The 72,089-nt window shown below is 31.7% G+C and overlaps 2 protein-coding genes and 1 long non-coding RNA gene across 3 annotated transcripts; all 3 read right to left on the bottom strand.

Moving 5' to 3' along the window:
* Positions 1–12,378: 12,378 nt before the first annotated feature.
* On the bottom strand, positions 12,379–23,882 carry LOC134720565 (uncharacterized). Its single transcript, XM_063582889.1, has 15 exons — positions 23,768–23,882; positions 22,891–22,908; positions 21,437–21,514; positions 20,270–20,317; positions 19,871–19,894; positions 19,353–19,448; positions 18,984–19,001; positions 18,396–18,455; positions 17,451–17,735; positions 16,761–16,787; positions 16,116–16,142; positions 15,467–15,493; positions 13,233–13,274; positions 12,782–12,807; positions 12,379–12,479 (listed from the first exon to the last, which is right to left on the bottom strand). Exons 3-15 carry the CDS (start codon positions 21,483–21,485, stop codon positions 12,459–12,461), a joined length of 750 nt encoding a protein of 249 aa, XP_063438959.1. The 5' UTR covers positions 21,486–21,514; positions 22,891–22,908; positions 23,768–23,882; the 3' UTR covers positions 12,379–12,458.
* Positions 23,883–24,880: 998 nt separating this feature from the next.
* LOC134720564 (uncharacterized) lies at positions 24,881–29,494 on the bottom strand. Its single transcript, XR_010107757.1, has 3 exons — positions 29,205–29,494; positions 27,326–27,340; positions 24,881–24,954 (listed from the first exon to the last, which is right to left on the bottom strand). It is a non-coding gene; the product is annotated as an uncharacterized LOC134720564 (long non-coding RNA).
* A 15,140-nt stretch (positions 29,495–44,634) lies between these two features.
* On the bottom strand, positions 44,635–71,639 carry LOC134720563 (lipid scramblase CLPTM1L-like). The gene is made up of 18 exons (XM_063582887.1): positions 71,521–71,639; positions 68,600–68,788; positions 68,112–68,212; positions 67,382–67,565; positions 65,805–65,926; positions 64,773–64,845; positions 62,147–62,264; positions 61,456–61,550; positions 58,430–58,514; positions 55,932–56,035; positions 53,427–53,492; positions 52,984–53,034; positions 52,072–52,154; positions 51,150–51,184; positions 49,355–49,410; positions 48,188–48,232; positions 47,688–47,803; positions 44,635–46,447 (listed from the first exon to the last, which is right to left on the bottom strand). Exons 2-18 carry the CDS (start codon positions 68,756–68,758, stop codon positions 46,363–46,365), a joined length of 1,578 nt encoding a protein of 525 aa, XP_063438957.1. The 5' UTR covers positions 68,759–68,788; positions 71,521–71,639; the 3' UTR covers positions 44,635–46,362.
* Between the last annotated feature and the right edge of the window lie 450 nt (positions 71,640–72,089).

The raw sequence follows: 72,089 nt of genomic DNA, 5'->3' as shown, positions 1-72,089 counted from the left end.
CTTACAAAGGCCAGAGGCGCCTGCAAACATGCGGCGGGGTTTAACGTTTTTTTTTTAAATCTCAGGCAGACATTTACATCATAAAATATTTCCATACACCAAGTATAGATATCGATGAGCATACACGGCTAATTTTCCGGAAATCCTAAAAAATACGGCTTTTTAGCTCACCTGGCCTAAAAGGCCAAGTGAGCTTTTCCCATCACTTGGCGTCTGTCGTCCGTCGTCTGTCGTTCGTCGTCGTTAACTTTTACAAAAATCTTCTCCTCTAAAACTACATGGCCAAATTTTACCAAACTTGGCAACAATCATCATTGATGTATTTAGTTTAAAATTTGTGTTTTTTTACCCGGCCAGCCAAGCAAGATGGCCACCATGGCTAAAAATAGAACATAGGGGTAAAATGCAGTTTTTGGCTTATAACTCAAAAACCGAAGCATTCAGAGCAAATCTGACTGGGGTAAAATTGTTTATCAGGTCAAGATCTATCTGCCCTGAAATTTTCAGATGAATCAGACAACCCATTGTTGGGTTGCTGCCCCTAAATTGGTAATTTTAAGGAAATTTTACGGTTTTTGGTCATTATCTTGAATATTATTAAAGATGGAGATAAACTGTAAACAGCAATAATGTTCAGCAACGTAAGATTTACAAATAAGTCAAATGACCAAAATGGTCAGTAGACCTCTTTAGGAGTAATTGCCCTTTATAGTCAATTTTTAACCATTTTTCGTAAATCTGCATGATCTTTTACAAAAATCTTCTCTGAAACTACTGGGCCAAATTAATCCAAACTTGGCCACAATAATCATTGATGTATCTAATTTAACATTTGTGTTTTTTGACCCGGCCAACCAACCAAGATGGCCGCCATGGCTGAAAATAGAACTTAGGGGTAAAATGCAGTTTTTGGCTTATAACTCAAAAACCAAAGCATTTAGAGCAAATCTGACATGGGTAAAATTGTTTATCAAGTCAAGATCTATCTGCCCTGAAATTTTCAGATGAATCAGACAACCCATTGTTGGGTTGCTGTCCCTAAATTGGTAATTTAAAGGACATTTTACGGTTTTTGGTCATTATCTTGAATATTATTAAAGATGGAGATAAACTGTAAACAGCAATAATGTTCAGCAAAGTAAGATTTACAAATAAGTCAACATGACCAAAATGGTCAGTTGACCACTTTAGGAGTTATTGCCCTTTATATTCAATTTTTAACCATTTTTCGTAAATCACTATGATCTTTTACAAAAATCTTCTTCTCTGAAGCTATTGGGCCAAATTAATCCAAACTTTGCCACAATCATCATTGATGTATCTAGTTTAAAATTTGTGTTTTTTGACCCGGCCAACCAACCAAGATGGCCGCCATGGCTGAAAACAGAACATAGGGGTAAAATGCAGTTTTTGGCTTATAACTAAAAAACCAAAGCATTTAGAGCAAATCTGACACGGGGTAAAATTGTTTATCAGGTCAAGATCTATCTGCCCTGAAATTTTCAGATGAATCAGACAACCCATTGTTGGGTTGCTGCCCCTAAATTGGTAATTTTAAGGAAATTTTACTGTTTTTGGTCATTATCTTGAATATTATTATAGATGGAGATAAACTGTAAACAGCAATTATGTACAGCAAAGTAAGATTTACAAATAAGTCAACATGACCAAAATGGTCAGTTTTGGGTTATTATCTTGAATATTATTATAGATAGAGATAAACTGTAAACAGCAATAATATACAGCAATTTAAGACTAAAAAATAAGTCAAAATGACCAAAATGGTCAATTGACCCCATTAGAAGTTATTGTCCTTTATAATCAATTTTTAACAATTTTCATAAAATTTGTGAATTTTTACTAACATTATCCACTAAAACTACATGGACAAGTTCATTATAGATAGAGATAATTGTAAGCAGCAAGATTGTTCAGTAAAGTAAGATGTACAAACACATCACAATCACCTAAACACAATTTTGTCATGAACTGTCTGCTTCCTTTGATCACATATACCAAGGTGAGCGACACAGGCTCTTTAGAGCCTCTAGTAAATTTTTCGCATGAAAGTCATTTATTGAATGGTTTAAAAATGGCAGACATTTTTTCTCTCGTTGGTTTTTATCAATGAAAAACTCTTTCATCTGAGCGTCACTGATGAGTCTTATGTAGACGAAACGCGCGTCTGGCGTATAAAATTATAATCCTGGTATTTTTAACTATTTACACCACTGGGTCGATGCCACTGCTGGTGGACGTTTCGTCCCCGAGGGTATCACCAGCCCAGTAGTCAGCACTTCGGTGTTGACATGAATATCAATTTTGTGGTCATTTTTATAAATTTTCTGTATACAAAACTTTGAATTTTTCGAAAAACTAAGGATTTTCTTACCCCAGGAGTAGATTACCTTAGCCGTATTTGGCACAACTTTTTGGAATTTTTGGTCCTCAATGCTCTTCAACTTTGTATTTGTTTGGCTTTTTTAACTATTTTGATCTGAGCGTCACTGATGAGTCTTATGTAGACGAAACGCGCGTCTGGCGTATAAAATTATAATCCTGGTATTTTTGATAACTATCATCACAGCCTTTGCGGTAGCTTACAAAATATGATGATCAAGCTCCAAGTATTTTTTCCATTTCTGTCACTTCTACCAGGCAACATATAATTCACCAATATTGAACGCATTCCATATAAGATCCCTTGCCAAGATATGAGGCTTTTCAATAGTGGTAGGACTATATAAATCAGGATCAAACTGCTTCGTGACTGGATAAAAAAAAGTTGCCTTAGCCTTCTTCATAAATAGGAGACTTACCGACTAAGTGTACCCAAGCTTTTAATTTGATTTCCTTTGCATATATTGGAATAGTCCTGGTTTTATCTGCAGCAATCCTTTTAAGATTTTCCGACGGAATATTTTTGGCGGGAAAGTTATTTGTTATCTTAATGCCTCTGTAATCAGAACATATCAACCCTGCCAGTTCTGAAGGAATGTCTTCATTTTCTGCAGACATGCCTTGCTTTGAATTGTACATGGCAAAACTTAACTTTATTCACTGATCAATGAAATCGAGATCTATTAAAAACTCTGTCGGGCATGCGGGCCTTCTAAGTTACACACATACCAAATATAGTTTGCCTATTCAAATAATAAGAGAGAAATTAACATTACATAAAGTCATATTTTTTTTTCAAGTAGTAACGGAACCATAAAATGGAGTCCAAGGACACTGGTCATGTGACAGACGGAAACATCGTAACATAAGGTATCTTTATACAAAATAGAAAGCATCCAGGTCTTCCACCTTCTAAACTATGAAGTTTTTACTTAGTTCGCTTAGTTTCACTATCCCTTTGTCGAGCTTTATTTGACCAACGTTGCAGGCTCTACAAAAAAAACTACTTATTTTCATCACCTTAGAAGCATTAATTTACCAATTTCCCCCGCGTATAGAGTATATATTTTTAAATTCATACGATAATAATGATAAAAATCTTTATTTCAAGAGGGTATGCTCAATTAGTACAAACACTATTCTCCCTTGAGGACCTCACACTCCACACACAATGCATCACACAATTTCATCTCAACAAAGATAAACATAAGAAAACATAATCAAAATTGATACATAGTCATTTACTTATGAGTTTGACTGTCCCTTTGGTATTTTTCGTCCCTCTTTTAAATATTTCCTGGATTTTCAGGTAAAAACTTGACACAGTTTGTTTTAAAAGTATTTATGTTTGACATGTGTCTTAGTGCTTCTGGTAGTTTATTCCATAAATTTGGGCCAGAATATGAAAAGATCTTTTAAATGTGTTTGTTTTTGCCTTTGGTATTATTTAGTAATTAAAAGCAAATCTGATTTATTGTCTTTCGACATTTGTTTCCTCTTTTTAGCATTTGTGGAACTTGTGGATGAATTTGCTGTTACAGAATCGCTTCCGCTGTCATCTTTATTGTCATCTCTTTCGGCAGTTGAAGAATTCTGCAAAAGCCAAAAAATATCATGACATCTTTTTATAAAAAAAAACAAAAAGAACGGATATTTATTTTAGTTTTTTTCTCAAATGGGATCGGTTTCAAAATAATATACTTTTTGTAATTTGTCAAATAAAGGTGTACGACGAAATAAAAAATTATAATTGTAGATATGCAAAGGATGATTTTTTTTTCTGTAAATGACTTTTCCTTGTCACATGCTCACAATATACAATTATTCAGCTACGTGATGGGATAAATACTTATATTTGAAAAAATCTGTTTCATTTGTTCTCATGGGGAGAGTTGTCTCGTTTGCAATTATACCACATATTACACCAATAGCTTCACAGTACCCAAATTGCACCATGTATTCAACAAAAATAGCTGCGGAAATTTAACAAGTTTTCATTGAAACTAAACCACTTGTAGTTCTATAATTAAACACTGAACACGTCTTCAACAAAGGTAAACGCAAAACGTTCATAGTATAAGTTAATAAATTTAACATACATCGAAAAGAAAAATCTGCGGATACGTTTTCAATCGACGTTCACAAACTAGTTATCGTTTAAAAGTGAGCGAAAAAAAATATGCTATAAGCATCTTTTTCTAGGAAAAAATGGATATTATTCAAGTTTTCATGCAATTTGGGTAATCCTCATTACCAAGTAATGGGTCGTTTGGAGGTCGGTTGAAAGCCTTTTTTCTATAATTTAATACGGATTCAATTTATATTGGTGTAATGGTAATTGTATAGTAAATAAAGATATGTCTACCAAATAACGTTGCCTAGATTATAAAAAAATTGTAGGTGAAAAAACTGTCAAAATAAGTGCAATATTGGTACCTTCCCGTTAATTCGTTTAATTCAAAAGACCTTTTTATATATCTGAAAAATAATATTCGGTATACTAATAGTTTTACTATAAACGAGATGGATAATCTGTGCAATAGACAAATGTTTTTACTAGTAGAGTCGACACAATTTGTATATCTTCAATTATAACATCCGTAAAATGATCACATGACATTTATATAAAAAGGTTTCAACTTGGCCTAGTCCCGATTTCATATACAACATACTTATCTAATTCACTGTAATTGTGCACCACAGCTTTAATTATTTTCCGAATAGGGGTTTAGGGAAAAGTGTGTGTGTGGAAAGGGGGCGGAGGGGTCCTGATAACGAAATACTGGACTTACAAACATGTTATAGCGAGGTCCCGAATTTAAAAAAAAATAAATCCCCACATCCAGAAAATCCAAAAAAAAAGACATCCCAGATCCCTAAAGAGTCAATCCCGAATCCCGATCTTAATAACACCCAATCACGACGTCCCAAGAAATTTCTTTAGGGGGTCCGAAAAGGAATAAGATATAGGGTTGTGCGGTATCTCGATAACATAAGCATATATTTACATCATGCAATTCGCAACTTCTGAATTATTTTGCTTGTACAAGTCGTTTTATCAACTAGTAGAATTGGTCGATATACGATTTCATGAGAAGTTTGTGTAAGTTTAGCAGTCTGTTTATTTCTAACACAGAAACAGTTTCATTTCCGAGTTATAATATCAAACTGACTTTTTTTTTTTTTTTTTTTTCTGTTTTACTTTTTCTTTGAAGTGTGGGGGGGGGGGGGGTGTATCAGCATATGTACTTACAATATTAGATTTAGATACTCTTTTTCTGACTTGAGTCCTGAGAAATTTGTCCATACTCTGGTACATAGGCCATTTACTCTCATATATTTCACATGTCCCAGCACCACTTCTCTTGGAATCTTTCACCTTATTCATTTCCCTCTTATAATATGTTCTCCAATTGTTGATTCATTTATTGATCTTATCAACTGAAGAAAAAAACATCTAACTATAAGTATAACCATGGTATATGTATATTGTGAATGACGCACTTCAGATTCTTTACTGCATATTTTTAAAATCAATTTGGACAGAAAAGAAATCGCAGTTTCCGAATATTCATATCATTACTTTGTTTCCATTATTTTTATATCAAACCGGAGGGACTAAAATGTCTCTGAAAATTCTGCTTAATACAAAGGTCAAAAAGGGTAAATGAAATAGCACACATTGATAATGTTGTTCTTCTTCTAAAAATGAAGTGATGTAAATATCAAAAACGGAAATTTTTGAATATATTTTCATTACATATAAAGCATTTACCTCCTATGTTTATTTTACCATCAATTCTCTGTAAGGCCCTTTTCCTCTCAATTTTATCATGATACACTTGGGAAGTTACGTCCCATAGAGATGGCTCGTTTTCATAGAGGTCTATGAAATCCAAGTCTTCTGATACTTTCTGCTGTTCGTTAGTGTCCAATATTTCGACGGCTATCATGTCGGCCATGTTTGGAGAATGAATGTCAACAAACCCACTTACGTGTTGCATTGCACTCGCATTCGTAAGTTCAAATAAGTGCGTTTGTACTAGTAATTCATAAGTAAAGGTTTTGTAAAAAAAAGGGGCCTGGAATTAAATGCATTTTAAAACAAATACCGAACAATATTTTACGTATACGTAAGTGTTTTAAGTAATTGAGTAACCATGCAAACATTTATTAATTTATTAATGTATATTTACGTTTTATTTCATTTAAAACCGTTTAAATGTCTTGAAAATTCTCAAAATTCCTATTTCTAGCCTTTCAAATTGGTTCTTATCAAATTGAAATGCTAATGGTTTAAAAATAATTTTTAAATATTGAAAATCAGAACTATTTGCTTGATTTTTTTCAATCGACTTCAAATTTAGTCAATTTAGCGTTCACACGATCCGATTCCAGTTAAAAGTCGAATGGAAATAGCGTACGTTTCGATTTCAAAACGACTTTCGACTTCAGATTTTAGTGTTCACACGGTACGACTTTTGTCGAAAGCAGGTGCATAGGTAAAAATCGAATGGAAAATCGTATCGTGTGTCATGTTCTTCTATCACAGTGTTTTACCCCTGCTGTACCCCTATTTTTGACATTTTTACTCTTTGAGTATGTTTGTTTTGTTCGTACATCGTTGACAATGTAATGGAATTTGTTGCGACTGTCATACAAGTGCGAGGTTTAGCTAGCTATAAAACCAGGTTCAATCCACCATTTTCTACATTAGAAAATGCCTGTACCAAGTCAGGAATATGACAGTTGTTATCCATTCGTTTGATGTGTTTGGACTTTTGATTTTTGATTTTCCTTTTTGAATTTTCCTCGGAGTTCAGTATTTTTGTGTTTTTACTTTTTACATTTAAAATCTTTAATAAAATTCTCAAGATACGCAAGAGCTTGCAGCTGCTACTCAGCCTTAAAAAGTAATAAGCCAGGGATTTTTCGAAAAAAACATATCGTCCTTTACTTCCATCGGAAAGTATCGAGACCTTAGTGAATAAATAATTCATTGTCTACTGCACAAATAATACAAAACGGTCGTACATCTACATCTTTACTATTGACCTGCAGTGGAAATCCATGACGAGATATATAAAGTAACATATTCTTAGAACAGTTTTCCCAGTTACATGTATTTGTTTTCGTGCTGTTACGTTACTCTTTGATTATATGACCCTTGTTGTGACTCGATATTAATGTATCAAGCTATAGGAATTTGGGTTTGAAGGTTCTTGCAGCAGATGTGTATAGAAGTGCGATTCGTCCCCAAAAGATTTTACATTTTTTGTTTTTATTTTGTTTCCCGTGTATTTATATTTTACTTAATTCGTATGTTATCGGGAAAGTGTAACTATACAATTATATACCATCAACTACCGCAACCTTCTTGTTAGCGTCTTTGGCCAGTTTATTTGTATTTTGATTGAATTTTTTTAAGTCATTTATGTAGCATATCTGTGATGTATGTTTACAAAGTATTTCAGAGACAAATGATGTATAGTATCACAGTTTCAGAGACAAGGTCACATGGTAAATATATTGGAATATAGTGATACTATAAACGCTTTGATGAGATCGGAACTATAAAGTAAAATTCGTTCTAATTGTCATGTATAGAAAACAAGTAAAAAGTAGAATCTAAAAAATACTAAACTCCTAAGAAAATTTTAAACGAAAAGTTCCAAATCAAATTGCAAAATCAAAAGCTCAAACACATCAAACAAATGGATAACAACTGTCATATTCCTAATTTGAAACAAGCATTTTCTTATGTAGAAAATGGTTATTTGAGCCTGGTTTTGTAGATCGCTAGACCTCTCACTTGTTTGACAGTCGCATCAAATTACATTATATTGACAACTATGCGTGAACAAAACAAACATGTGTAATTAACTGATTTTGTGCCATGGATGGACAGTCACTATACTTTGTTTTTCTATTCGAATTACGTTATAGTAGTAAAAAATGTGAAAAAAATGGCACAGCAGTCAACACTGCGATGTGATCTTCAACACTTTAAAAACAAACAAATACGTCAACAAAGAAAAAAAAGGCAAATAAACAAAGCAATAAGCAAAAACGCAAGACAAGAGAAAAAAATTACCAAGATACCAAAACACACATGACGGGATATTTAAATTCAATTACCAATAAAAAGCAAAATCACAAAAATACTGAACTCCGGGGAAATTCGAAAAGGAAGGACCTTTATCAAATTGCAAAATGAGAAGCTGAAATATACCAAACTAATGGACACTATTCAACATGGACATTAAAGTTGACAAGAATCTAGAATCAGATTTTATATGCACACACAGGTGAAGAATTTCTCTGATACATGTGAGATATGTTACGTTTTCTATATTTTGATAATTTGGTTAAAAACACTGACTTTGTTGGCATTATATAAAATGACTAAAAATACCTGGTAAAATACCTTTTAACTTTTACATACATCCTTTAAAATGCATCAACAATTTGACGTTTTATCAAAAGCATGAATGTAAAGAACGAACTTTTCCTTCACTCTGTGTACTGGATACAAACATTTCATAAGTACATTTATCTGAGCTAATAGTTATCAAAGGTACCAGGATTATAATTTATTACGGCAGAAGCGCGTTTCGCTTACATAAGTTGAAGAGCATTGAGGACCCAAATATTATCCACCATTTTCTACATTTGAAAATACCTGTACCAAGTCAGGAGTATGACAATTGTTGTCCATTTGTTTGATGTGTTTTGTCATTTGATTATTGCTATTTGATTAGGGACTTTACGATAGAATTTTCATCGGAGTTCAGTGTTTTTGTGATTTCACTTTTTATAGTACATGTATATAATACTAAAACCTCTCTAATGACATCTGTTTAACGTATAACCTGATTTTACTTGCTCTCACTACCACCACTACTCTTACACAAGATTTAAAAAAAAATCATAACTGAACGACAGATTAATAATAAATTATATTCAATATTTTTTTTTTTTCAAAAACGGAAGATCAATAAGAAAATAAGGAGACATTAAAACGTTTTTATGTACTTAAGGTTTTTTTTTAACTGCAAACAAACGCACGAGGGTACATATGATCTACAACAAGGATTTATACCTGATGTATCGACAGAGGGACACATAAATATACTTATTAATTCTTTTTAAGAACTATGTTTCATAGAGAAAAATCACTCTTGTTATTGCAAAAATATAAGTAACCTTTGGTGGGCTTGTTATTTTTTAAACAGACCACCTAGAGGTTAAAAAGTTATCAACGATACCAAGCTTAATTTTGTACGTCAGATGCAAGTTTTGTCTAAATTAATCGCGTCAGTCAATTTTCAAGTATTAAAAAATACCTCAACAACGGAACCAGTCTATATTTCAGATTCGAGTTTACGAGACATAAATTTCATCGGTCAACTTTCTTCCAGGCTTTTACAGGTTTAATTTTGTACGTCAGATGCTTATTTTTTTCTGCAAAAAAACAGCCTTCCCCTTTCCCAAATTTAAAACTCCTCAACGATACTAGGCTTAATTTTCTATGTTGTCTTTTGTGTGAAGACGTTTTTCTATTAGTCTTTGTTTTTTAATTTCAACTTGACTTTGTATCATTTGCCTTTCACTTGTTTAAACTAAAAAGTTACATTGTTTGTTGCATAATGATCTTATACAGATTCCGATTTGATTCTCATAACACATATAAGCAGGCCCTGCTTACCCTTCCGAAGCACCTGAGATCGCCCCCAGTTTTTAGTGGGGTTCGTGTTGTTTAGTCTTCAGTTTTCTATGTTGTGTATTCTGTACTATTATTTGTCTGTTTGTCTTTTTAGTTTTAGCCATGCAGTTTATTTTCAATCAATGAGTTTGACTGTCCCTCTGGTATCTTTCGTCTCTCTTTTAAACAATGTATGTTAAAACAGACATTGTATAGGAAGACTACCAATCAAATGAGTTATTCTCTTTGTTTACATTCCACTTATAAGACGAGTTTTTGTAATTATATCCAAACCTACGAGGAATTAACTTCAAAGTCGGTTCAAAACTTTTCTGAATTTGGAACATAAGTTTCCTAAGCATAATTTGAGGCTTAGTCCTAGGATACTAGTCTAACATGTCTAAGCAGAGTTTTTCGGAAAACCGATTTTTAATTTTAATAAACACTATGTACATATTAACATGAAAATCAAGAAAACAATTATTGAACGTTGTCTAACTTGGAAACTTGATACTGTGATGGAGGGAAAACAACAATGAGAACTGCAAAATCAACCAAATGATACACGATATTTAAAATAAATGCAGTATTTTGTGGAAGCTGATTTATTTGAGTTAAACACAGTTTTTTTCATGCATGTATTTTGAAACATTGTCCACGAGTGTATCACCAGCCCAGTAGTCAACACTTCGGTGTTTACATGAATATCAGTAATGTGGTCATTTTTATAAAGGAGTAGGTCCGGTAAGGACTCAATTTGGCCTCAAATTTCAGTTTCATCTGACGAAAGATTTTGAACACTTTTTAAACACTTAAGTGTCTATTTCACGTTATTCAATTAGTTTTTGTGAAAGATTTTAACTGATTTAGTCATTAAAAACGGTCCGATTCAAGCTGATATATGAAAAATCTCTCAAATATGCCAAAAAACGTCACTTTTCAGATGTTTTTTGTCAAAAATGAAAGTGGCCGCATCCGTGTTCATCCACAATCTTTATATATGTTATGTATTATCATAAAATACAACTTACATTTCAATATTAAGGATGAACACGCATGCGGCCACTTTCGTTTTACACGGAAACCGTCTAAAATTTAACTAAAATGACAGAATTTTGAAGATTTCAGTAATTTAGCATGACTTAATTTGGTGCTACAACCCGATATATGTGCATTGTATTGTCAAAAACAGCCCATATTTATGTAGCAGAAGCATTCACCTGTACAATAAATAACTTAAAGTTTACATTTTAATAATTTTGTAAAACTGTTATATTTTGGGGCCAAAAAGGGGTCTTACCGGACCTACTCCTTTCTTGCTTACAAAACTTTAAATTTTTCGAAAAACTAAGGAGTTTTCTTAACCCAGGGATAGATTACCTTAGCCGAATTCGGCACAACTTTTTGGAATTTTGGATCCTCAATGCTCTTCAACTTTGTACTTGTTTGGCTTTATGATTATTTTGATATGAGCGTCACTGATGAGTCTTATGTAGACGAAACGCGCGTCAGACGTACGAAAGTATCATCGTGATATGTTTAATAACTGTTGTAACATTTGCATTAAAATATATCTGAAATAATCGTCCTCGAAAATTATTTTAAAGATTTATATTTACTGCTTGTACCTTTTACTTTCATAGTTAAAATTTCTGAACATAAGGATATATTATTCTCCTGGACGCATACATGCGGTTATTTGCTTATCAATTCGAATCACACCCGAGAATACCTGTTCCAGATTGATCGTCATCAGACTCAGTCACCTCCTAAACAAACAAGTCCCTTTATAGCTTGTTGTTCAGTGTGAGCCAAGGCTCCGTGTTTATGGCCGTACATTGACCTATATTGGTTGACTTTTTAAATTGTTATTTGGATGAAGAGTTGTCTCATTGGCACTCATACTACATCTTCCTATATCTAAGTCATGGATGTATAGCTATGTATAAATTGTTTGGTTTATTACCGCAAGGGATGTACTAAGAATTACCAAATACATTGATGTTAATCACCAGGGAATTGGAACCTTAAAGTTTCTTAATAATTTGAACTCCAAAAATATGGAAAAAGGACGATATCAATAATGCACAGTCTGACTGACAACTCAGCTGACAAACACTTCACTAGCAGCGGTATCGAAAAAGGATTGCTACTTTATATTTTTTTTAATCATGGCTTTTCGTGTGATTGTAAACCTTTGTGTCACTCTTGGTCCTTTCCTTTGTAACTTGTTTCTCTCGCATATATGCAATAAAACAACAACTGCAACGTAATTATTTTTAACCAATTTATTAAAATAAAACAGTGAACTTGACTTTGTAATGGTCCTGACAGGAAATTCTTCATCTGCATCTTACAACTTTTTACCACCAGCCTGTGAAAATAAATAAAACATCATAAAAAACAGTGCACACGTAATTGTATTCATAAATTAGATTTTCAAAACTGTTGTTATTTGAATGTAATGCAGTAGTTAATCGTTGAAGAGCTAATTGCCAGAAATATCTAAAGTAAATAGCCAAGTTCATCTAAACTCAACTTTGCATGAGGGAGTTGAAACCTTAGGTTTATAATAATTTCAAAATGTATAAAAGGACAATTTAAGTAAAGTTTATTAAATCATGTCAGTACCGAAGCACTGACTATTGAGCTGACGATAACAGGAACAATACTTACATGAGAATTTTGTCCACCATCAAGAACTGAAAAATAAATATATATACATGTTAATAATAGAATGGTCTTTCGTAGTATTTGTCATCATCCCGTGACTCAGATATGAGTTTTTACTGCGGACACTTCATGGATTGTGCATTTCAATAATCTTTGTAATGAGTTTAGAATAAAATGTTAAATAAAAAAAATATTGAACTCCGCAGAAAGTACAAAATTTAGAGTAAAGAGTAAAGACAATGAAAATTTGGTTACAGATTCAACATTTTATGGCCAAAATCATCATGGACGATTTCACTTATAACATTTTATGGCCAAAATCATCATGGACGATTTCACTTATATCTTTGAGCATTCTCAACGGTTATAACTCCTGAAAATGTAATACTCCGTTTCATTTCGTATATTAGTATACGAAGATTTCACAGAACATTCTTGTTTCATATTTATTTACCTGGGTTAAGTCCCCATAAATCTTGGTTAATTGTTCCACCAACTAAAATGAATAAAGGCGGAATTAAGTGGTTAGTTGTTAAGTTACTTAAAAGCAACGTTGTTAGTTGTTAGTTATAAAAAGCATAAGCAATAGAATGAATGGAGGAGTAAGGTAGGGATATTTTTTATCCTCTACTCCTATCATCACTTAAAATGTTTGATAAAAATTTAGATTAATAGTATTTAGGTCAGATATGATTGTCATTGAAACTTTTAACTGAATCATAGCATTATTCGTTTTCACGGACTTATTTTAAAAATTCAAATTCGAATTAAATATGCAAATTCCTTTTTTGAATATTTACCGAATATTGTCGCGATAATAAAAAAAAATATTTGACGCAACATTAATATTGATGTTCAAATCCCCCAAATTCACTTAAAATGTCTAATTTTTTTTTAGACCAGATGACAGTCTGTAACATTGGCCTAAATACATATCAAATTCATAGTTCATACACTACACGTAAATTTAAATAGGTGGCCTGAATAAACAGTTAGGAAACAAATATTTTTGATCACCACCCCGAAAATTATAATTTAGTCAATTGCTATCCATTTCTTCAATGAATATGCCGGCCTCCTTGTTATATTACCTCCTGCTCAAACTCCCCATTGTGGAACTATTCCACCAGCTAAAATAAAATAAATGTCTCAAACTTACTTATTTGTTATCTTGTTTTTTTCTTCAATTTGTTAACTTTTTTAAGTTTGTTTATTTCAAGTTGTTAATTTTTTTTAAGTTTGTTAAGAAAAAATCCATTTTTTTTTTTTTTTTTTTTTCTTCTCAATTTGTTAATTTTTTTTCAATATGTTAATTTCATTACATACTATGGCAATCGGTTACTGCCTATATATTTTAAATATTACTTTTGATTTTGTTTATTACATTTTTAGACGAAAAAATGAAATTTAGTATATTATATTAGTTCGACAATCCATTTTTGAATTGTTATTTTGTATTGGTTTTTTTTTCAATTTAAGAATATTGTAAGAACCAATCATTCTACATGGGCTTTAAATTTGACACGCTTTATTATCAACATATAAGTTAAAACATACTTCTTTTGTTTTAAAGACATTGATTGACCTTATTGTTATCCGCCAAAGAAAATATCATTGAATTTAAGACAGTTTACGTAAGTATCTTTCAATCTGATACTAAAAAACTGAAAACGTAAATTGCCTCACTTTTAAATCTTCTATCATATCATTAGATATGAAAATCAATATCAGCCAAAAAGGAACCTAAATATACGTTGATTAAGATGAAATATCTTTTCAGATATGACTGCTCATCTTGTTTAATGAAACAACGCTTAAAATCGCAAATTGTTTTGAATTGAAACATGTTTTAGGACTTCACAGAAAGCTAATCTTCCCCACAGATAAATATGCAAGGATTTGAATGTTGTTTTATTTTTCAGTTCCGTACCTCTTCCTTCAAACATTCAACCAGTAAATGAATTAAAATTCTGAAAATGTCATTTTGTTCTTAATTTCTGAACCTTAACACATAGTCTTGTTAAGAAATAGGACTTTTTTTCAGATTTTTTTTTCTTTTGAAGCTAATCTAATAATGTTCAGAAACTTTTCGGACTGTTTAGTACTTCGTTGATTTGTATAATTAAATACCAACAATTGAACAGTCTAAAAATAGATTGAACGGATGTAAGTTAATAGCAAGCAATGTGTCTACATTTACCGCAGTGAAATGACTGCAAGATTGACAATGACTTTTCAATTAATTGTTCAGTCTTGTTAGACATGTTTAGATCAAAATGACAGTTTCAGTTCAAAATTATTTTACTAGCATACCAGTGAAAAAATAAGCTCGTAAAAATAAAGCTCAAGCTCGTTAAAAAATAAGTTCAAGCTCATGACAAAAGAAGCTCTTGACAAAATAAGTTCGTGTTAATACCATCGCACCCAATCAATTTGCAAATTTTCTTGTTTCTATAGTACATTTTTACTACATTTTTATATTCATTTAGTTACAAACTGCTATTTCATGTATAAGTCAATGCAAGCTGTGGTAAGTAAATACATGAACATTAAATTCAGTTTATAGAAACAAGAAATTTGCAATTGTAGAAATGGATAATTGATAGATTATATGATACATGTGACGCAATGGTAGAAATGAATAATTGATAGATTATATGATATTTGTGACATCGTCAAGTGACCTACCTCCTCCGCCTCCCAAAAAGTCAGCACCTTTAAAGTAAAAAATTCCATAAATTAAAAAAAAAATAAAAGAGATGTTGAGTGCATGTCAATCGATCCCCGGCAAAGATGAAACTAAAAAGATCTGGTTTTTATTAAATGTCCCTTATCATCATAAAGTCCCTTATGTTGCTACGCATTTATCATAGTCTGTCAAATTATTTAGTTTGAGGGTTCTCGATGACGGTTATCACAGAGAGGCATTCTAGGCGCATGAAATGAAAGTTTGATTTTCAAGTTTTCATTGAGACTGCATATACTAAGTTATTGGAGTCGACATAAATACGGTGTTTAAACGTGCTTTTTAAATTGACAATTGCTAAACCAGTTCGATGAATAATAAAATAAATTAACTGATTTTCTTTTATAAATTATCGGCGTCCAATGTTAACTTTGGGTTAGTTCTTTGACTAAAATGGTGATTGTAAACGCTTCACTGAATATCAGTTTGACTATCGAACGTGTTCAATGTGATATTGATTTTAAAATATACAAACCAATATTTTTGCAATAACTATGAATTATAAATGTCATGTTCATGACTTCAATATAACATTTTATAGAGTATAATGATATAGCTCTCAGAATCAAACATATCAAGATTTCGACTTACCTCCTTGTGCAAATGGATCAGGTCCGACTGAAATAAAGTAATTTATATTATTTGAGGATTTCCGATACTTTGTTTCTAAATAGCAATGCTTTAAAAGTAAGAAATTTGATATAAATTGATAATCTACAGTTGTTGGAACTTATAAAGCAGAAAAAAATCAAGATATAAGTCCTTTTTTATAATGATGTATGCAGCAACAAATTTGGCGGGAAATTGTTCTCTCTAGATTTGTCATACATTTAATATCGGTACCATTTTGTTTTAAACACTGAAAATATAGCAGGAAATTTTTAAGATTTCCATTAATTACTACCAAGCAAGATACTTTATCAACAAATAACGTATATACAATAGGAAGGGAGAACAAAATATCTAAACTGAGTTAAATAAAATATATAACGTTAAAATTTAATTTGCACAATTATAAATACTATTTGAAAATTATTTGGTAGGGAAAACAAATTGAGACAATTTCATTTGTGTATAATAACATGCTAGAAAATAATCAGTGCAATAGGTTTCAAATATTTCACATGGGAATTCATACATGTCTATCTCTCTGACGTACATGCTTGCTACCCTGTGATGCTCTAAATATTGGGTTTAATTAGCATGCATGAATACTTTTGATGTATCTTTACTCACAATTAACTGACATATCACCCCTAGTTGCTGTTATTAAAATAAAACCAATATGAATTTACTCTATTCATTCACGGATGATTTGCTATGTGATAGGGGAGAGACGTTTATGTCTGACTCTAGTTCATTAGCATTTAATTGCTATAATAACACGACCGTACGTTTGTAGTGTGGACAAATATGTATATTTTATTTTCAAATTATTTTCAAAGTGTGAACTTTAATAAGATTTGTAACACGTTGATAATGAGATAAAAAAATATTTGAAATTTTATTTTTATTTTTCTCTTCAGAAAATATTAAGGTACTTAGACAAAGTGAGAGTCTTTACCTCATAAACGTGATAGCCCATGCGTTTTTTCATAGATTTTTTTTTTTTTTATAGTTCTAGATTTTTCAGTTAGGCAATTCAAAATATACATTAATGGGAAAGAATTATTATTGTATTAAATTTCGCAATAGTGTATATAAAACTAAATAATTGTAAGATTACAAAAGAAATAAAATGATCATCTATGTAAAGGAGTAAAGTCCTTAAAACTTATTTCAAAACACGGCGATTTTCGTCTTAACCTAATAAAAAGATATCAGTGTTTTACGTGTGTGCTTCGAGGTTCTGAGAAAATTCAGATCTTTGAGTACTCAAAAAAAGATTCCAGCCATTCATTTTTGAATATGATATTTTTGACTTACGTCCAAAATTCTGACCACCTCCTACTCCTTGGTCCCATTGTCCGCCGTGACCTCCAGCTCCGCCTCCTAATCCTTGGTCCCATTGTCCTCCTGCTCCGCCACCTACTCCTTGGTCCCATTGTCCTCCAGCTCCGCCTGCGAAACCTTGATCCCATTGACCGCCGGCTCCACCTCCTAGTCCTTGGTCCCATTGACCGCCTCCGCCGTTTAATGGGACCGGGAGAATATTACCTCCATGACCACCGCCGCCACCACCTCCGCCTTGGTGACCACCAAATCCATTATCTGCGATTTTCAAGTGAACAGAAGATTAACAGAGTTATTTCAAAATCATATTTCCCTTTAATACTGATAGTTTAAAACCACATTTTAAGTGTATACCAGTCAAAAACAGTATAGCTTAAAAACGTTAAGACCATACGGACGGACTTTAAATGTATCGTCAAGCGAATATCAACAATTTTTTTATTATACTTTTTTGGTTACCTAGATATCAAAAATACAGAAGAACAACATCTCACTCCTTTTACATGGCATATACAAAACGAATTCTTCAGAAACTATTGCTTCAAAGCTTACAGATGAGTAAGCTGAATTCACTTTCTACTCATATGGTTAAAAAAGTAAAACACAAACAGACAAATAACAGTACGCAAGAGACAACAAAGAAAACTAAAGATCAAGCAACGCGAAATTGGGTGATCTCAGGTGCCTTGGAAAGGTAAAGTTTGCTGCACATCTGGCACCCGTCGTGGTGATCATGTTATTACAAACTCCGGTAAATAGTATAATTCAGTAGGTCACATTCGTGGATATGAAATGGGATTGTAGTAACGACACAAAGAACATATCCGATATCATCTGTGAAACGATTATTTTTGTAACGGTCAACCAACTCGTGATGGCGTCCATAAAATTATGAATAAGTAATAGCGAAAATCTTACCAATAACTTGGGTACCCAAATCGACTGGAGCAGTGTTTACTTGTTGGGGAAAGACTGGTACTGAAATTAAATAATCACAAAGGTAGTGTATGGTTTTAAACATTTGTTTAAAGTAGTTTGTTCTTGTCTTTCTGGTTTTTGTGTGTGTGATTCGCATAACAAAATTTATTGACAGGATCAGGCAAGTGGCGTTGATGGACTCCTGTCCAAAACAATAAGGTAATATATTATAAACATACATTCAAGTGTTATGATTTAAAGAGATACACGGTTTTATTATCAATTTCCGATTAAACTTTGGCTATATGATATATAGTTATAATATATATTTGTATGGAGAAAACATTTAGCATAAAAAAAAGAAATCATTGTTTACTATTACAGGTACAATAATTATATTATTATGAAGTTTTTGTACGATCTTACATGATTCTTATTTTCTCATAGCTTACGTTAGTCCTACAGTAGAATATACAAAAAAATCGGGATGGAATTTGCATATCTTATAGATAATGGAAATAAAAAATAAAAATTGAGAAAAAATGGAAAAAATAAAAATGATGATTTCTTTAGGTAGAAGATTCTCACCTGGGTCTGGAACGGGAACTGAAACGATAACAATCAAACATATATTATTCATTTGAAACTTTTTTCATACAAAGAGAAATAAATTATGCATTAAATTAGTAAACAGTAAAATGTGTTCTCGAATGAAGTTATTGTAAAACAGTGATATTTCAATATTATTTTTATCCAATCTTAAATTCCATATTTTTCTGACTTTATAATTATAGTATCACAAATGTAATGGCATATGAATTAACTTGTATTTCTTGTTTGTTAAGATTTGGTCTAAATTAATGATATAAAATTCGTTGAAAATGTCAATATATGTATCACATTTTGAGATTAAATTGATAATCATAACATAATTTTTCCAGAGAATAATATACATACCTTGAACTGGTACTCCGAAAGGTACATTAACTTTCTTTGGTACAATTTTTTCTACAACTTTGGTTTGGATAACTGGGAAAGGTTGTGGTACTTTAACTGAAAGGTTGGTGAATATTCCATTGTAATATACAAATCAACACAAAATGGTCTATTATCTGTATGCGTATGTATATATACATTTTTCTAGGGACTATTTTGATAAAAAGAAAAGATGAACACTGACGAAATATTTGTCTTTTGTGAGATTTTGAATTTACCTCGGAGTTCAGTATTTTTGTGATTTTACTTTTTCTTTTTCGCAAGGGATGAAAAGCCAACAATGTGAGATATGCAAAATTAAAAAAATAAGGTGGATATTTATTTTTTCTCTCTCAAAGTGTCAATTACTATTTTACTTATGAAGCTAAGATGTTAAACGATGTAGCCATTGCATAAATTATATTTCTTCACGTTAGAGTATTTACTTGTCTCAACTGATTTTGCATGTTCTTTAAATTAAACTAGTTTTATCAACTTACCGAAATGTGGTCTTGGTACTTCAACTGAAATAAAATGATACAAATAAATATAAATGTCATGTATGTAGTTGGTTCATGTTATTGACGATAAAATGCGGCTTGCGCATTCAGATTAATGATAAGCATCCACCTTAAGGATAACTTATAAAATTTCCATTTAAAAAAGTTATGAATTCAGAATTCGGAATGATGCTTTTATATTCTTGTTTTATCCCTCGCTATTGCTTGGGATAAAGTATTTGCATAAACACACCCAAACAGTGTGATTTTAGTAAATGAAAATAACTTTACGGCTTCCGTGAACTATTTTGAAACTCAATTTAGTTATTCTATCTGAAGTTGATATCAAAACTAATTACAAAAAAAAAACCCTAACGATATATGATTATTTGAGTTTACCTTCCTTTGTTACATATCTGATGACTTCTTTTGGTACATATACTGGGACTGGAAGAGAAAAATATCACGATTAAAAAGATATCAAGGTCGGTCATCGATATCAAATTAAAGAATGTAAAGGTGGTTTATCGATATCAAATCAAATATAAAGGTGGTTAACCGATATCACAGTTAAATATATAGGTATATTTGTAACTCGAGGTTTTTTTCTCTCAACCTATTCACGACTTTGATACAACGGTATACTACTGTTGCTTTTATTTATCGATATCGATGTCGTTTATCGATATGAAGGTTAACGGTTCCATATTTATGCTCTGGTATCGATTGTAAAATAGCATGTCAAAACAAGGTTTAGAAAATGTACACACTATTACAAAGCGATGGTAAAGTTATTCGTGTTTTGCCTGATAACCTCCCTTGTGTAGAGTATATTTAATATGCGACTTTACAATCAGGTTAAACCCGTTGTAAGCAACTACATGGGTACCATCATTCATGTAACCCTGCTTTTCATTCCGGAAACAAATTAGTTCAACCACATTTTGATCGAATTCGTGTCAATTAATACTTTGAATTTTGTGTTCATAATATTTTAGTGTACAAAACTGATGTATGTTCTTTCCGGGGTATTTTATGTCTGTCAGAGTAAAATCTGTTTTTCTCCAACTTTTATTTTTTGTTGCTCTCATGATATCTCCACATTTTTTTTTTAAATTCTATTCAACTGTAATCGGGAATCGGAAAGAAAGGAACAACTAAGAGTACAATGAAATACATTTGAAAAGTCCTGTATTAAGTCAGGAATATGACAGTTATTATCCATTCGTTTGAAGTGTTTCAGCTTTTGATTTGGACAGTTGATTAGGAACTTTCCTCTTTGATTTTTCCTCGGAGTTCAGTATTTTTATGATTTAACTTTTTTCAAACAAAGTGTCTTACTTCGTTTTCTGCACTTAATCTATCTTGTTTAAATCATGAAATTAAAAAATAATGTTTTGTTTTCTTGCTTCACTCAATAGTTTGATAATTCGATTTAAAAAGTAAAACCACAAAAATACTGAACTTATAGGAACATCAATTCGGAAAGTCCATTATCACATGGCAAAATCAAATAACAAAACGTTTAAAATAGACATTTCTTTTTAATGAAGGCTTAATACTTACATGGTTTTGGTACTGCCACTTTTTCTTTCACAATGATAGTTTTAAACATAGGAATCTTTTGAACGATTGGTACTGGCCCTGTAACAAAACATTTATAATTATCGCTTGTAAGAATGTCAAAGATATACAATAAAAATGTTCAATATATTTCATCATGGAAAAATAATGCAATTTAGGCATAATAATGAAAGTCGAGACTAGAATATTTTTTCTGAGACTAAGACTCATAATACTGCAAAAAGTCGGTCAAACGGACCAAAACGAGAACTCGATCTGTAATTACATTTAATCATGTTAAAGTTATAAATGATATCAAGTTCCTAGATAGAAATATATTTCTAAATTTGACATTAGGAGAGGAATTGGGTTTTTTTCATCGCCATTCACATGTTATTTTCATATTTTCTATGCAATCCGGAGTAGTAATAGATGGAAACAATAAAACACGATGTTTGTCATCTGGGAACATATCATTTAAACACACCCCAAGGAATAGAATATGTTAATTTCACAAAAAATCGTGGTGATCCATTCAAAAGTAGAAATAATTATGGATATTTTATTTTGTTTTTATTGGTAATAGCTCAACAATTTGTACTGTAAATAGATTTGAATATGTCTAATTGGCATATGAAATAATGATATACAACGTTTTCCATGCCTAACTTTACTAATAGTTTGACGCCTTGTTCCTGCTTACGTATACATTATACAATTATAATTTATCAAAACGCCATGCCCTGTATTGTTTTAAATGGGATATTCTAATTTTGCTTAATTTTTGTCGTAAATATGAAGCGTATTTATCTTAAAGGACGCGCATGGTTTGTGGAGTTAGTCGACAGCTTTATTTAATATATTTAAGAGTCGTATATGAATATACAAATTGTATTGAATATTGCTGCATAGATATTTTGAATATAAAAAGTTATTATTAAGTGTACACCACATTTTTGTGTTATCTCGAATAGACGGATAGAATATCACAGTTATTTCTTATAATTTAATTCTAAATTTCATTTTGAACCGAAGTAAATCATGAAAAAACGTTGATGACGTCACGGTCACTTGACAAAATTATGTCTATGAGCTAATAAACAAACGACGTCACCCAATCAGGAGACGCGTTACATCCAAAATTAAATTATTCAAATAGGTCCTGACATGTTTAAAAAGAATTTATCATGTTTTGGGGTTTAAGAATTCCTAATGAAGGTCAAAATAGAAAACGCTTTAGACGAAACAAAAATCTTATCCGATTGAGACAAACAAAACCCAAACACGCTTTAGATGAACAAAAGAAAGGAGAAAAAAAACCGCTTGACATATATAGACAAACGTAAGAAATAAGCGTTTTTTTCGTATCTGTAAAGAACGTAAATAAAATGTTTGGTAAAGTTTGAATACTTTTCTTTCACATTAAGCTTCAGTTATATTAATAAAACTATACTTACATTTCTTGTAAACAGGGACTGAAAAAAACCAGAGATGAAAATTTAAATTAAAATGACAATGTTACTTTAAATGAATCACTAGCTGAACTCATTACAACTACTTAACTAAACATTATCTAATCGACGAAATGGAACAAAATCTTGTATGATAGTTGTGTTCGGAACATTTAATTGATTGTCTGATTATTTTTTTTTTGTGTAGATTTTTCGGCTTATTTGAGTTCGAATTACAAAGAAAAATAGTTTTTGAATGTTTTTCTTTGCAGTCTTTTGTCGTCTTCTGCTCAACCTGCCTTTGTGTCCATGTGAGTTTGTGTGACTGAAAATCATTTTAGTCTTACGATATGTTTTTAAGCAATTGATTCTGTATCGTTTCATGTTTGTTTATATATCTGTTTGTTTTATAGTAATTAGGATAATACCACAATGTTGACTGCTGTACCCCTATTAAGATTTTTACATATTGTGTCTATTATTTTGTTCACACATCGTTGCCAATATAATGGAATTTTAAGCAACTATCATACAAGTGAGAGGTAAAGCTAGCATTAAAACCAGATTCAATCCACCAGTTTTTAATTCAGAAAATGTCTGTACCATGTCCTTTCGTTTGATGTGTTTGCGCTTTTGATTTTGCTATTTGTTTCCGGACTTTTTTTTTTAGTTTTCCTCTGAGTTCAGTATTTTTGTGATTTTACTTTTGACTACCAATTTAAAATTTGATTGATTAACTAGATAACGGTAAAATTTATATTTTTTGTAAATGAAGTTTAAAGGTATGGTTAACGAGACTCATAGTCACAACATAAAACATAAACATAAAAAAGTGTGTATCAAGACACTTATATTATAACTTTAACAATAACACTATACTTACAAGGTTTGTGGATAAATTTTGGAATGAAGTGTGCTGTAAAGAAAGAAGAAGAAAATGATGATAATAGAACCTTTTCCAGTGATACCCGCAGATCTGTACATTTTGAAATTATGGAATATCATCTGTTCTACTTTAAAATACCTTTACATCAGAATTCGAAGTCAATATTCGTTGAAAAAAATCTAATTTGCAAAAACAAAGTGAAGAGGAAAATTGTCAGTAAAACAATTAATGAAAAACAATATTCACATATATCGTTAGTTACCTTTGATTTCAAATGTATAGAAACACTTAACTTAATAACACACATTATGTTAATATTCTCTTAGACAGTCAACAACTAAATCAGGTAAATTTTTAAATGTTGAATTAAAAGTTGAATTAAATATATAAATACTTACGAACTGGTACTACAAAAGAAAAATAATTCATTAAGTATAAACTCATAAATTCCCATCAATGATTATATCTCAAGCCAAATTAATGATCGTCTTTAATACATCTTAAATGTTTCTCATAAATCTAACAGTTGATGGTAAATTACTGTGTTTGTACTTGTATTAGCAACACGAGGGATGTCACATGTGTAGCAGGATCTGCTTACCCTTACGGAGCACCTGGTAACATCCTCGGCTTTTGGAGAGGTTCGTGTCCATTCTTCAGATTTTTCTGATATTTTCTTGTGTTCTATTGTTTGTCTTTTGTGTTCTTTTTGTCATTGCATTGTCAGTAATTTTCTATAAAGTATGTTTTTCGTATACACCCTTCTAAACAGGCGTTCGTTAATGTTTTATGTAGTTCTCTGGTTCTAAACACACACACTCACACAAAACGAATATTTTATTCATTTCTAATTTCTATTCGATTATCAAAGTAGACTATGCATACTTCTGTTTTGTCCATACCTTTTTTTTTTATATTTGAGTGTAAATTGATACTACCACATATTTTTTTGTTTGGTATTAATAAAATTAAAGTTTTTGTTAGAGCGAACAACATTCTTATTGTTGGGCATACATAATATACTGAATAAAAGATTGTTTTAACTGTGAGTACTAAGTATTCCTCATAATAGCAGAAATACTAGTACATGTACATCATTTCTACTTTCTCACCTTTCTTAATAAATGTTGTGTGTCCAAACTTTGGGCCATGATATCCACCACCATGACCAAACCATGGACCTCCTGAAAATACAAATAAAGAAAAGGTAAAATCAGTCTTATACGTATATTACTATATGATAACGATGTGCGTATGTTATTGCCTGGCTGAGCAAACGGCTATTAAAGCTGGGCAAATTACATGGTTGGTCTTTCTGCTTCAAGACTTAATATGTCATACATATTTTTTCTTAAATTTTTCACATATTAAAATTTACAGATCTAATTGTATATTGGAGTATAGACAGTGGAAAAGTGTTTCAAATATCTTTGTTATAATTGGACAGTTGCAGTATTTAACAACAATATATAATAAGATGGGGTATGATTGCCAAAGAAACAACTCCCCACAAGACCCCAAATGAAATAGAACTATAGGTCACCGAACGGCGTTCAACAGTAAGGTAAATCCAGAACGCATAAAATGTACACACATAACCCCCTTTTTACCCTCTTTATCAAAATACAGTACGTTCTGAAAACATATTATTATTTAAAGCTTTTTCCCATATTTATATTTATGATGAAAAATAAACTATGCAATTTTATCGAAAACAGATGTTTTAGCAATTAATCCACATTTCTACGAAAAATCACAAGGCAAATAATAAACTGAATTATTAGTCAACAACATACATCGGAACATAAATTATCATTCGGCAATCATCGGTAGAATCCGTTACTCTCCGTTAGATGAGAGTACGGAATCGGCCGATGAGACGAATGCATAAATTATATGATCGTGTGATATCATACATAAAAGTTCTGACTCTAAGTTATCTCAATTTCGTCATGGTAACTATCCACGTGCCACGTTCCTCTGAGTTCAGTATTTTTGTGATTTTACTTTTTGCTTATTTACTGATGCTATTATATTTGAATATTTAAATTTTATAAGCTGTATTGCTTTATAATTCACCGTTTATTCGTTTTATTAAATAAATCAGTTATTTATAGTGAACTCGAATAAGTAATGGAAAAATTATACAGAGATAAAACCGAAAAGGTCACCGATACTACATCAATGTCATCATAAACTCTGTCATTGTCCATCATAACATGATATAAATATAAAACCTTGCATATATTATGTTTAACCACTGACCGCAACATCTACAATTCTTAATTATCTTAAGCTTCTTTCATCTAGTACACCTAAACGAGGTCAATTTTGTTACACAATCTTATTTCTTCCAGAAATGAAATACTAAATAACCTAACTTCCTATTGGAAGAAGACAAGCACACTAATAGAATTACGAGTCTTTAAGGTAGCACAATACAAAGATTTTTTTACTTCCAATCACTAACCTTTAAAATGCGGTAACTTTCTTATGAATGCATAGAAAATAATAAAAGAGGTATATATAGATAGATAAAAGATTGATCTTTTAAATGAATGCAATATTTTTATTATGCAATCATTATGTAATTAATTATTACGTAATTAGTGGCAAAATCTAGGAGAGTTCACTAGAATGAATTTAGCTCTATCATCTCTTTTACTATACAGAAAATTTTAACGAAATCTTAATCAACACATCATGGGCTTCAAAAGGGTGTCTCAGATTGTCTCTATGGTATTCCATTCTCTCATAAATCTCTAATTAGTGTAAACATCCTAACCACATAAAAGAAGATAATGTTTAATTAGCTGTAAAATTTGTTCTATACATTCTATCTGAAATCTGAGACACCCTTTTGTAGATAATGGCCATAGGAACAACATATAATAAAATCAACCCTCTAGGGATACCTATGCAGAAGCTAATTTCATTTGAAAGTGGAAATTTGGTGAAAAATATTTTAGACACAGTTAACCATATAATTGGTTACATAATTGTTGCATAATACTAACATTGCATTAATTTGAATGAGTAACCTGTTAGCTATCCAAAACTACCATTTTTATAAATTTTCAAGCATTATTAAGAAAGTTACAGCATTTTAAAACTTGGGAGTTGGAGTTATAAAATCTTTGTATTGTGCTACCTTAAATTAATAATATTTGGAATTTGTAGTAAAAATACATATTATACAACCATTTATGAGAAAAAAAGTGTAAAATGTATGGTCATTGATTCCAGTCTTCTTTTTTTTCTTTCTTTTTTTTATCTTTTTTTTTCGATTCCAAGCGTTCATAATGAACATTATTATACAGGTGTTACCTGTGAAATATATGGAAGCTCGTATAACTTTCAATCAAGATTATTTTGGGTAATCAGATATACAAATTTCCAAGAGATCGTATGCTTTAAAAACTTGACACATTCGAACCGTCAACAGGGTCGTAATGTGCATGTTAAAAAATGAAATCACTATTAGTTTAAGTAGAAAATGGAGAAAAAACTGATACAAAGGTCGATTGTAATGACTTCTATTTGATATATACTCACTTGCTTCTGTAGCAACTGAAAAAGAAAGAAAGAAGACATTATAGTTAATTAAAAATGCAAACGACTGAATTAAGGCGAAAGTTTAGTTTACCGATGAATAAGGAGATAGTATAGTTTACCAATGAATTAAGGAGATAGTACAGTTTACCAACGAATTAAGGCGATAGTACAGTTTACCGCTGACGATGGTATAGTTTTGAAAATGCCTGTACCAAGTCAGGAATATGGCAGTTCTTTTCCATTCGTTTTTGATGTATTTTGTTATTTGATTTTGCAATGTGATTATGGACTTTCCGATTAGCTTTTCCTCTTGAGTTCAGTATTTTTTTGTGATTTTACTTTTTACCGATGTTCAGATCTCCTATATCGATTAGAGGACATTTAAAGGTTACAGACAGAAACTGATGGAATTGCATGAACTCTTAAGCAACCAAACGGGGGGTGTCGAATAGCTTAGCATACATCATCCCCCATCATCCCCCATGCGACTTTAAACTTTGAGACCTCTGAATCCACATGATACGTGTTTAATCTATACAAATGAAACGAGCAAATTTTGAAATTTGATTGAAAAAATAAAAATAAAATTTCTAAATGACAAATAATCTCAAATCAAAGCCTCACATCGTATCTTAGTATCTTTGTCAAAATGCACGTTCAATTAAATTTTTCAGTACGATGTTAACAATAGGGCAAATGAAACGAGTATGCCAAACTATTACATAATCGACATGCCTTGTCTAGACCCGTGAGCTTAGAAACTTTCAACTGCTATAACTAGGAAACAATACGTTCAAGAATGCTTGTGAGACAAAATTAATTTTATTAATTGTTCTGATTTCCAGATTAGCTTTAATCTAATGTTATTTGTCTCTACCGTTGTTGAGCTCTTAAATGTAAGGGGTACTTTTCGACGTATAAAATAGTCTCCCTTAGAACATCATGATAGTGAAATTATGTGTCGAATTGTAAAGCTGGAACAAATTAAGTTAGTAATTTGCTATGTTACTGAGTACTTTCTTTAAAAAAAACATATTGCAGCTACGCAACTTAATTTCATAGAAAATCTTCTATTTTAATCCATGGAATAATAGTAATTTAATAATAATTGTTAAATCTTTACACTCCATATCGTGTGTTTTGTTGTAAAGTGTTCAATTTCGAGGTAAAATAAACTTTTGAAATATACATAAGCATAGTATATTGTTCGCCGTGTCCTTCGAATAACGTAGTACTTAATATAAAGGGTCCCCTTATTTTCCTCCTAAATATTGCAAAAAACTTGACGTCTGCGAGTATAACTAAATGTAGTGTTAATTTATAAGCCCAATTATTAAATTAAATAAAAATGTATAATAAGTCTATTTGAAATCTTGAAGTTATCAATGCAGCGAGTATTTTGAGGCATAAGGTAACAAGCGTTAATGTAAGTAACAAAATCATATTCTGAAACATTTATCTCCGGTACTGTTAAGAGATCGTATTTGGCGTGTTTAAATAAGATTACTTGTATGCGGGTTTGCATCTTTTTTTCTCTCGGGAGAAAATTGTAATAGTATGATGCTAATGAGGTCAACGAAAAAAAAATTTAGAAAATAAGCTTGATTTTTTTTATAAATTTTAAATCTTATTCATAAAATAAATAAATCGCATATTGATTTCAGTAATTACTTTAAAAAATGTTAAACGGAATATATGTATTCCATGTTAAATTTCATTATTATATTTATCTATAGCGATAGGTATAACAATAGAACATTATATTAAAATAAATTCGAAAAAAAAACACACAACATAATGTTTAACATTATTATAATTAAAATAATAAAATATAATTCAATATTTTTTTTAAATAAAAAAAGTAAAAATTAGCACTCACCAATGGCAAAAACTGCCAAAAGCAATACTTTAGAAATCATGATTAGTCCCAGTCCAATGACGAAATGTACAATTATTGTAGACCCAAATTTACTTTATATGGGAACGGTCCATTAATTACAGTTATATTTTATGACCGGTCGTAGGAAAATGATAACCCTTGACAGCTTTCCTTTTATGTATTTATTATGAATGATCTGTCTTAAATCGTCATGTACTAAACCGAACAAAGTTATTAAATTATTTAGTTGTCATAAATCTGACAAAAAAGACAATACATGTATTCCTAATGTTGCGGGCACCTGATATCGTTAACCTGTAATGGTAATTGGCACCGGAAATGGTAACGGTTTAATTGTCACGTGTCCAGATTCAAATTTTATTACGACTTATTGACATTCATCTATATCTTTGATCAGTTTCTAATATATATAAACTGTTCCTGGCTATATATAAGTATGTAAAGAAAGGGCAACAATTTCTTCAGCAATACCTGACTGACAACTGATCATGAGGTGTCAGTTTCAAACTTGATTTTACGGTGACATAATGGTATTCAATTGATAAATGTTATGTAGCCAAATTAATATTGATAATAATAATAATAATTGAGCTTTATTAAGAGTCGGCAAAGTAAACAAACACAGACAACATAATAACTAACAAGCTTTTAACCGACATACAAGACATTTGTAACAATACAACACTTAATACACATACAATTAGTAATAACGGAATTTGATGCGACTGTCATAAAAGTGAGAGGTTAAGCGCTATAAAACCAGGTTCAATCCATCGTTTTTCTACATTTGAAAATGCCTGTACCAAGTCAGGAATATGACAGTTGTTGTCCATTCGTTTGATGTGTTTTATCCTTTGATTTTGCCATTTGATTAGGGACTTTCCATTTTGAATTTTCCTCAGAGTACAGTACTTTTGTGATTTTATTATACATAGCACAGAAATGAACCACTAAAAACCATGGTGGTAATAAGCAGAACATAGGCATGATAAGCTAGGTGTTGCATTGTCGTATGTTTTTTATTTTGTGCACTTCAGTGTTTTTGTTGTTTCAATGTTTTTCTCTTATAGTTGATGTGTTTCCCTCAGTTTTAATTTGTAACCTTAATAAGTTCCCCCTAATTGATTTATGACTTTCGAACAGCGTAATACTACTCAGTTGCCTTTATTTAAAGCTAAAACTGCATACTCTTTCCCTAACTTTCAATCAATTAGGTTTGAGCGTTCATGGTGAAGACGAAGTTCCTAACAGTGCTGTGTTCGCACATATAAGTGTTATTTCCTAAACGACAGCTGCTGATGATGGGAGTTTTAAACGACCTTGATTGGCTAAACAGCACTCGCACGCTCGGTACTTTACGACTGTCGTAATCTGAATTAGATTTCCGCAATTCTAAGGTGCTTTTAAAAAAAATGTGGTATGATTGTCAATGAGACACCTCTCCACAACAGACCAAATGACACAGAGCATCGAAAAAAAGTATGTAGTGCCTTCTTACCTTGATGGCCGACATTGGCAGTTTAATCTATAGCAACATGGTTTCTTTATATAGAAGAACATTTCAACTTTGTACTTGTTTGGCTTTATAAATATTTTGATATGAGCGTCACTCATGAGTCTGATGTAGACGAAACGTGCTTTTGACGTACTAAATCATAATCCTGGTACCTTTGATAACTATTTACATATCTCATTAATTTACTGTAAATACGTATTCTTTAAGACAGGCTTATTTTAAATGAATGGTTATGAAATTATTATTTTTTAAATCTTTCTGCATTTGTAGCTGACGGAACGGACGAAAAGATACAAACGAATGGATGACAATAAATTACCTCTTTTAAATCTACCAGTTTTATTAGAATTTTGATTTACTAAATTAAGTTTCTAAAGTTTAATCAAATATCCTAAGATTCAATTGGTGAATTGTTAAATGAAGACAACATACAACAATTGCCTCTCTGCAAAGAAATATGACAGTTGTTTCGGTAAAAGAAAAGATACACGCAGATAATATCAATGAATAAAAGTGTATTTTACAGTAATATGTACAAATATAACGTTCCAATACTTTATTCGAACTAAGTTGCAAGTAAACAATTTTTTTTTAAATCCACTGAATCAGGCATTGAGAATTTTTATGTATACAGTCACAAGTTATGTCTAGTTTAAAGCGTAGACTGAAAATCACTTGCTGGTATACATCAAATTTTCGCCCTCCCCATGCTCATCCCCTAGTTCCCTTTTAAGCTACCCTGTTTTAAAGGCATACGGTACAGTGTTGATCCCATATTGAAATTTTGCTGACGATTTGCATATAGGCTCTTTCTTGTTCGATTAAATCAAATATGTAATAAAAAAAAATAAAACCTTCAAGAGCTACTTTTTGAGTAAAATTAGATCGAAATTGCATATATTTTCTCAAAATTCGGAATTTGTGGACGTATTTTTCCTTTCAACAGAAATACATGACTTTTTTTAATTCTAAAGATAAACACAAGCTGGTTTTTTCAATTATTTTTCAATTCTATTTCATATTAATGTTCTTTAAATTTGTGCATTTCATTTTAAAAAAAACCCTCATTTTTATCAAATGTTCATGAATGTAAAAAAAAACATGGTTTGACGTCGTGAAAATATCAATTTATTTTAGTAGTTATCAAAGGTACCAGGATTATAATTTAGTACGCCAGACGCGCGTTTTGTCTTCATAAGACTCATTAGTGACGCTCATATCAAAATCTTTATAAAGCCAAACAAGTAAAAAATTGAAGAGCATTGAGGATCCAAAATTCCAAAAAGTTGTGCAACGTCATTACCTCCCCTGTAACTGTATCGTATCCCCTTAAACTGTGACATATCGGGAAAAAGATGTATTTTTCGACTGATTATTATCATTCAAACTGATTTAACTTATAAACGAGTTCATGAAACCCTCTTTTTTTTTAAAATGACATTCGGTTTGATTGCGTATGAAGATTATTTGTACCAAATTTCACAAAAAAGTCAATGACACAATTCTTAAAATTTGATAAATATACAGCAAAAATGACGTTTTTCTACATTTATGAACATTTGATAAATTTAAGTTATTTCGGGAATTTATAGGATACTTGTATAATTTTAGATAATTTAACAAAAAACAGCTTGTGTTTATCTTTTAAAAACAAAAAAGTTATGCATTTCTGTCGGGGGGGGGGGGGGGGGGGGGGGGGGAGGGATAGATAAAGGAAGATGTGGTGTGAGTGCCAATGAGACAACTCTCCATCTAAATAACAGTTTATAAAAGTAGACCATTATGGGTCAATGTACGGCCATCAACACGAAGCCTCGGCTAACAACGAACAACAAGCTATAAAGGACGATACTAGTGTAAAACCATTCAAACGGGAAAACCAATGGTCTAATCTACAAAATAAAAAAAAAACGAATTTTCGACCTCATTTTACTCCAAAAGGAGCACATAAAGGAATTTTTTTTATTACATATTTAATTTAAGCAGGTAAAAAAATAGCCTATATATCTTAAAGGTAAAAATTCTGATCGCCAGAATAAACTGTTTAAGGCTTCGTATCAACTGTTATTCTGGCGTTACATATGACGTTGCGCTTTCATCCATCACCACCCTCCGTATCTAAATAAATTACATCGCTGTGACATAGTAATAAATATGATTGTTTAAAAGATGTCATTTATAATTATATACGGCGCTTGCGATCGTTAGTATCAAGTAAGACCATGAATTACAGTGAATGTTGCGGAAGGTTATCCTATACTCTAACGTACTCGACACTATTTATCGTCGTGTTCTCAGGTCAGATAGTGGTCAAGTTTAATTATGTGTCAAATTACGTGGACACTTTTGTCATATCCACTTGATGTATGTTCAATTATATGGTTGGACAGACTCTGGTTCAGTTTATTAGGGATGCACCTCATAACCACTGCCAATATTTCAAGGGTCGAACTAGCTGCGCAACCGTAGCTCCTAGGTCTTTATGTTATTTTTTTACTAATTGCGGACCATAAGAATAAGAATAAGAATAAGAATACTTTATTAATCCAATTATAAAGAGTCCAAGAATAACATAATGACCTATGAGCTACGGTTCCGCAGCTAGGGTTATATAAGTTAGCTAAGAATTGGCATAAGATTGTTAATACATTTGTTTTATCTCGGGTTATAATATATTTCAATATTTCGAGGGTTATACAAGTTGGTTATAATTAAGAATTAGCATAAGTATATTAAAAAAAGCTTCTGTTTTATCTCAGGTATATAATAGATATGAATTAATACAATCCATTACAAATATAATTGCTATAATTACATGTGAACAGAATATATAAAACTATTTAGATAAATCACAAATCAAAACGATTTTATTCATTATTGCGTAGAAAATACGCCGACCAAATTCTACAAATATCTTACTATTCCAGTAATATGACTATATAAAGCTGCGGCCACTGTTTGCAAATATCCATGTTTCTTTTCTGTGAACAAAAAAAACATTTTTTGTCTTCACGAAAAAATAATAGTTCCAAGAGAAGAAAAAATAGACCGCAACACAAAAAGACGTTTCTTAGAGAACACACCAACGTTTCAAAGTCAACCGCTATCCATTGTCAATCAACAATATTGGCGTCATATTTAGCAACTCAGCATCCGGGAGCTTATTCACGAAGCATCCGTTAGCTAACGCACTCGTACATGCTCTGTTTTCAATGATGTTTTTTTCTGTTTCAAAATATATTTTTTAAAGAGACTTTTATCAATTGATAGTTCAAATGTATTAATATTTGATATATATGCAAAGGAGCCTGGAAAACAGATACAATTATCATAGATCTGTGTTCTTTTTTTCTGAGACATAGTCAGTTGAAAATTCGGCGAGAATTGCTTCTGTCTTAACTTTTTATACATTTAACATTGGCACCTTTTGCCTTTCAAAAATTGGAAGAAAAACCCTAAGAATTTAAGGTTTTCAAAAATGGCTTTTAAAAGCTATATGCAATATAATTATCATGAAACGAAACGTATGGTTTAACGAGACAAGTTTTTATTGACATTACACGAATAAAACTAGCTGTAGCTACAAAGCTTCTATCAACACAGATGTTTCCTTTTTAGTCTCGGGACTCCATTGATGTGTTTCAGTACTAATACAGAATGTTAAAGAAATTATTCTTGAATGCCATGTTCTCTGCTAATTTTAACATTGGTAGGCATTATATTTGTTAATATCTTAAACCGGGCGTTAGCGAGGTGTTTTAAACGTTGACAAGTATAATGCCTACCCATGTAAAAATTAGCATAAAGCATGGCATTCAAGAATTTTTTCGATTCTAAACTTTTTGACTTCTGTACTTTGAAGCGGAGACCTAATACCCGCACGGAAGGTACCCATTTTGATTTGATGAACCTAAAACGTCATCCGTTAAACGATGCAAAATTTACAGATACATATAGATTTACTCCTAGAATGATTTTTTTTAATTTACTAACGTTTAACACCAACACAAATGTACATGTACATTTTGATCGCTAGCGTTGATCAAAACGAAACTGACGTTGCACTTTCATTTGTAACGCCAATCACGTGCAGCCCATATTTTATTGAAATTAGAACATGGCTTTGTTTCCAAAGCCAAAGAAGAACGTCATATTAGAATTTTAAATAAAAAAAAGTATGCCGATAATTACCTATCGAGGTTAAACTGCCAACATTGTATGTTCTTTATTTAGAAGTTGAAATATCAATAACTTGAGGGAATTTTAACTCGTGCAGCAATGCTGACTCCAGATATTCTTCCTATTAATATTTAATGAAAAGATAGACTTAAATCTTTTTAAAAGCCTACGTCACGATATTGTCTTTGTTATGCTAAAATGAGGAAGTAACTTTCCCTCGTTCTGAAAGGGATGTCTTGTCCTTTGTAGTCTAGAGATTGACATTTTCTTTTGAAAGGCATTTCTAAACTGTGTCTATTTCGAAAAGAAATGTATGATTAGACATAAGAATCTATATACTGTTCTATATTTTGATTCCTTTGCAATAAGTCCTTGTATAGTTTAATGCCCTATTATACAATTCCGTTTGACTATCGGAAATAGATAAGGACGCACTAAAATGTACTCCTGGGTAAAACAATGTTGAGCACATTCAAAAAATATTTCATTAAAATTAAAGGCTTCATATGACTCCCTGCTTTTTTAAAAACTAACATCTTATTATTGTTTTTTAAATTGGGAATCATTCTCAAACACTAGCCGTTGGATTACATACTCAATCGATTGAATATATTCTGATCAAGCAGATGACAATTGTTTTATTCTGAATGCAGATTCCCCCATACCTTATAGTGTTTGTTTGAAACGATAAAAATATTTGATTGATTGCGTCGGAAAACGAAATATATTTTTAGCTGACTAAAAAAAAACAAAAAAAACCCAAATTACCCACCCTTGAAGTTGAATGGATGCTTCCAAATATGAAATGCGTCAGTTGTCATATATTTACAAATTACTAGAAAAAAATTACTATGCGAAAAACGTTATGAATTTAAAAACAAATAATCGTTTTAATATGATAAACTACATAATTTTCTTCATTAAGATGCATATTACATATAAATTACTGTCTTTTCTCAAAATTTATATATTTTTTTATAGATAAAGACAGATTATGTTGTGTTTATCGATCATTTAGAATAGGGCACTCTCTCTCTCTCACGAAGCAGACATTAACGATTTCGGTCACTTCGAGTTATTTGTATATCTCTTTTTTTAAAAAGGGTTTCTGGTTTTATTTGTATCTTATATAACCAAATTTTAAATGGACCGGCTCGGACTATCTCTGGAAATTCAATTTGTATTGCTTTTGATTTAGTCTAGATTCTATATATGTTTTAGATGTTTTATATATGAGAAAAGGAAAGACTGTAAAGAAATTAAGATTTGTATATGCTACTTTACACTAAATTCATTGGATGTTGGATGTGTACGGATTGATAGTTTAGTCTTAGATGCATGATTTTTCATTAGTTGTAAGTGGCTTTCAACTAGCTGTAAGATAACTGCGTGTACTCTCATATCTGTTCCTAATGTCTTTTTGTTGTCGGGATGTACAAGTACCGGCCACGTCCAATTGTATTTTTGTCCATTTGATGAGTTAAGCCTTTTTCAATTTTGATTTATATAGTTCGTTCTTATGTTGTACTGTTATACCACTGTCCCAGGTTAGGGGAGGGTTGGGATCCCGCTAACATGTTTAACCCCACCACATTATTTATGTATGTGCCTGTCCGAGGTCAGGAGCCTGTAATTCAGTGGTTGTCGTTTCTTTATGCCGTATGGACTTCAACAATTAGCAAAGCCCATACCGCAGTCAGCTATAAAAGGTCCCGATATGACAATGTAAAACTACACAAGCAAAATGTGCTCACATGAGTTTCACATGAATCTCACGTGAAATGCACATGAAAAATTTCACGTGAGATTCACCTAAAACGAGCGTATACATGAAACTCACATGAATCTGATGTGAGTTTTTTCACGTGAAATTTACAAAATAAAAATTGTTTATGATTTTAATTCAATTTGAAAATTTAGATGTAATTTGAAATGCTCTATTTTAAAAAATCATTTGAATTTCACATCAATATTTTTTACGTGATTTTCATGTGAACTTAACATGAGTTTCACATGAGATTCATACGAAACTCACAAAAACTGATTTCATGTGAGTTTCACGTATAAGCTCGTTTCAGATGAAATTGAGGTGAATTTCGCGTGAGATTCACACGAATTTAAATTGAGAGAAATTTGCATGTGTATTCAAACGAGAACACTAACGGCCTTATATTTATAAAAAAGATATGAAAGTTATTCGAATATCATCTAAATTTTCATATTCATAATTTTTTTGTAAAGTTCACGTGAAAAGTTTCGCACGACATTCACATGGATCTCAAAGTTTACGTGAAATTCACATGATTTTTTTCACTTTAGTTTCATGTATAAGCTCGTTTGGGGTTAATCTCACATGAAATTTTGAATGTAATTTCACGCTAAATTCATGTGAAATTCACGTGAGCAAAATTTGCAAAAATAACCCCTTCATGTTTTCCTTTCTGTCTTAATCTCTGTTATACAATTAAATTGTGTCGTAGGTTTTAGAATTTGGATATTTGTCATAAGGTCAGAATTATAAGCGAACCAGAAGTGCGAGCAAACCAGGCAATCTTGTCTAAGTTTGGTTAAAGCACGTTAAATATCTGTAGTTTTTGGTGCAGAAGGTTTCTGATTTTGTTTCTATTTGTCACTAGTAACATAATTTGAATAACCATTGTCATGAGCAGCTATAACTATTATCATAATTCACATTTTTTAACTAGTATATCATTGATATCTTTAACTAGTCTAAATTGAAAACTACGTTCAAACCTTTGATTGCGTTGGATAAAAACCGCAATTTTTGTGCATGTAAAACAAATTTCGTTGAAGAAGGGTCTAAAAACAGCACAAACAACATTTGTCAAAAGACCAAAAAAAGTGAAAAAGTATATGTAAACCCTGCTGACTGCCATTGGAGATTGCCAAATAAAATTGATCACAAGATGCCACAAACATACGGTGTCAATATTGTTTTAGTACACCAGATCCGGATTTCGACAATAAATGTCTCTTCAGTGATGTTAGGGATCGAAACGGTATTTGGAAGGCCATATAAAAAGTACCCTCATATCTTTAATATATGCTTCAACAGGATGTTATGAATGTATGTTTGAAAACAGAAAATGCTTCCTTGCTATATAGTTATCAAAGGTACCAGGATTATAATTAAATACACCAGCCGCCCGTTTCGTCTACATATATAAGCTTCGGATCCTCCAGTTACTGTTGGAAGGAACAAGCCGATAGGTTTCCCACGTGAGGTACAAAATTAAGCTTGCTGCTACCATATCAAATAAAAACGTTTTGATTTATAGTTTGTCTGTACAAGTTATGCAGCAAAAAAGAATAACATTCCCTGTTATGATATTTTCACTTGCAGAAAAAACTTCTATTGTTGTAAAATTAAGTGGGGGTGGAGCGGAACTACTTCTCACAAAAGAGGAAATGTCAAAGTAGATATTGCGAACAAATATATATATCAATAGATTTCTAAACAAAGGAGACGGTCATTCGTCATTCATACTTAACCAAGGGAACAATTAAGTTCAAAAATACAATTAATTATGACAATGTAAAAGCACATCCTCGGGGTTTCCCGTACAATCATAAAAATAAAAAACATTATATAAGTAATAATTCAATAGATAATTAACTTTTTTATGTCTATCCAGTGATTTTATTAGGAAGGAAGTAAACAATTGGTACATTGTTTGTTTTTACGTTTCTGTTCAAACATTTTTCACATTCTAAAACAGATTGCTTATATAATTAAGGGAATTGTTTTGAAGTCTATTTTGCAGGAAAATTGATTGTGAATTAATAAGAATATATAAGTGGTTTTATAATTAAACTAGAGGCTCAAAGGAGCCTTTATCGCTCACCTGATAATTTTTATTTTCAATTAATGCATGAAATAATACAACCGTTATACTTTTGTTTATTTGAAGTTTCAGAGATTTTAGCCAAAAATCTACATTTCCCCCTTATGTTCTATTTTAGCTATGGCGGCCATCTTGGTTGGTTGGCCGGGTCATCGGACACATTGTCTCAAGTAGAGACCCCAATATTGATTTTGGTTAAGTTTGGTTAAGCTTGTTCCAGTGGTTTCAGAAAAGAAATATGTAAAAGGTAACGGACGACGGACGCAAAGTCATGAGAAAAGCGTACTTGTCCTTTTGGGCTAGGTGAGCTAAACATATTATGCAAATATTAAAATGGTAGGTTTAAATGAAACACAAGAACATATAACTTTCCGAATGAACGATTTCGGTTGAGATGTGATAGCAAGAATGTCATAGTTACTGGTAGGTACAAATGCAAAAAATAAAAACAAACTATATGTTTGTTTAAGCAGGATTGCAGGATTAGAAAAAGAGCATAATTGTGAGAAAAAAAAAGGTCTATCTATTAATTTGTTTGATTTTTCTAATTATATTTGTTGGTGTAATAATAAATAAATCATGATCAGACCACAGTTAGTTTCTTATAAAGTATTACAATTCTTTAATAAGTAGGTCAAATATAATAATTTATTTAATTTCCACACCCAAAAAAACCCAAAAAAACAATTTCTTTTGTTTTAACATTTTCGGCTACGAATTAAGAACGGAACATTGACTGTCAGAAAACCGAAATTATTGTGTTTCACATAAACACTAACTGTTACAGTTTTCAGTTGTCCGTCAGCAGTTATTTCAAGGAAAATATCAAAATTTGCAGCTGATTGTTTTGCCTTTTCCTTCCTTTGTTAATACGACGAAATTTTGATTCAATTGTTTTCAATCTGAACTTTTAATTCTTACGTAGCAACAATGTAGCTTTAGAATTGGAAATTGTTGTATAGGAGATGAAAGAGATGACGGACAGACGCAAAAGTGCTGAGATAATTTAAATAAGCCTCAGATGGGTCCTATGAGATTGCAACACGAAACTAGAACCGTATACACCATAGTAACTAATATCAAAATCCAAGGAATTCAACTCAACTAATGTAAAAGAAGGACGAAAGCTACCAAAGGGATAGTCAAACTCATAAATCTAAAACAAACTGACAACGCCATGGCTAAAATGAAAAAGACAAACAGACAAACAATAGTACACATGACACAACATAGAAAACTAAAGAATGAGCAACACGAACCCCAAGCAAGACATTTTAGCACAATTTATTTACTAGAACCAAAGATTTGTTTACAAATTGTTGCTAGTACCTTAAAATGTCTGATGTAAGATATATATTAAAATTAACAGTTCAAGAAATTACAATTGTACTGTGAATAGAAGGATTAATAATAACATTCATAATAGATTGTTGCAATGATGTGAATACCAAATATGGCATTGATTAACAATGATTAATTACTTTTAAGATAATATCAAAACATATGTAAAATTCAGCTTATATATGCACGATCTTAAACATTTTAGCCAATGAAGGTCATTCATTTGCATTTTCAGAGGTTGACAGTATGAGGTTTGTGATGAGTATGTTCTAAGGAGATGTGAAATTGAGAATTAAAATGGGGAATGTGTCAAAAAGACAACAACCCGACCATAGAACAGACAACAGCAGAATGTCACCAATAGGTCTCCAATGTAACGAGAAATTCCCGCACCCAGAGGCGTCCTTCCGCTGGCCCCTAAACAAATATATATATTAGTTCAGTGATAATGAACGCCATACTAAACTCCAAATTGTACACAAGAAACTAAAATTAAAAATAATACAAGACTAACAAAGGCAAGATGTTTATGTTCTAAGGAGATGTGAGTGTGTGCCGATATTAAGACAGAAACCCATAAACATAAAGAGGGAGGTCAACAAACAACCTTCAACAATAAACACGTCTTTATTCCATTTGTTTTACAACTTGAAGACATAACAAGAGGCTCTCAAGAGCCTGTGTCGTTCATTTGTATCTACTGTGGTTTTGGAAATGGAAAACAAGATTTAGGGGATAATAATTAGTTTTAGACTAGCCATGGCGGCCTTGTTGGTTGGATGACTGGGTCATCAAATACAATCAATATACCCGATTGAAAATTGTGGCTAAGTTTAATACTTTTTGGCAAAGTAGAATAATTAAAGAACATGTTTGTAAAAGATAGTAACGAGAGGTTCTCAATAGCTTGTGTCGCTCACCTCATTCTACTTTGGTTATGGAAAACATGAAAAAAATATATTGAAATCATAACGGATACCCTAATAATGATTGACGCCAAATTTGGTTTAATATTGGCCTCGGACTTAATAAATATCCTGGTGGCCATCTTGAACAGTAAAACAGCAACAAAATAGCAACACTTCATGTATACTGATTTTATGAGTGCCCCGTGTGTAAGGGTTAAGGTACAATTTAGGGTGCAAATTTGAAGTACGCTATAGAGGCGAAGCTCCTGCTAGAGGAGGAAGGTAAAGACTAGGTAACAGGTAACACTTCATCAGCATCACGCAAGGAACATTTATGCAATGTTTGTTGTCGTTATCTAATAGACGACATTTTTACTTTTTCCCCATAGTGTCCTTAAGTTTGTTTAACTGCAGCTATCTTGGTTGTTGGATTTTCTACAAATTAACACATGATAGATCAGCACCTGTCCAATAGACAAGACTTTATTCAATATTTTGTGATCAAAGAAATAAAAAAAAGGTAAACAAAAGTTTTTAACAATAGGTAAGTCTTTGTTCAAATTTTGTTCAAAGACATTAAAAGAGGTCAACAAACTGTCCTAAATAGACGGCCTTTATGACATATTTGTTTTTAAATACATAAAACGGGTCATCAAACTGATTTCAAAAATAGTATTAATGATATAGTGTTTTTTTTCCAAATCATAGAAAGGGAAGACAACAAATTTTCTTGCAATAAAATGGAATTTTTATGTGACTATCATACAAGTGAGAGGTTTAGATAGCTATAAATCTAGGTTGAATCCACCATTGTCTGCATACTAAGACAGGAATATGACACTTGTTATCAATTTATTTGAAGTGTTTGAGCTTTTTAATTAAGCCATTTTGGTTAGAGACTTTCCGCTTTTTTTAGGTTATTTTTTCTTTTTCTATGTTCCATTATTTTTTTTAATGAACAGTCAACACAAAGTTTACAAAACCGATATAACAGTGAAAAAATAAAGCCAGAAAGTGATTCTATACTGTATAGTGGTAAGATTTCCTGGTAGAAAAATATATATTTCCTTTTTGAAAGTATGTCAAATTTATTGCGTTTTGTATCATACTTTTCATTATACCATAATTTACATTACAAAAAGACAGGGAAATTCAATGACAAATTTAACAATGACTGGATTGACTTCCTTTATAAGAAGGTTAATGGTATTTTTAACCATAATGAGATGGCAGTTTGGTTTTTCAAAGCATTTTAAAATTAATTTAACCTTGATAAAAGTACATAATAAAGGAAATTTTTATTCATTTAGTTTTGTCAACTGTAGAATTGCAGTTGCCTACGTGAAGACTATCTTGTACACACGTCATTTTGTGAGTCGGAACCCTGCGTGTGGCAAGTTATGTAAGATTATGATCTTTATTAAGTGACAAGGATGCTAGTTTTCCTATTAAAGCACTCTATCCTCCTCCACAAAATTTATATGGCTGCATTGAAGTTCCCAAAAGTGCAGAAAATGCTGTCTAAATAGTAAATCAATCAATGTTTGCAATTCCTAATGTATGCATTGTTGTCATCAGCATACAAGTCTGTATGGCAGTTTTTGATGTGTAATGGAAGGTCAGTAATGAACAAAACAAACAAAATGGGACCAAGTATTGAGCCCTGTGGAACACCAAAATTTATAAACTTTTTATCAGAAAACAAACAATATGTGGCACCTGTCGTGTTGCACATGTTAGTGATCTTCTTTCACTTAATCTTGATTTTTCAAGAATTATTGTCACATGGAATAAACAAAATGATGATGGGAGGTTTTAACGACCTTGACTGACTATATATTCCTCGTACGGTTGGTTTCAAAACGATAGTATTTTCCAAGTACATCAAAAACATCAGGTGTTAATGACCTTGACCTCGCTATATAGCCCTTGCATGGTTACTTTGAAATTGGTACATCAATAACATAATATTTCCAATTACATAAAATATTTTGTCTTGCGGGGAAATATTTCATTGGCAATCATACCACATATTCTTATTTTTATAGATTAGTTCTATAGATAATTAGATAAAATGATGTAGGGTGGCTATTGTAATACGCAAATAATATTTCTATGTCAGTGTGACAATACACATTTGTCAAAACTGACACTATTGACCTAAAATTGCCCTTATACATATAGCTTAATCATATTTTATCTTCATCAATTAAAGTATATTATTTTTAATGGCCAACTTCCAATAGACAAAGTATATATGTTATTAAATATTAAATTAATATTCAAGGAGTCGGTCAGGAAAGATTTATTTAAAATGTAATCATTTCAACACTCATGAAAATAAATGCATATTTAACTGTTTTAAATTATTATTCATTTAAGAACAACAATCATTCATTCCTGATTTCTTTCTTTTTCTCTCTCTCTCTACAGCTCAGGTAAAAACTGAAATTCCATTTTTTTGTTGGACAAAGTGTTTATCAATAATACATCATGGTCACTAATTATAAGTAAAGAGACATAACTGTAATAATAATTATGACATATTATTTCCATAAACAATTATTGATTTATATTATTGGATAATACAACAATATTGTCATAAATAACATATACTTTGTAGACAATGACATCACTCACACAAATTTATTTTAGGGATTACAACCTAATAACAAATTAACTTAAATCATGGACGTCCGGTCATTAGTTTTCCTTCAAACATTAAAGGACACCTGAGAATAATCTCAGATCTAGAAGACTTCTGCAACAAGCAAATTCAGAAATTATTGCGAAAAATGTGACAGGGTTTTAACTGCAATAATTCAAAATTGCATTTTGAAATTTTGTATATGAATTAAACAGGATTTTTTTCAATATTGCAAAATTAAATTCGCACTTTAGCCCAAAATGACAAAATAGCAATAATAAATACAGGCAAAAATGTTGGAATTAACAGTATTGGTACCAAAAAGTATCAAGTCTTACTGTTTGTATTTCTGCAACTAAATATATATTTATTGAACATATAGAAGGAAATCTTTTTAAAATTACTATAAAATTTAAATTGAAATTAAAAATAAGTTTCCCTATCAATGAGGAAAAAAATGGTGGAAACAGTTTTTCAATATATAAATGAATAAACCGGACATCATTGAGGAAAAATGTAGAAACTAAGTTTTACTATTCAGTTAATTTTTAATAAGGAACAAATCTAATCAAAAAAACATTGTCCTAAGTCAGGAATCTGATGTACAGTAGTTGTCGTTTGTTTATGTAATATATACGTGTTTCTCGTTTCTCGTTTTGTTTATATAGATTAGACCGTTGGTTTTCCCGTTTGAATGGTTTTACACTAGTAATTTTGGGGCCCTTTATAGCTTGTTGTTCGGTGTGAGCCAAGGCTCCGTGTTGAAGGCCGTACTTTAACCTATAATGGTTTAATTTTTAAATTGTTATTTGGATGGAGAGTTGTCTCATTGGCACTCACACCACATCTTCCTATATCTATTGTTGAATTCTCATAACCAACAATACCAATGCTTTAAACTTGTAAAGCAATTTTGACTATAACAACCAAAATTAAAAACAAGTACATTAAATTCAGAATTTATTGCCATGATTTTATTAATAAAAAAATGCAATAGTATCAGGTTCCCAAAAATGAAATCTAGCTTTCATAATTTCAGTAATGTTTTTTTTCCATTAAATTTTGCATTTGCATTAATTAGATCTAGTATTTTGCCAGAAGCCCGAAATTTGCATTTATAAATGCATTAACCCAATTATAAATGCATAAACCAAATTATAAATGCATAAACCAAATTACAGTATTGGAATATCCTGACTATCGAACAAAATAGCAGTGGCAGATCCAGATGGGGGGTTCCGAGGGTTGGAACACCCCTTTTTTTTGAAAGATCAATGCATTTGAATGGGTACCTTTAGTTGGAACCCCCCTTTTCAAAATGGCTGGATCCGCCCATGAATAGTGAGACTTTGTGTGCCTATAGTAAGCATGTCTTGCAATACACAATGAGGCATAATATGTTTGTCAAATAAAACACTAAATCAAACATTAACATATCATTTACAGACGATGCTGCATACCACTAAAGAAGATGCTAGTAGAAGACAGATGAAGATGAATAGCGCTAAAGAAAAAGATGCAAGGAATTGAGGTACATGATCACCAATATAACAAGATGATACATCAAAATAATATCATTAACAGGACAAGGACGTCTGGTTTTATTTTAAATGTTTAACGCCCTAAAGCAGATATGCTGGACAAATTTCAATCATTTCCACACTTATGGTTGTCAGACTAACGTACAGTGAACATTTTAAGAAAGTTGATTAATAGTTTTACAACACTTCAAAGGGAAACATATTGGCCTAATTCCCTCCCTTTGTTTTGATCAGAGAGTGTGTCAAAAACAATAAACATAATACAACAAAGTAATACTTAACATTTAAACAACATTCTTAGGTAATTGATTTAACTTTAAAATCAACTCATTCAGTTTTCTAATAAAAACAAAATTGTACTTTTATAAACAACCATTTTTCAGTTTTCATTTGGATATTTATTTATGAATGTGGCAATCCATATGTAATGAGGCGGGCCAAGTACTTGCTATTCAAAAACATTTAGATTTTAGAAAATTTCAGTCATTTTCAAAAGCTTAACACCCTACATTCAATGTTAATTGACTTTCGGAAATATGCATTCAAAATAAATATCAGTGGCGGATCAAGAAATTTTCATAAATGCTGATTTCGTCACTCTTCAGTGATTCCCTATATAAGCAACCAAATTTTTTTCTCAAAAAGGGGGGGGGGGGGCTTAATCTGCCTTTAAATATCTGCAGTGTTGTCTAAGTACATCAATAGATGTGAAAATCACCTTTATATGGCACGGTTTCCACCTCAAATAAAACTCCCTCGTCATGAAATTGTATAATTGTGTAAAAAGTGACATTAAATCTTAACAAACAAAATCTATCAATCCCATTATATTCAAATTAATATTTTCATTCCATTTACTATTTGTGCCAACCATCTTTCAAAATTCCTTTTCTTCAATTTTACTTTGAGCTTTACAATGTATCCCAAATCCAGATAATGTCCGCCAAAGTACAATACTTTTTAGTGGAAATGATAATAATCCATCTCTGAAACATTGACTTAATTATGGCCCTTATTCTTTTAACCTCTACAGAAATAACATTTTTCCATTATTATGAGGTCAAGTTTTTTTACAAATTAAAAAACCTCAGATCTTCAGTTTAACATTAAAAGAGTTGGTAATTGTTAAGTCTTTGGTTTTATTTTGTCTTTTTTGTTTCTCCATCTTCATCATCATAAGACACACCAAACTCATTAACTCTCTTCATATCAACAGGGTATAACCTGAAACAACAATATTATAAATGTCAGGTAAAGAATAAATACTTTTACATAGTTGTTTAATATTGAAGTTTTTTTATTTTGCAATTATGTATTTTATTAGAAGCTTTCTAGAGATTCTTACACAACATTATTCTATCTATCAAGGGTAAAAAATTTGTAAGGGTTCCACGGAAAATCACAGGCTCAACAAAAATGAGGGAAAAAAATAAAAATATTCTTCTTGATAAGATCTTTTGATTGTAAGAAGCTTCTGTCCAAGTTTGGTAAAAATCCAGGATAGTTTATGAATCTGATAAATGTTTAAAAACTTTAACTGCAGACTGTATGTAATGTTAACGGGAAGAAAAACTAAGTCCATTTATAAGTAAAATACAGATACACAGGTACAAAATATTAACAAATTTTCCTTCTAAATAATAGCTTTTGATCATAAACAAGCTTCTATCCAAGTTTGGTACAAATTAAAAGTAGTATAAGAAAGTTATTATTTTTTTTAAAAATTTAACCACAGAGTGAATGTATTGTTTCTGGGCAGAAAATCTAAGTCCATTTAAAAGTAAAATATGGAAAAAACAGATTATTTTTACAAAATTTACTTCTGCATATTATCTTTTGATCATAAACAAGCTTCTGTCCATGTTTGGTACAAACCAAGGATAGTTTAAGACAGTTATTCAAATTTTAAAAACTTTAACTACAGAGTGAATGTAATGTTTCCCGCAAAAAAACTATTATTTATAAGTAAAATACGGGAAAAGATTGAATTTCATTTTTACAAAATTCCATTCTGGATACTATCTTGTGATCATAAACAAGCTTCTGTCCACGTTTGGAAGTAATCCAGTATAGTTTAAGAAAGTTATTAAAATTTAAAAAACTTTAACCACAGAGTGAATATTTGTGGACGCTGCTGCTGCCCGAATGTAGGATCGCTTAGTCTCGCTTTTTCGACAAAAGTCGAAGGCTCGACAAAAACCCTGGGGTAAAAATTGAAACATTTTTCTCTAACTGAGGGAGATTGGACACCCACCTTGTTGACCTTACCATACACACTTGGGCCAATCATTCAATTATGGGACCATGTTCTAAATGAATGGGCCTACACTTAACATAATTATTCTCAAACTATTGCCATTAGTGGATTCTTTCATACAGATTCTAATTGGACTCATAATTTTTCATGTTTAATTAAATTTTTTCTGTTCAGTTAAATTTATGAATCTTGCTGAGTAAAACTTACCATCTTTGGTATAAATAAACAACAAAAACCAGATCATCTCTAAAACAGGCAAGTCTATGAGCTGTTGGCATGGTGATTATAAATGCAAATATGTCATCTATAAATGTGTTGAAAGCCTGAAATGTGAAGTTCGTCAATTTACTTCAAAGTTCACAGCTTATCTCACTTTTTCAAAGTTTTTTTCAGGAGACAAAAATATAATTAAATTCTTTATATATGAATATTTATAACTTTTCAAATCTTCAATCGCTCTGATCTATTTTTTCACTTAGACAAAATGTTTTAAGACTTTTAACACAATTTCAAACAAACAAATAAAATTTCATAAATATGAAATTTTCCCCAAATAATAAAAATATTTTAAGAATGCATTATGTACATATTAAAAGTTTTAACGATTACAATTTATATTTCACATTAAGGCACCTTATCAAAGAAAAAAAAAGTTTTGATAGTCATGTAAAATATTAAGAATATCTGATTAACTAAGTTTAAATTACCTTATACATGAAGGCCCTCCATGGTAGATGTGCTACTGACTTCAACTGAAATAGAAACATTACTCACATAAGTAACAATAAATCTAAATTGTGAAAAACTGTGTTCACATATTGATAGGGAGTAGGTCAAGTAAGGATCAATTTTGGCCACAAATTTCAGATTCATCTGACAAATTTTTGACCACTTTTAAAATACTTGAGTGTCTATTTCATTTGATTCAATTAGTTTATGTGAAAGTTTTTGACTGATTAAGTAAATAAAAATGCTCCGATTGAAGCTGTATTATGAAAAATCTATCAATTATGCAATAAAACAGTCACTTTTCAGATGGTTTTGGTCAACAGTGAAGGTGGCCGCATCCGTGTTCATCCTCATCCTTTATGTATGTTGTGTATTATCATCAACAACAACTTACATTTCAATATTAAGGATGAACACAAATGCGGCCACTATCCTTTTACACAGAAACCGTCTAAAATTTAACTAAAATGCTAGAAATATGAGATTTCAGTAATTTATCATGAATTAGTGGTGCTAGTACTCGATATGCGTGCATTATGTTGTCAAAAACAGCCGATATTTATATAGCAGGGCATTCTAATGTCCAATAAATAACTAAAAGTTTTCATTTTAACAATTTTATAAAACCGCCATATTTTGGGGCCAAAAAGGGGTCTTTCTGGATCTACTCCTTTTGTAAAAAAAACATTATTACTTAGCATTAGAAGTTTGAGGCATTTAAATGTTGAAAATATGCTGCATAGTCATATGTTTTGACCTTAGAATAAAACAGTATCATATCTACTTTTCATTCTAGGATATAATTATTAACGAAACTTCATAGTATAAATGGTTTTATCGCTAAATGGATTTCCTATGGGAAATAGAATTGTCTATATTAACAGAAGTGAAACTTATAAAATTCATTTTGTACCTTGTTTGTTTGTATCAATGTTTTAACAACAGTTATATACATTTTACATGTTTAATATTCAAAATTGACAACACTTCAAATGGTCTGCAATTTTATTATCTAAGGTCTACATGTTTCACCTGCAAGGCAGGCGTCTTCATTTTACATGTTTATATGGGGTATTGTAGTTTTTCCAAAAGTAATGAATTTCATATTAATACTACATTATATTTACGCATATACATATACTTACTTTATAATTAACAAACAACTGTGGTAACATAAATAAAAATCCAAAGGCATATACACCTAAAAAACAAAAGTATAGTTTATTATATGTATATAAAGTAGTAAATTGTTTGGTTTGCTTTTGGTTTGCTTTTGGTTTGCTGTGTCAGCAAACCGTTACTATATTGATATCAGTCAATTTTGCAAATACAGGCTTTATCAAACACGTATCTGTCTGACATTACATTATGGATAAAAATCACAGTTAATTTAATTATTTATTCATTTTGATAAAAGGATTGCCAACAGCCCTGAGTCCAAAGTAGTGGTTGCAAGCCTTATTCAAACCCCTAATCTGTTTAATAGTTTACCATGTAAAAAATATAGATATGTGTACTTGGTGAATATAATAAAGTGTATAAGCTGTAATATCTTCTAGAAAACATAAAGTGCAATCATCAGTTCAAAAAATTCTAGTCAAGTATTAAGGCAGTCATAAAATTCATTCATATATTTGAATATTTACAGACTTTGTCAAAATGAAATTATCATTGATAGATTGTTAATTTCTTCAAGTACAGTGGCAATTAAATGTAATTATGCTATGCTATTAAAAAATAACGTAATTACGAGATATATCTGTGTCCGTCAGATTATAGTTTTGATTGATTAACTGTTTATAGCTTAAAGCCCAATGGCAATATAAGTACATGTAAGATGTTATTGCGTTTTAAAAATTATTATGAGAATATAATTATGCCTGCAACTTTATTTTGAAAACTATAGGATGTTAAAATTCCTCGTATTGTGGTGTCATTTTTATTGCTTGGATACAAAATTTTATGGATTTTGTTGGAACAAGTGAACCACCAGTGGCGGATCCATAATTTTTCTTTAGTGGGGGCCCTTTGACTGCCTAAGAGGGGACTTGTTCTGGTCATGCTTCAGTGATTCCCAATATAAGCAACCAAATTTTTCCTAGGAAAAGGGGGGCCTGGGCGTCCTGGCCCATCTCCCCTAAATCCACTTCTGACCACAAATTTAACTGTTCAACGAAGTACTATTTTGCTATTGGACTGTATACAAACTGTTATAAAACCACAGAATCATATATCCATTAATATGGAAAATTTGTACCCACAAAAACATATGCATCTACAGTATTCTGTTAAGATTTTATATTGAATAACACAATAATGTTAAAATTCTCAAAAGAATATTTAAAAGAAAGAAAATTTTAAAATAAAGTATGAAACGATAGTCTTAAATTCAAAATTTTCAACTAAACATAAAAAATTGAGGTCTTCAATTATCTTTTCTTGCAAATCAGCACCTATGTTCTTTCATTTAAAGTGTAAATGTTTTCTGGTTATATAATGTTAATTGACAAGTGTTTTTTGAGTCTCCTTTGTAATCCTTTACACCTACATGTATGTCTGACTTGAAATACCAATATATACTTTCTGCCCTATGGTCAAGTTGTTGTCTCTTTGACACATTCCCCATTTCCATTCTCAATTTTAAAAGACCTTTACAACTATCCGACTTACAGTATCATAGATTTCTTTTTTAATTATATTTTTACCTATACCAAATGTGGATTTTTTAAATGTCATTATTTAAGGTGTCCTTGAAAATAATTTTATAATTTAAATTATATATATTTTTATGTGTTTTGTTGTAAATTTAGTGTCTCTCAAGTCTATGTAGACTTCACATTGGTCTTTGTTTTTAATGTTATGTATATTGAACTTGTATATTTATTTGTAAGATTAATATAAGACACTTTATTAAAATTATCATAATTGTTGTATTCTTACCGTTAACAAGACTTTGTATACACCAGGAATACCAACTGAAAATAAATGTAAATCAATTGAAATCCAATTATTATTTTACATTTCTCATTATTTTAATTCTATTATTTATCAATTTTACATTTTAATATGCATAAAAACAGTCAACATAAGATATATACAAAACAATTATATATTTTCTTAGTAATGTTTTCATTCAAATGTTTATTTTTGTTTAATTGTTAGCAAAGAAAGATAACTTTATTTTTTCTCAAGTTTTATTCTATACCAGAGTTAATGAGCTTGATTTAACAACTCCACTTTCTATTGGAGTTGAATGAAGAAAAGACAAGTTTCACAATTGATTTCTGAACTTGATCAGATTAAAAGTTTGCTGAACTGAAAAACATTGGGAATGAAATGTGTTGCATTCTTTTTTAGGATATCAAAAAATGAAAGTGGAAGGATATTAATTTTACTGGAAGTTCTGGGACATTGTGTAGACAGAAAACATAAAATATAAAAAAAGTTATTTTAACTTGAAATTTCATTCCTTTTTAATTTTTGTGGCTTGTGGCACTTTTTTTAACATCAAACTTTAAGTATCACTTAACTATATGTATGGGATGTACATGATTTTTTTTCATTTTATTGTTTTGTTTTTAGTTTTTCATATAGGTTAGACCCTTGGTTTAAACTAGTCATTTTTTGGAGCTCTTTATAGCTTGCTGTTTGTTATGAGCCAGGGCTCTGTTTTGAAGGTTGTACTTTGACCTATAATTGTTTATTTAAATTACAATTGTGACTTAAAGGCAATGTTGTCTATTTGGCACTCATACCACATCTTCTTATATCTATGTAAGATTATCTCCATTTTGGAGGTTTCTATGATAGAATTCAATGTCAAGAAATGCTACAATTGTTTTACTAAGTAGTTATTATTTACCTTTTATGTGGAACATAAAACAAAGAGTAGATGGCGCCACCTATCACTAATGGCAACAATACAAAGGATAAATACTTCATAGCCTGTAAAACAATAAATATTAATATTTTCCTGTACAAATTTTATAGAAGCTAACATGTTTTTTTTTCTTTTTTCTTTTATGTGTATCATTTTTAATATTTTACAGCAAAACTTAAAATAATACATTTTATCACAGAATTCAGATAATGGCTGTATTACTTAAGGAGATATCCAAGAAAGAATCATGCAAAATGGACACTTTGTGATATACCACATAAAGGCTTCACATGTTTATTTTTGTTCATCAGTTGCAAGATGGATTTGGTTAAAGGAATGAGTAATATATTAAATTCACTTCCTAAGTAGTAATATTTTACAATAGACTTCATAGAATATTTTCTATGCTAAAAATGTTTATTTGAAAAACATGAAACACCAAAATTAATAAAAACAAAAAAACTTATTTTGCATCTCGCATCTGTTTCAAGGCCAACATAAGAACTGTCCTCCTACTTCCACAGGCAAATTTTGATCACATGAATTTCACATGAATGAATTTCATTTCATGTGAATTTCACATAAATTTCACGTGAATAAAATTTGCCTGTGTAGAGTATGTTACCAATACTCTAGAAGAGTAGCACCATAAATAATATCAAAAAGATAACATATTTTCACAGAAAATCAGATAATAATCTGATTTACGTCATAATATAAAACCTGGATACACATTTTTGTTTTGACTTCATAAAATGTCTTTATTTGTCTGTACACTTAAAGATAATTTTGTTTTAGTCATGTTTGCTTTATTTTTGTTTATAAAATTAAATAATGCTAAATACTGTTTTCGTCAATTGAGCAGTATTGTTTTATTATTGTATAATGACTTACTAGAGAATCAAATGCTTCTGTTTCTTTTTCTTTGTCTGATGTCGAACCAATCTAAAATGTAACATTCAAACTGGGTTAATCAAAGCTACAAAGATTAATATTTATTTCAGAAAAAAACAACCTGAGAATTTATTAATGTAATTTGAAGGATTTGTTTTTCCTCTTTTTTTCTCCATCTTTTCAATATACATGAAAAAACATATGATTTACTGAATTCTCCTTTAAAGAACAAGTATGTTTAAAAAGCTTACTATTTCTAAATTGCCAGCTAGGACATATAAGTTCAAATTGTTTTTGATTCATCATGGCATATCTAACACTTCTGGAACACTTCTGGAAAGTCATATAAAAACAAATATAATAAGTTACCCACTTGAAAGTTTGGACTTTTTATTATAAATACATACAACATATCACTTCTTAACAATTATTAAATATCTTACATCAAATTTTGGTTTTCCATTTTCAAATCTAAATGAAACTTTGAAAGCTTTCTTAACTTTCCATCCCTACAAAAGAAACAAAGAAATTAGTTCAAAGTATATTTATTGATTTTTTTCTCTAGATTGTATGCCTGTATCCATGTACTGAAACATTAAATGGAAATTTACACTTTGCTTTTGACAACAGTTTTTTTTTTATTTCGTTGAACACTTAAAATGGTAATTAAAGTCTACCACAAAAAAACATGAAAATTGGCTAAAAAGGAAAAAGACAAACAGAAAAACAATAGAACACATGACACAACATAGAAAACTAAAGAATAAACAACACGAACCCCACCAAATGTGTCCTTGTGATTGAGGATATTGTAAATGTTCTAATTTAAATGGCAAAGCTATAACATGTTAACTATCATCTATACTATTAAACGAGAAGACCTCATTTTGGGTGTCACTTCTCTTCTTTCCACAATAAATTAATAATCATGCCTCTGTGTCCTATGGGTACAGTGCATAATCGCATTTGTCATCCATTCATATGATTATTCAGATTGAGTTATTTTGGGTGAAAAACGAGAAAAAAGACGTCCGGAGATGTTTCCGTCATTGGGCAAAATTTAAAGTCAGATTAGACTTCCGGTTTGCGTTTTTCTGTATACTTTGAACATACATTAATACCAAGAAAACAGTGTATTTTCTGTCTTATATCTGTCATTTCGTCCAATGACGGATATAAGACAGAAAATACTGTATTCATATTAATGTTGGACGAAATGTAAGTCAGATAATGATTAGACCTCCGGTTTGCGTTTTTCTTTTTCAGACTACGAATAAAGTGTATTTTCTGTCTGATATCATTTTCAAGTTTACTATCCACGGCAGTCACAGGGTTTATCTAATAGAGAGGGTCTGTATTAAATATCAATGACCGTTGTGGATCAATTATTAAACTGAGAATTGACTGTAAAAAGAAAATACACTTTCGGGACGTCTAGAATGGGTGTTTTTAAGATCGAAATTTCAGGATTGACCATTTCGGGATCTGGGATTTCTTTTTTCGAATTTCGGGATGTCGAGATATTTAATTTGTATAATAAATTCAGAACCTCGGGATTTCATGTTTTTAAGCCCGGGATATTGGGATCAGGGCCCCTCCACAGTGGCGGATCCAGAAATTTTCATACGCAGGGGCCCGTTGACTGCCTAAGAGGGACCCGCTCTGGTCATGCTTCAGTGATTCCCTATATAACCAACGAATTATTTTACAGAAAAGGGGGGGGGCGGGCCCCCTAAATCCGCCTCTGCCCTGACCCTTCCTTTAATGAATGTTCATAATATACAGATAAGCGCTAAAATTATTCATATGCCATTAAAATTAATAGAGAACAAAAAAAAAAAAGGATTTTTTTGTTGAAAAAGGAGGAGCCAGTCTAGAAAAACAATTATCCTGTCCCAAATTACCTATGACTTTTGATACCTTTTTCTGAAATTCTCAAGTCACTAAATGTTTTACAAAAAAAAGAAGATGTGGTATGAATGCCAATGAGACAGCTCTCCACAAGAGACCAAAATGACACTGACCGAAATTAACATTTAAAGGTCACCTTACGGCCTTCAACGATAAGCAAAAGCCGATACTGCATAGTCTGCTATAAAAGGCCCCGAAATGACAATGTAAAACAAAACAAATGAGAAAACTAACAGCCTTATTTATGTACAAAAAATAAACGAAAAACAAATATCACCGAACCACTGAATTACAAGCTCCTGGCTGGAACGTTCATAATACATGTACACTAAATGTATGTTCATAATGAAATTAATAGAAAACTAAAAAATGGGAATTTTGGAAATAAAGGAGGAGGGTTAAAAAAAACAAATTTACTGTCCCCAAGTACCTATGACTTTTGATACTTTTCCTGAAATCCTCAAGTCATTAAATCTTTTACAAAATTCTTCCTACAACACTTTACATCCTTTCAAACCGCTCTGAGTGCCCGCGATTTCGCGGGTGTGTTCTAGTAAGTTTTTAGTTCAGTGACCATGACTGGGGAGGCTGGACCAAAAAGACACATCCGTTCACAAATTACAACTCATCATTGTCAAGCTGATGACCAAATATGAGGTCATTCTGGTTGCTGAGAAAAGATGACAAAATTATTTGTTGGCCAACGTTATAGTCTGGTAACTATATCAAGACCCTAATCAAGTAAACACTAACCTCTATAAAAGCTCCTATTCCAGTTGGTATCAGTACCAATAAACTGGTTTCCTGTTCACATTAACACCTACCTCTATAAAAGTTCCTATTCCAGTTGGTATCAGTACCAATAAACTGGTTTCCTGTTCACATTAACACCTACCTCTATAAAAGCTCCTATTCCAGTTGGTATCAGTACCAATAAACTGGTTTCCTGTTCACATTAACACCTACCTCTATAAAAGTTCCTATTCCAGTTGGTATCAGTACCAATAAACTGGTTTCCTGTTCACATTAACACCTACCTCTATAAAAGCTCCTATTCCAGTTGGTATCAGTACCAATAAACTGGTTTCCTGATCACAAAGGTAGAAAAATATAATAACAGTCGACACACATCTCCATACAACTGAAATATACAAAAAGAGATAAAAATGTTATAATGACTGAAAATAGAATAATGACCAAAATACACAATTATTCTGTAGAAAGGGGTGAGATATACAAAATATTAATGGGTAACATCTTAGAAGCTACCCAAATTTAACCTTGATCGAAGTTAATTGGCAATAACCATTGTGTTTAAGTTTCATAACATTTGGTTGAGGCAATCTCAAGTCAGAGAAAGGAAACTAAAAATTTAACAATTTTTCTATTTGTAAAGAGGCATAACTCTAAAACAGTATAAATGAAAACATTGAAATTCAAACTTTGTGTTTATTTTGTGGTAATAAGCAAAATTTATAATTTCATAACAATTGATTGAAGCTTACTAAAGTGAGTGAACGGAAAGAAAAAATCAGCACTTTTTTCCATTTGTTAAGGGGCATTACTCTGGAACAGCAAAAGTGACACCACAAATTTATAACTTGATTTGTGTTATGTGGTAATAAGAATTGTGTATAATTTTATAATATATGGTTGAGGCAAACAAAAAAACTAAAATGAGAGAACAGAAACAAAAAAATCAGGATTTTTTGTATTAGTAAAGGGGCATAACTATAGAACTGTTAAAGATATGTCACCTAAATTCCAACTTGATCTGTGTTTAGTGGTAATACGCATTTTGTTTCATCAATCCTATTCAACTCTAATCTTCATTGACTAGCATTGTCAGTTTTCCAATTAAAGGTTACAGTTTTCTCTGAGCACTCTGGCTTAAGATTAGAGTCAAATAGGATTGATGAAACTTATAAAAATGTGCAACACTATAGCCCAAAAGCAATGCTTAAAAGTGGCATTAAAAAGACAAAAATCAAATCAAATCTCAATGCCGAATCTCAATATACCTAAGCTTTTTTCCCTATTGCTGTTAAACAAGGAAATATTTATAAGTCTCTTTATGTAAACCTACTTACCTGCCCTTGTAGACAAACCAACCATAGTTTTTCTCTGTCTCCAGTAGCTGATGTCATTTTTAAAGTACTTACCTGCCCTTGTAGACAAACCAACCATAGTTTTTCTCTGTCTCCAGTAGCTGATGTCATTTTTAAAGGCCAGAAAATCTACTTACCTGCCCTTGTAGACAAACCAACCATAGTTTTTCTCTGTCTCCAGTAGCTGATGTCATTTTTAAAGTACTTACCTGCCCTTGTAGACAAACCAACCATAGTTTTTCTCTGTCTCCAGTAGCTGATGTCATTTTTAAAGTACTTACCTGCCCTTGTAGACAAACCAACCATAGTTTTTCTCTGTCTCCAGTAGCTGATGTCATTTTTAAAGGCCAGAAAATCTACTTACCTGCCCTTGTAGACAAACCAACCATAGTTTTTCTCTGTCTCCAGTAGCTGATGTCATTTTTAAAGTACTTACCTGCCCTTGTAGACAAACCAACCATAGTTTTTCTCTGTCTCCAGTAGCTGATGTCATTTTTAAAGGCCAGAAAATCTACTTACCTGCCCTTGTAGACAAACCAACCATTGTTTTTCTCTGTCTCCAGTAGCTGATGTCATTTTTAAAGGCCAGAAAATCTACTTACCTGCCCTTGTAGACAAACCAACCATAGTTTTTCTCTGTCTCCAGTAGCTGATGTCATTTATTAAGTACTTACCTGCCCTTGTAGACAAACCAACCATAGTTTTTCTCTGTCTCCAGTAGCTGATGTCATTTTTAAAGGCCAGAAAATCTACTTACCTGCCCTTGTAGACAAACCAACCATAGTTTTTCTCTGTCTCCAGTAGCTGATGTCATTTATTAAGTACTTACCTGCCCTTGTAGACAAACCAACCATAGTTTTTCTCTGTCTCCAGTAGCTGATGTCATTTTTAAAGTACTAACCTGCCCTTGTAGACAAACCAACCATAGTTTTTCTCTGTCTCCAGTAGCTGATGTCATTTTTAAAGTACTAACCTGCCCTTGTAGACAAACCAACCATAGTTTTTCTCTGTCTCCAGTAGCTGATGTCATTTTTAAAGGCCAGAAAATGTACTTACCTGCCCTTGTAGACAAACCAACCATAGTTTTTCTCTGTCTCCAGTAACTGATGTCATTTTTAAAGTACTAACCTGCCCTTGTAGACAAACCAACCATAGTTTTTCTCTGTCTCCAGTAGCTGATGTCATTTTTAAAGGCCAGAAAATGTACTTACCTGCCCTTGTAGACAAACCAACCATAGTTTTTCTCTGTCTCCAGTAACTGATGTCATTTTTAAACTACTTACCTGCCCTTGTAGACAAACCAACCATAGTTTTTCTCTGTCTCCAGTAGCTGATGTCATTTTTAAACTACTTACCTGCCCTTGTAGACAAACCAACCATAGTTTTTCTCTGTCTCCAGTAACTGATGTCATTTTTAAACTACTTACCTGCCCTTGTAGACAAACCAACCATAGTTTTTCTCTGTCTCCAGTAACTGATGTCATTTTTAAAGGCCAGAAAATCAAATAATAACTGAAATGAGTAAAAAAAAAACCAGTTGTCACTAAAAATAGGGACTCGCCTTCTTTTGAATTTGCTTTGTTTTATTGTCCAGTACAAGAATATATATGGTTAAGGGGAGGGGATCTTGACCATTTCCAAGTTGTCAAACAACAGGGGGTGGGGCTGACCCAAAGGGACTCCCACTTTATTTCATTGAATTTGTTTTGTTGCCCTATACAAAAATAGATATGGTTTAGGGGTGGGCATCTCAACCGTTTACAAGTTCTCAGACATGAGGGGGTGGGGCTGACCCAAAGGGACTCCCATTTTATTTCATTTGATTTGTTTTCTTGCCCTATAAAAAAATATATATGGTTTAGGGGTGGGGATCTCAACTGTTTACAAGTTCTCAGACATGAGGGGGTGGGGCTGACCCAAAGGGACTCCCACTTTATTTAATTAAATTTGTTTTGTTGCCCTATACAAAAATATATATGGTTTAGGGGTGGGGATCTCAACCGTTTACAAGTTCTCAGACATGAGGGGGTGGGGCTGTACCGAAAGAGGCACCCACTTTATTTCATTTGATTTGTTTTGTTGCCCTATACAAAAATATATATGGTTTAGGGGTGGAGATCTCGACCGTTTACAAGTTCTCAGACATGAGGGGGTGGGGCTGACCCAAAGGGACTCCCACTTTATTTCATTGAATTTGTTTTGTTACCCTATACAAAAATATATATGGTTTAGGGGGTGGGGATCTCGACAGTTTCTAAGTTGTCAAACAACAGGGGGTGGGGCTGACCCAAAGGGACTCCCACTTTATTTCATTGAATTTGTTTTGTTGCCCTATACAAAAATAGATATGGTTTAGGGGTGGGGATCTCGACCGTTTACAAGTTCTCAGACATGAGGGGGTGGGGCTGACCCAAAGGGACTCCCATTTTATTTCATTTGATTAGTTTTCTTGCCCTATAAAAAAATATATATGGTTTAGGGGTGGGGATCTCAACTGTTTACAAGTTCTCAGACATGAGGGGGTGGGGCTGACCCAAAGGGACTCCCACTTTATTTAATTAAATTTGTTTTGTTGCCCTATACAAAAATATATATGGTTTAGGGGTGGGGATCTCAACCGTTTACAAGTTCTCAGACATGAGGGGGTGGGGCTGTACCGAAAGAGACACACACTTTATTTCATTTGATTTGTTTTGTTGCCCTATACAAAAATATATATGGTTTAGGGGTGGGGATCTCGACCGTTTACAAGTTCTCAGACATGAGGGGGTGGGGCTGACCCAAAGGGACTCCCACTTTATTTTATTGAATTTGTTTTGTTACCCTATACAAAATATATATGGTTTAGGGGGTGGGGATCTCGACAGTTTCTAAGTTCCCAGACATGAGGGGTTGGTGCTGACCCAAAGGGACACCCACTTTATTTCATTTGAATTGTTTTGTTGCCACATACAAAAATATATATGGTTTATGGGTGGGGTGACTGACCCCTCTGGAGTTCCTCTATATTTCATTTGATTTATTTCATTGTCCCAAACAATAATATATATGGTATATGGGTTGAGATCTCAACTGTTAATAAGTTCTCAAAAAACCAGGGGGTGAGAGAGACCCCAGGGGACTCGCCTTTTATTTCATCTGATTTGTTTTATTGTAACGTATAAAGAACATATAATGTTTAGGAGTGGGGATCTGACTGTTTTTAAGTATTCAAACATGAGGGGTTAGGTGGGGTGACACCATGGACTCAACCTAAATTTAATTAATTTGATTTGTTTTATGGTCCTGTGATCATTACTGAAAACCATGTGTGTCTGTCACTTACTGTTTTCTTCAAGTTTATAATTTATTATTGTTATTGAAAAAAATCCCTTAGGGTTCTATAGTAAATTCCTCTCTTCTGTTGGCCCCTAAAAATATAACTAAATAGACCCCAAGGAGAAAAATAATAAGAACTGAGCAAAAACTTTATTAAGGAGTCTTAATAGCAATTAGTATAATTACGATTTTTGTTATAGTCCGATTTCTAATTCCGAATATGTAGAAGGCTTAGTTTATTATAGTCCGAGTTTGTTGTGGGCCGAGATCAGATACTTCCGATACTCTCTGGCTTTTACATATTGAATAGAAATTTGTAAAAATCGTAGTATAAAGCAACGAAAAATGTTCATTCATGAAATATTTTAGACACGCTATTAATTTTCTCTTCAACCGGAGGAAGGTAGGAAACCTTTGAAACCGGGATTGTAGTACTCCCGTTTGGAGGCATACATATATGGATCTGACGCATGTCTGAAGAATACCGATAAAATCATAATGTAGAAACTGCTGTCTCATGTGTGTATTGATTTAACTTTCCGCGTAGCGCAGATCTGCGAAGTAGTGTTTGTTCGTCTTTCAAAAGTTGAATAATTTGATTTATCGATGAAAATTCAGTACATTTTTTATTCAAGCTGTATGCTATTAAAATAGAAGAGCTCAAAATTTCAAAAGCATCTTTCTATTATTAGTTTTCAAACACCAGTACTACATTATCTAGAAGTAGGACACACTTCCTAAAGTTAGTTAGGCTGTCTCTTTTCTGGTTAGGCCGATGCCTTAAGAAAGTTTATTGCTATAGCAAGCTATAGCAAACTTTCCAAAAATAAACATTGCAATGTATAAAAGGACTGGAGGCTGTACTATAAATTGGTTTAACTTCAATTATGGACAAAGGAAGATAACTTCAATTTTAACTATCAATTTCACAACGACATCATTGACAATTCAAGTAATTTTCCTGACAAGTATGGTTATATACATACAATTTATTTTGAAACTTAAATGTCTGGGTATATATTCCTTGAAATATCTTAAATAGGATGCATAGAAACATGTGCTCAATGTCTAAAAAATTAAATACTAACAAGCAAGTCCAAAATAGTGATTTTCCATTTTACAGAAATAAACTTACATGAAATGCAGATACAGCAAATGTTAACATCAGAAAATAAAAATTTGTGTCAACAAATATACCCTTCAGTTCATCTGAGTCCTTCTCTGAAAATCCTGGAATTATATAATACACAGAAAATAAAATTACCTAAAATCATTATATGGTCTATTTTGATATCATGTGGAATTATCATTTTATAACAGTCATTCTTTGATACTGAAACCTAAAGGTTCATGTTTAGAGATAGTTTAACTTAAAATCAACTTAATTTTGAATTTCAAATATCTATCAAACTTTTCATGTATATCATCTGTAAAATAAATTGACCTAAGCATTTCAATCTTTTCCTGTGCATATTACATATTAATTTTCTAATTCCTGAATATGCAAATAATACTAGCTATAGATAGTTGAGATTAAGCAGCCATCAATCAATCAATGATCCTGAATTATTTTGTTTTCAAAACATTACTACTGTGAATTCATTATTATTTGTTGGATACCAAGGTTCATGGATTTCGTGGGTACATGTGATCCACAAAATTAAATGATCAAAAATGTCACATTTTCTATATGCTTGAAGTCAGAGTTTTGCAAAACCGTGAACATGCAAGTTTTCCATAATCCCCAAAAATTAGTACCCATGAATATAAATGAATCTACAGTATGATAATTACCATGTAACTGATTTAATTACTATGAGACTTACCATAACTATGTAACTGGTCTATTGCTTGTTGCATATGTTCCCAAAACCTCAGTTTCCCAACAGATATAGGTGAATATACTACTGTTAGTGGTAAAGTGTGACTAGATTTGTTTATTGGCTGAAAATAAAATAAAACAAAAAGAATATGTCATTTGTCCTGTTATTTGGTTGCTCTTCAACTAAATTATGTAATCAGAGAGGACCAGTTTATCTCCTCTGAGTGTTCATTGATTGATTGATTGATTGTTGGCATTTTAACACCACTTTTTAGCACCACTTTAGGGCTATATCATAACGGCCAGTTTTTTATTGGTGGAGGAAGCCTCCAAGTGTTCAAGTCAGGGTGTGTGTTTGTAGTTAATGTATTTGTTTATCTCCAGTATCTGCCATTTATATTCAGTTATCAGTATTGATTTTTATTTCATATCATATCTTATCAAATCTAATGCTATTTTGAGCTTTCTATTTGTTATATGCCTCCTAACATTTGATCAATTGTAGAAGGGGATGATTTAAAATTTTGATACCCGTAGCCAAGGAAGGTTTTTGACGAACCCCCCCCCCCCCCCCCCCCTAGAAAACAAATAAGCACTGTTAAAGTCACTGTTCTGTTCGAAATTGTGACTGTTAAAGTCTATTTTTTCTGAGTCCAACGAACCCCCCCCCTCCCCCTTGCAAATTCCTAGCTACGGCCTGATATTTATGTTGCATTGCTTTGTTGCTGTTTGAACCTAATTTCTCCTTTCATAGTTATAATAAAAGATTAGAGATTTTTAACAAGAATTTTTCATCTATGTGTTCAGTGTTGTTTAATTTTGTACAAACAATTCTGGTTATGTATAAGACATTTATTTTACATTGTAGACTATTGCTGTAAAATTGATGACTAATCAACTGCCAAATATTGACAAACAAACAATTATATACCTATATGGAGTTATTTTCTTTCAGAACGACCGGTCATTCTTTTTCAGAATCAACCCGGACGACACCATGTTTCAATGAAATATGCTCAAAGGCATAAAATAATGACATGTGTGAGGTCATTATTTTCCTTAATAAAAATGCAATCTATAATTTACTTCAAAATTTTATTCGTCTGATAGTTTTTTGTTGCCGATTTGGAAATTTATATATTAAAGTTCAATCGATGATAGATGTAAAAGAAACCTTTATTGCCCGCATTTTAATTTTAGAAACAAATACAGCGTGAAGTTTTGTTAATTTATCGCTAAAATAAAGAAAAATGATCATTTATTTGAGATGAATTTTAATATAGACTTTCATAAAGAAAAAGCCAGATTTACCATATTCGTGTGTTAGATTTTGAAAATCTTATTGAGTCACACTGAATAGGTTGGTTGATTTTTTGTTGCTTGCTTAACGTCCATTGGCAAATATTTCATGCATGTTAAGAACGATAAACGCTGAATTGGAAATCATACTGTGACCTACATGTTTTTATATTTGTCTTTGTGTCAGTTCTTAACTTTTTTTAAATCTATGTATACCTTTTTACTCTATGAAATGATCAACTAATAAGATAATCTTAAATTCTATTGAATGACATTAACGTAACTCAGAAAAGGGTTGGTTGCAGAGAGTTTATAATTATATCCTGATTATCTGTTAATAAAATGTATTGCTATTTAAAAGACTTTCATTTTTTATTCGATTCAATTAAAATTGTTAAAAAAATAACCACTTTTCCGCGATAGAGATGACATTACAAATAGAAAAAAATACCCCTCCCCTTTTCCATAAACTAAGTAGTACAATAAATTACTTACAATGTGTCTTGTATTTGTCATACACTGTTATCGGATGGTAACAATACATTTGTGTCTTACTTCATGCAGTTACAGTAATATTTTTATTGTGTATGGATCATAATTTTTAAAAGGTTTATAATCTAGATTTATTAGTGAGTTTTATTTCACATTCTTAATGAGCCGTAGGGCGTATTAAAACCTGAACGAATTAGAAAGGAATATCCCACTTTAGTGTTGTCAGTAATATAGGATAATAAATTTTGAAATTTTTATAAAAATGATATTTTTGGACGGTATATAAGTCAGATAATGCATATTTTAAGGTTTTTCTTGTCGTAGAACACATCTCCCTATGGTCGGTCTTTCATTTGATCAATCCTGACACCCCTCGGTATGTTTTACGACAAGAAAAACCTTAAAATATGCATTATCTATAACATAATGGATGACATGTGAAAACAATTAGAACAACCACCCTCAGACAAGAAAAGTATATCAAAGCAGGACGGTGACCTATAGTTGTTAATGTCTGTGTCATTCTGGTCTCTTGTGGACAGTTGTCTCATTGGTGATCATAGCACATCTTCTTTTTTATATGAGAGCACTGTTGTGTCGTTGTTCTCCTCTTATATTTAATGCGTTTCCCTCAGTTTTAGTTTGTTACCCCGATTTTGCTTTTTGTTCATAGATTTATGAGTTTTGAACAGCGGTATACTACTGTTGCCTTTATTTAGCCAACAAGAGATCAAACCTAATACCTCCTGTGCTCCAGAAGTGTACACTACCAGACTATTAAGTAGATATATTCCTATGGTGAATGTGTAATATCTATAAATGGTTGACAACTAACTCACCACTAAATCTTTTGTACGGAAAGCCAACTGATCAATGTATAACATAGGTAAATAATCTCCATCAGGTGATGGTCTGTAAAAAAAGTTATAGGTATTAACTGCATTTAACATCCTGTTTTTACAGAGAAAAAAGTTATCAGAAAACTTCTTATTGAAAATATATACCTTTTAATGTTGAGGGGATGTCCACCAGGTACCCTGTGACCAAATTAATGGTCTTATCAAAAATATATTATTATCCTTTTCCAGGAGAATATATATGTATGCATACAGTTGTCTCTCGTTATCTTGAAGTCAGTCAGAACAGAGAAATATTTTGAAATACCTGTATTTCGACTCAAATGTAAACTGGAAGTTTGACAGAACAAGGGACAAAACTCTTGCTTAGCTTGGTAAAGCTTATATGGCTTAAACAGATCTGAATGAATATGGGTTGGAGATTGATATTCTGGTCTAAGGACAATTTATTTGTATGTTAGTCTTTTATTATTAAAAAAACATTTTACATTTTCTTCTCTCATTTTCTTCTTTAAAAAGTTACAATTTTTCATTGTGGTTTTAACTGGAGAAAGTTATTTCCAATGGATCTGTGCATTATATACAGTTGAGTCAACCCAATTTGAGATAATTAACTATGTTACTCAATGGAATAAACATAAAATCAATTTTTTCACAAATTTTGCGAAGTTTTCAGATAGACATGTTTAACCCTGCCACATTATTTAAGTATGTGTCTGTCCCAAGTCAGGAGCCTGTAATTCAGTGGTTTCCATTTGTTTTAAGTGCTACATATTTGTTTTTTGTTCATTTTTTTACATAAATAAGGCTGTTAGTTTTCTCGTTTGAATTGTCTTACATTGTCTTATTGGTGCCCTTTTATAGCTGACTATGTGGTATGGGCTTTGCTCATTGTTGAAGGCCGTACGGTGACCTATAGTTGTTAATGTCTGTGTCATTTTGGTCTCTTGTGGACAGTTGTCTCATTGGCAATCATACCACATCTTCTTTTTAATATGTAAATAACACACTTACTTTATGAGTCTATGGATCTCCACTGGCATTGCCATCCTGTCAAACTGAATAGAATCAGACATTATAGATATAATGACTCTCTGTCTAAGATGGGTGATAGGTATATCAGGACTAGTTTTATTCTGAAACAGAAATCAAAATAATTACAGAACTGAGGAAATCTAATTTTTTAACCTTGATGATAGAAAAGATATCTTTTTTATTTCTTTGAGCAATTTTGCATTATCTAAGAATTCCTAGTATAGTATATGAAACCGACTCATGAATGGCAAACAATTTGTAAAATGTCAACCTTATAAGTAAGTGAATTAAGAACATTATCAAATCAAAAAATTCATTATGGAGAAATTTGAAACAAAAATTTCAAATGATTTCTTTTTGCTCTCTTATATTGATATGTCAACAAACACTCACATTCCTCACGCCCCCACATTGTCACTGGACAAACAAAATCTCAACAGATTCCTAGCTAAGTTTAAGACTAAACTCTACAAAAGTCAGCTGATATGAACATTTACTACAAAGTTTCATGAAATTCTGTTGTGTGGTTTCAGAGAAGTTGAGATGACAAACTGTTGCAATAGACGACTTTCGAGTTCATCCGTCACTGGAAAAAAACTCGTCAATTATACGCGCCTTTATCATCGTCATTTGTGCGTTTAGGGGCGTCATCACTTCCTTCCAATGTTGAGCGAGTGGTTGGAAAACTATAATTCTATATTGTACGAATTATTCGGCAAATTGAATTCTCAAAATTGACAATCAACACTGCTGTCATTAGGGAAATGTCAGTAAGTACCTACAGAGCAACCAATATTTCTAGTTTATCCTGCACAAAGACGATCACTAAGACGCTTGATGAACGTAAATAGTGCAGGGATACAGGCGAGCCCCTCTATCTGGTAAATGACGTCATAAAGGCGTGTATAATTGACGAGTTTTTGCCGGTGACGGATGAACTCGAAAGTGGTCTATTGTATGATAAGGCCAAAATTCTAAGTTCAAAGGAGCATTATTTCTAGAAAAAAAATATATATCGTAAGTTCCAATTGATAGGCACAACTACATAGTATGTCCTTATTATCTACAAAGTTTAATGAAATTTGGTTGTGTGGTTTAAGAGGAATTGCGATGACATACTGTTGCAGTAGTATATTTTGGCCTAAATTTTAAGTAAAAGGGGCACAACTCCTAGAAAAAAATTGAATATTACTTTCCTGTCAATATGCACATCTACATAGTGTGTCCTTATTATCTACAAAGTTTCATGAAATTCTGATGTGTGGTTTCAGAGGAGATATTATGACAAGAACAGGACTGACAGATAGACAGACTGGTCAAAAACATTATACCATAACCCTTTGAAACTTTGTTGAGATGGGTATAATAACTTGTGAAATGAATTTGAGTTTTAGGTGTGTATAATTGTTTTTTGTGAGTGTATGCTTACTGTGTAATTCCTACCTTTGCTGCATCAGTCACCAAAATGAAGAACTCTGACTATATGGAAGTGAGTATGTAGCTATAGGTGTGTATTTGTATAGTGTGTGTGTGTGTCTGTCTTGTATTATCCCTACCTTGGCTGTGTCAGTTACCAAACTGAAGAACTCTGACTGTGGAAGAGAGTATGTAGTTATAGGTGTGTACTTGTATGATCCGTATAGAGTTTTAAAAGGATCCTGTCCCTTTGGTAAAACAAAGGCATGTAGATACATTGTTCCATTGTTTCTCACTTTGTACGGGATAGATATATTAACTGTCCTGAAATATACAAATTAAAACATCATGCATGCAGTCAAATGTTGCTTTAAATTGAAGATATTAAGAAATACATCTTTCAGGGGTATAATCCCATACGAACAGTCTCATTCCGATATAGGAGTCGTGCGATAATATTGTTCTCAATTTGAGATAGATTTTCCATCAGTTCTATTCAAATTTACCATTTACCTGTGGAGTCAAGCTTTAGATGTAAGAATATTATTATCATTGGTTTTATTATTTTTTTCCTCAAGTCTTTTCCCTTATGGTTTTTCTTGCCAAAAATCTTTCCTGAAATTCTTTCCAAAGATGAATCAAAATTGAAAAATTTTGTAAAAACTGAACACTCATATCATCATTTTATAGCAAAAGTTTAAAGAGATATCTAAATTTTATATCATTTCATTGCTCTATTAGCTCATGGAGACGTAAATAATAAATCATCCTTTTCTTACTGTTGGACTCACCAAAGCCAAAAATGATGAGTTCCTGGACTCACCTTAAGATATCCTTAGCAAGTCACTATATTTACAATGAGGTACCTACTTTTCCACTGTTTCATGGACATCAAATGTAGAATTTATCCAGACAAGTTTTAAATCAGATTCCTTTGCCCCCATTCCTCTTGTAGATGTATAAACTTTGATCTGTAATACATAAAAAAGATAAACAGGACTCATGTAAATCTGTCTTGACTCACCATTTTCAAAACTGTGGAGTCCAAAGATGCACCAAGATTGAAATATTCTGTATAATCCGAATACATGTATCATTATTTTATAGCTAAAGTTTAAAAGAAATATAAATTAAATGTCATTTCATTGCTCTATTAGGTCATGGAGACTAAAATGATAAATTATATTGCTTTTCCAATAAAAAATCTTATTCTTACTGTTGGACTCAAAATGGCCAAAAATAATAGGTCCCTGTACTCGCCTTCAAAAATCCTTAGTGAGAACCCTGAAACTTATTCCTGACTTGGTACATGCATTTTCTTATGTAGAAAATTGTGGATTAAGTTACTAGTTACTTACTTCTAATTTTGGTGCTGGTTTCCTATCTAAGTATGATGCTATACAACTTTTTGAATCTTTACATGGTGTTGGAAAGAATATACCAACTATAACCCACATAGAATGTGCTATGTAAGCTAGAAATATGACTGAAACTATTGCAGTAAATGATGGCTTCATCTTGGATTGCTGTGAGTTAAATGGTGGTTTCTGAAATAAAATATGTATAAATAGGTTACTATATGCGTATCAAAGATAAATTCAGTGGGATTATATAAGAAAAGCTTTTAAGTTTACATAGAGGTTCAGGTTAAAGTCATTGTTGTCAATACTGAGAAGATAGGTCTAAGTGATTAAAGAATAAAGATAACTCATTTCCATCATAAACCTGCATACAAATTAAATTTCATAACTTGTTGTAAAAATGAATAAAAAATAAACAACAAATGGTAAAAAGATCTTACACAGGCTGGGGAAGATCATCATATATACATGTATATACCCCAAAACAGTATGAAAAAACTCAAGAAGTTCCAACATCTGACAAAAATTCATTTTAAAACATGACCTAAGTACATCCTTAATATCCAGAAGAAAATATTCCATGTCTGTTCAGGACTAAAACAAGTAAGCAATACATGTACATACAATAGGTAGGTCTTGTAATAGAGGCCATCCAGTATGATTGATTGATTGTGTTTTAACACCACTTTAAGTGGCACTTTTCGGCTAATTCATGTCAGTCAGTTTTTAAGGGTTGAGGAAGAAGGAGTTTGCAGAGGAAGACGGAGTGTGTGGAGAAAGTCACCTGCCTTTGATAACTGACAACCCTAAATGTAGTTAATTAAGTTTGAAGTAGAGTGTACCTGCACGAGGGGGGTTGGAACTCAAAACTCAAAACCTCAGTGTAGACTGGCTAGTGATTGCAAAAGTAGAACTACTTAGACCACTTAGCCCCTCATCTAGTTTGCTGGTACATCTACATCAATACTCTTTCTTATCTACATCAATGATTTACCCGACTACCTTAAACACAGTCAAATAAGACTCTTTGCAGATGACAGCATTATCTACCGGCCTATTACCTGCCAAAACGATTGTATTAAGCTTCAAGAAGACATAGAAGCAGCTATAAAATGGGAACAAGACTGGCTTATGTCATTCCACCCTGACAAATGTAACATCTTAAGAGTCTCAACAAAGAAAAAACAAATACACTTTTATCACAACATGCACGGTCATATCCTAGAACAAGTACAATCAGCTACATATCTAGGCATTACAATCTCTTCAGACCTCAAATTGAACAAACATATATATACAACAATCAGCAGCAAAAGCAAATCAATCTTTATCTTTCGTCAGACGCAATCTAAAAATTAGTTCAAAATTAGTGAAGGAAAGAGCATATCGAACTATAGCTATAGTAAGACCAAAACTCGAATACTGCTGTACTGCTTGGGACCCATATACATCAGAAAATATATACAGACTGGAACAAGTGCAAAGAAGAGCTAGCTGCACGATATACTTGCAACAGATTTCACAACACCTGGTAGCAGTGTATCTGATATGCTTCAAAATCGGAAATGGCAAACCCTACAAGAACGAAGGCTTAAAACCAGATTACAAATGTTCCACAAAGTAATAAATAACGAAATTGCAATACCATCTCAAGATATCCTGATAAAAAGCCAGTCCAAAACAAGATCTACTCATCAATTAACATTCAGACAGCTCCAATGCAATAAAGACAGTTTTAAATTCTCATTCTTCAGCCAAACAATCAAAGACTGGAATAAACTACCACCTGAAATTTCCAACAAAACTTCTACAGACAACTTTAAGGATGCACTTACCCATGAAGTACTTCTTAAAACCTTTCCTCACTTACAATGTAAACTAAATGTACCTATTGTTTTTAACTTTTTATCTTAAGGATGTACTTAGGTGAGGTTTTGGAATTTGGTTCAAATGTTCGGACTCCTTGGTGTTTTTCCGATCAACACAATGTAAAATATTTTGGCCCATAACACCCATTTATTTTTTCATATAAGATTGAATACCTCATGAAATATCATTTTCCAAAATTTTAGAAGATTCTTAATTGTCTTTCTTCTGTTTTGGGACCCAATAATACCAATGCAAATGTAAGGTAAAAGTCTGATTCAGTCTTTTCCCGCCATATTTTAAATCTCAAATATCGCGAAAAGGAGGTCCATGACCTATCAATATTTTTAGCTTATTTGTATCCTTATTTGATGCTCTACCAGATTAAAGAATAAATTTTAACTTCTTAATTTATAAATTTTCACCTAACCTCACCTAAGTACATTCTTAATCTAAAAAAAAAAATAAAAAAAATGTAAAAATTAAAAGTTCAATAAAAATTGTAAAGTTTAAAAATAAAGAAAAATTGAAATTAATTTTAAAGAGCAACCTCAATCAGGCATGCACCAGAATGTAATTTTCAAAATGTTGATGGTTTTCTGTAACTAAAGAAGAAGAAGATCTAAGTTGAACTGTCAAACTTGACCAGTTCTCAATGCTTCTGGTGGGAAATAAGGGTAATTTTGTAAAATTAACCAAAACTAAATAAGCAAGTATAAAGTATGACAGAAAAAAAATATATAAATAATAATAAAAAAGCAAAATTATGAAAAGGGGGAGGTGTACAGGTGTCCCGGCCATTTATTTTTCGTTCATCTGGTACATTGTATGAGGGTATATCCAATAATAGTAGATATTTTGACCTAAAAAAGACCTCCTACAAATCCTGAAAGAGTTGTTGCAAGGGTATTAAGATGCAGAGTGTGTGGCACCCTCTTTAAATGAGGGATCAGATTTTAGTGACCGGTGACCAGACATAGCTGAAAAGGGGCCTCATAAAGAAATAAATAAGTGATTGGTGCATTTTACGTGTATCCTTTCAAATGTTTTACTTTTCAGATTTCATAAATGATCAACATAAAGGCTGTCTAAGGTGCAAATGTAATCTTTGACATTCAAAACTGTAAAATGTGTAAACAAATCATTGGCCACTCAGTCCCGGAAGTAAATTCAGAAATTAGATGATTAGCTAAATTCATTCTTCGGATCCGATACTGTAGTGCTAAAACAATGAGTGTAATTATCGAGAGACGGTTATCTCTTTTATGAATTATAAAATGTCTCAAGCTTTTTTTATTAATCAGGAAACATTTTGACAAACTAATATTCACTGATATGATAAAAGAATGGTTAGATATTCAGTTTATTAAAATTTGGCAAAAAATCAACGGTTGAGCTAGAGGTCTGTATAAACTCAACTTAACGTTAACTATGTTTTCACATTTTTTCTGTCATTGGTTTTGAAAAAAAGTGGATGTCCATCCGCTTTATCATTATAAATGACAGAAGATTGCAAAATAACTTTGAAATAATCAAATTAAATATTTAGCAGAAACATTAATGGAACTTATTATGATGTCCAAGTCTTTTGATTGTCTAGCTTTCCAATAAACTCATGATA

Source organism: Mytilus trossulus, chromosome 6 (assembly GCF_036588685.1).
Source record: "Mytilus trossulus isolate FHL-02 chromosome 6, PNRI_Mtr1.1.1.hap1, whole genome shotgun sequence".
In the NCBI taxonomy this organism is placed as follows: domain Eukaryota; kingdom Metazoa; phylum Mollusca; class Bivalvia; order Mytilida; family Mytilidae; genus Mytilus; species Mytilus trossulus.
Note: the sequence above shows the minus strand (reverse complement) of the source record. Positions and strands in the feature narration are given on the sequence as shown.

Excerpts from the sequence above, each read along its gene's own strand:
- LOC134720565 (XM_063582889.1), bottom strand. The coding sequence starts at position 21,485 with ATGTTTAAAACTATCATTGTGAAAGAAAAAGTGGCAGTACCAAAACCA. Across the intron at positions 20,318-21,436 it reads AGTGGCAGTACCAAAACCAT|TCCCAGTATATGTACCAAAA; the intron begins GTAAGTATTAAG and ends TTTCTCTTCCAG. Across the intron at positions 19,895-20,269 it reads CAGATATGTAACAAAGGAAG|TTGAAGTACCAAGACCACAT; the intron begins GTAAACTCAAAT and ends ATTTTATTTCAG.
- LOC134720563 (XM_063582887.1), bottom strand. The coding sequence starts at position 68,758 with ATGAAGCCATCATTTACTGCAATAGTTTCAGTCATATTTCTAGCTTAC. Across the intron at positions 65,927-67,381 it reads TGGTAACTGACACAGCCAAG|AATAAAACTAGTCCTGATAT; the intron begins GTAGGGATAATA and ends TTTCTGTTTCAG. Across the intron at positions 47,804-48,187 it reads GGAGGGCCTTCATGTATAAG|GCTTTCAACACATTTATAGA; the intron begins GTAATTTAAACT and ends TTCACATTTCAG.